The 69,547-nt window shown below is 56.3% G+C and overlaps 2 protein-coding genes across 3 annotated transcripts; one reads left to right on the top strand and one right to left on the bottom strand.

The window, feature by feature from the left end:
• Positions 1-14,001: 14,001 nt before the first annotated feature.
• Positions 14,002-37,760, top strand: TCF7 (transcription factor 7; the record flags this gene model as incomplete). Of its 2 annotated transcripts, XM_080698399.1 has the most annotated exons (10): positions 14,002-14,320; positions 14,714-14,838; positions 31,236-31,335; positions 31,643-31,733; positions 32,927-33,019; positions 34,494-34,613; positions 35,472-35,631; positions 35,717-35,824; positions 35,988-36,036; positions 37,681-37,760. In XM_080698399.1, 10 exons carry the CDS (start codon positions 14,002-14,004, stop codon positions 37,758-37,760), a joined length of 1,245 nt encoding a protein of 414 aa, XP_080554525.1. The 2 variants fall into 2 exon arrangements, with proteins under 2 accessions (XP_080554525.1, XP_080554526.1); XM_080698400.1 differs by lacking the exon at positions 32,927-33,019.
• Positions 37,761-45,775: 8,015 nt separating this feature from the next.
• On the bottom strand, positions 45,776-60,720 carry SKP1 (S-phase kinase associated protein 1; the record flags this gene model as incomplete). The annotated part of the gene is made up of 5 exons (XM_080698192.1): positions 45,776-45,844; positions 46,340-46,480; positions 48,335-48,478; positions 50,701-50,774; positions 60,624-60,720. 5 exons carry the CDS (start codon positions 60,718-60,720, stop codon positions 45,809-45,811), a joined length of 492 nt encoding a protein of 163 aa, XP_080554318.1. The 3' UTR covers positions 45,776-45,808.
• Between the last annotated feature and the right edge of the window lie 8,827 nt (positions 60,721-69,547).

The following is a 69,547-nucleotide window of genomic DNA, read 5'->3' as shown; positions in this document are numbered from 1 at the left end:
GGGCTCCACTCCCAGACCTATTTTTTACATTTTTATTTGGAAACAGGGTCTCCTAAGCCAGCGTGTACGGCTGGCTTCGAACCTGCGCGATCCTCCTGTCTCTGCCTCCCAAGCGCGGGGATTACAAGCGTGCGCCACCAAACCCGGCTTCTCCTGCACTTTTTATAACAACATTAAATAAAAACTTTTTAAATTGCAAAGGCAATTTATGCTTAGTGGATGAAGTGGGTGCTTTCAGCTGGCCGTAGTGGTGCACTCCTGTAATTCCAGCACTTGGGAGGCTGAGAGAGAGGCATCACAGGTTCAAAGCAGCCTTGGTAATTTAGCAAGTTCCTGTTTTGAAATAAAAAATAAACTAGGGTTGGGGGAGCCAGGCATGGTGGTGCCCGCCTGTCATCCAGCACTTGGGAGGCTGAGACAGGGCGATCACAGGTTCAAAGCCAGCCTTAGCAACTTAGTGAGGTTCTCAGCAACCTAGTGAGACCCTGTCTCTAAATTAGAAATACAACTGGGCTTGTGGTGTAGCTTGGAGGCAGAATGCCTCTGGGTTCAATCCCTAATACCCCCCCAAAAAAAAAAATTGGGCTGGGAGTGCAACTTGGAGGTAGAATGCTCCTAAATTCAATCCTCAGCACCAAAAATAAAAAAAAGGAATCTGAGCATGGTGGTGCACGCTTGTAATCCCTGCATTTGGGAGGCTGAGACCGGAGGATCGCAGTTTATGGACAGCCTCAGCTACTTAGTGAGGCCCTCCGCAAATCAGGGAGACCCGGTTTCAAAATAAAGAATAAAAAATAGGGCGGGTGGTGTAGCTCGGAGGTAGAATGCCCCTGGGTTCCATCCCCAGTGCTGCAAAATAAATAAATAAATAAGTAAATCAAAATAAAAAAGGGATGCTTGGCATTTATTTTGCTTTGCGCTGCGTTTCAAGATTTCTGGAGCTTAGGGCTGGTGTGCTCTCCGGCAGTGTCCCCAGTGCGTAGGGCTGGGGACGGTCCCACGTCCTGCCTCCCACCTCACGGGTCTTTGGCTGCAGTGCGGCCCCCGGGGGACCCTCACTGACCACGCGGTCCCCAGTCTCGGTCCTTGCTGTCCTGCCTCCCCTCTGAAGCCCAACAGCATGGTCTCCAAGGGCACCACGGTCTCCAGGCACCGACGGTGACCAGCCAAGCCGGGCCTCCCTGTACCAGCTCCCAGGCCTGGCGCTGGGCCTCCTTGGGGACTTTCCCAGGGTGCAAAGAAAGACCAAGGCAGTATTTCCCACGCTGGGGAGCGCAGGCGCACTGCGGGTCTGTCTCCTGCCGCACCAGGGCTCTGCCCTGGCAGATCTGCACCTCGTTCCCAGACACCGAGCCCACCACACAGGAGCAGGCCAGCAGCTCAGCAGTGTCAGCTCCAGCGGGGGCCTAGGGGCCCATCCCTCCCCAGGTGGGGCCTGGCTTTAATAAAGGCAGAAATCCAGGCTGCACTCTGAGCGCCAGGGGCTCCTCTGCAGTGCCTGCCTTCCCAGAAGCCAAGAGCAGCTGGGTCAGGATGGGGACGGTCCCACCCCCACCCTGGGCCCAGGTCTGGGGCCCCCTGCCTCCTGCCTGCTGGGCACTGTGGCCCTGCCTGCTGCCCGGCTGCGACAGCCAGGAAACCCCCGCTGGGGGGCTGTGAACCTCACAAGGGGAGTTTTGGCCACAGAGGCGGTTCCACAATGAATCAGGATGCGGAGGGCCACCAGCCTTTCCCCAGCCCCAGTCAAGAAGGGAGAGACAAGTCCACAGGCCGCAGGCTCAGGGTGCTAGAAGCTTCTTCCACCCTGCGAGGGATGAATGCTGAGAGGGGAGGGATGAGTCACTCGCAGGGGCCAAAAGTACTCACTTCAAATACAAAACAGAATCCCCAGTTTCAAAAGGCGCCCTCAGCCGGCGTGCTGCCAGCCTGTAATCCCACAGCACTTGGGAGGCTGAGACAGGAGGATCACAGGTTCGAGGTCGGCATCAGCAACTTAGCGAGACCCTATGTCAAAAATTCTTTGTGTGTGTAGTACCAGGAATTAAACCCAGAGGGATCCTGCCTTTGAGCTACATCCCGAGCCTGACTTTATTTCTTATGTAGAAACAGGATCTCACTTGGTTGATGAGAGCCTCACTATTTGTCAAGGTTGTTCTGAAAAAGCCCGCGACCCTCCTGTCTCAGCCTCCCATGTATTGGGATTACAAGCGTGCGCCACCACGCCCGGCTGATTTCAAAATTTAAAAAGATAAAAGGCTAGAGGTATAACTTGGAGATAGAATGCCCCTAGGTTGAAAATAAAAATTAAAAAATACAAAGGTACCCTTTCAGGCCTGCTGCGGACAGACAGGGACAGGGAGACAGGGCTGCAGGAGATGGGCTCTCGAGCCTGTCCCCAGCTATCTCCTGTTGCAGCTTTTCCCAGACCAAGAGCTCCGAAGAGGAAGAGAAGAAAAGAGGGAGAGGGCAGGGGTTCTACAACTATAAACACAGAAGACGAAGCGTGCTGGGCGCGGTGCGCACGCTTGTAATCTCAGTACTTGGGAGGCTGAGACAGGAGGATCGCGGGGTTCTCGGCCAGCCTCAGCTACTTAGTGAGCCCCTCTGCAATTTAGTGAGACCCTGTTTCAAAATAAAAAACAAAGAAGCCGAGCGCGGTGGCGCACGCTTGTAATCCCAGCATTCAGGAGGCTGAGACCAGAGGATCGTGGTTCGTGGACAGCCTCAGCTACTTAGGCCCTCCGTAACTTAGTGAGACCCTGTTTCAAAATAACGAATAAAAAATAGGGCAGGGGGTGTAGCTTGAAGGTCGAATGCCCCTGGGTTCCATCCCCAGACCCGCAAATAAATTAATTAATTAAATAAAGAATAAAGCTGGGCGTGGTGGCGCACGCTTGTAATACCCGCGCTTGGGAGGCGGAGACAGGAGGATTGTGCTGGTTCGAAGCCAGCCACTCTGGCTTAGGAGACCCTGTTTCCAAATTAAAAAAAAATAAAAATAGGTCTGGGAGTGTAGCCCGGAGGTAGAAGGGCTTCCAGAAACCCCAGTACCACCAAAAAAATAAGAATAAAAAATAGGGCTGGGGGTGTAGCTTGGAGGTAGAACTCCCCTGGGTTTCATCCCCAGTACCACAAAAAAAAAGAAAGAAAAAGAAAGGAAGGAAGGAAGGAAGGAGGAAGAAAGAGAAATAGGGAAGGGGGTGTAGCTAGGAAGTAAAATGCCCTGGGTTCAATCCCCAGTATCACACACACAAAGAAAGACAAAGCTTGACCCCAGGTTCCAGATGCACCCACCCCGAGGCTGGAGGCAGAGGGCTGGGGTGCCCCAACACTCCTGTGACCCAAGTGGGGCAGAGGGAGATGCCCGCGCTCTGGGGACCGAGGCTTAGGCCTGTCCAGTCCGCCCATGCCAGAGTCCAGGGCGCGGACCCGCCGGTCCTGGTGCCACGTGGGTGAGAAGCCCAGGGGGCTGTGCCTGTCCCCCTGGCAGCCCCAAGCAGCAACTGAGTGTTGCAGGAGCCTCTGGAGACTTCCACGGCCCGGGCTCCCTCCGCCCTCGCCCTCGGTCCTCAGCCAAGGAGGAGGAGCCGGACGTGCTGGAGTCAATCGGGAGCCCAGGGACCAGGGCTGCAGTTGTCTGCCCTGGAGCCATCACTTCCTCCCCTGCGCCAGTCTCCTCCGCTGTAAAATGGGCTTAGAAGCCGTCCCTCCCGGAGGCTGTAGGATGAGGTCACAGCCGGGTAGACCTGTAAACAGTGGAGCGTGGTGGGCGCGCCTGGGGCCAGGCTTGGGCCAAGGAAATATTCACAGAGAACAGACTTCTGTTCTCCGCCATGCCTTGGGGCTGGCCATGAATGCAGGGCAGAGTCCTACTGGGGCTGAGTAGAAACAGGGCGAGCCAGACCCTCGGCCCCCAGACCCCACTCACGCCCAGAGAGCCGATGGAGGGGCCCACGCCTTCCAGGGCGCCGTCTGGGTGGCCCGGCTCCCTGGGCAGGCAATCGCAGCCCGCCCCCACCTGGCCTTGGTACTGCCGGCCCAGAAGTCCCTCCATCCCGTCCCACAGCGGAGGTTACTCAGCCGGGCTGCAGCTTGTCATCGGAGTCACCCAGCAACGCCGCCACGTCACGGGTTAGTCAGGGACTCTCCCCAGCCCCGGGGGAGTGGCCTTGCTTGGGCCCCCGGCCAGCTGGTCTGCTGGCATCCTGCGCTGCTGGGCGTTTGAGCAGAACTCTGTGGTAGGGAGCCCAGGCCCGGCAGACAGACCGCCCTGAGCACAGACCCCAGCCCTGCCTCTGCATGACCTTGGGCAAGGAGCTTGACCTTGGACTCACTTTTCCTAATAATAGTCCCATCAACCTCATTAGGCTCTTGTGAAGATTGAGCAGCTTGATTGATGTGAGGGCCAGGCAGAGCCGAATGGACACACGATGCCCTCTACTTGGCAAACACAGGTCCTCAAAGTCTTCTGAGATACAAACGCGTTTGTTTACTCCTCATGAGAACCCAGTAGTGCCACCTCTCCATCGACAGGCGGGCAAACCACAGCCCAGAGAGGTCGAGCACCTTGCCCAAAGCCACTGAGCTACGCCAAGTGGTGGAGAGAAACAGGCTTCGAGCCGGGCACTTGGCATCCCAGGGCTTGGCAGGCTGAGACAGGAGGATGGCAGGTTTGCAGCCAGCCTCAGCTGCTTAGTGAGGCTCTTTGCAACTCAGTGAGACCCGGTTTCAAAACGGGCTAGGGGTAAAGCTCGGAGGTAGAATGCCCCTGGGTTCCATCCCTAGTACAGCGAAACAGAACAGAACAGAACAAAACATAAAAAGGGCTAGGGGTGTGGCTCCGTGGGAGAATGCCCTGGGTTCCATCCCCAGCAGCTGCCATCTCGGAGCAGGGGCTCTGCTCTCATACCTCTGGGAGGAGCACTCCCTCCCTGTCTCAGCCTGGGCGAACCATGGTTGGCCAGCTCTGGCTGGTAGACGCGCTTCCTCAAGCCCAAATGAACTCTCCGTGTAATTTCCTCCCATTAGCCGCGTCTCTGCCCTCGGGCCCCGCAGGGCAGCGGCTCCTCCAGCCAGCAGACACCTAGAGATGGCCATCTCTTGGCAGGGCTGAACCTGCTGGAGCCTCTGGAAGGCAGGGCTCCCAGTGCCCTCCCGCCAGGGTTCCCCGTCCAGGAGCGGGGACACCTGGTCGCTGGCTCGGGTGGCGCTGGCAAGCAGCTCTCTGGGCCTGGTCCCCGGCTCGGCCCTGCTGCCAGGAGCCAGCATGGTAATGGACGAGTTCCCCCTGAGCACACAGCTGTCTGGCTCTAGACAGACGAAGGCTGTCCCCACGTGCTGAGATGGGCATGATGACTGCCCCACTCCACAGACCAGAAGAGGCGGTTCCGGGAGAGGCTGCTGGCCCAGGTTCCGGTGCAGGGAGAAGGCGGAGAAGACCCGAGTTCCAGGCCCAGCTCTTGGCCACCATGAGACACGGACCCCAACACCACAGCGAGGGACAGGCGCCCCTCACAGGACACAGACACGCTCAGGACCAGGGCTCAGTGTGTGGCCTGGCAGGAAGGATCCCCGGCCAGGGCAGGGGGGGCTGCCCCAACTAGCCAGAGAGCAGGGGTGAGCCTCGGGGGTGCAGGGGCATCTCAGGCACTATAGAGCCTCAGCTGAAGGACAAATGGGACCCCGCCCCCCAAGCCTGTGGAATCTACTGGAACCTTAACCAACCCCTCCGTCCTCTGGGCAGCATTGACCCCAGGGGCTTTCTACCTCAGAGATACACCGTGCTTTATTTATTTATTTTGTGGTACTAGGGATTGAACGCAGGGACATTATATCTCTGAGCTACACTCCCAGGCCTATTTTTTTATTCTTTATTTTGAAACAAGGTCTCATTAAGTTGCAGAGGGCTGAGACCGGAGGATCGTGGTTCGCGGACAGCCTCAGCTACTTAGTGAGGCCCTCTGCAACTCAGTGAGACCCGGTTTCAAAATAAGGATAAAAAATAGGGCAGGGGGTGTAGCTCGGAGGTCAAATGCCCCTGGGTTCCATCCCCAGACCCGCAAAAAAAAAAAAAAAAAAAAAAAGTTGCAGAGGGCCTCACTAAGTAGCTGAGGCTTGGCACAAACCTGTGATCCTCCTGTCTCAGCCTCCCAAGTACTGGGATTACAAGTGTGTGCCACCACGCCTGGCTTCCAGCCCCCACCCCCGTTTTCTTTTCTTTTTTTTTTTTTTTCCGTGATACTGGGAATGGAACCCAGGGGCTTTTCTATCTCCGGGCTATACCCTCAGACCTATTTTATATTTTATTTGGAAGCAGGGTCTCACTAAGTTGCTGAAAGGTTCACTAAGTAGCTGAGGCTGGCTTTGAACCTTAGGGATCCTCCTGTCTCAGCCTCCCGAGCGTGGGGATTACAAGCGTGTGCCACCACGCCCGGCTCCAGCCCTATTTTTTATTTTATTTAATTTTGGTGGTACTGGAGTTCCTGGAAGCCCTTCTATCTCCGGGCTACACTCCCAGACCTATTTTATATTTTTTATTTGGAAACAGGGTCTCTTAAGCCAGCGAGGCTGGCTCTGTACCTGCGCGATCCTCCTGTCTCCGCCTCCCAAGCGCGGGGATTACAAGCGTGCGCCACCACGCCCGGCTATTCTTTATTTTTAAACAGGGTCTCACTAAGTTGCACAGGGCCTCACTAAGTAGCTGAGGTTGGCCACGAACCACGATCCTCCTGTCTCAGCCTCCCGAATGCTGGTGGGATTATACCAGCGAGCGCCCCCGTGCCCGGCTCCTTCCTGGATTCTGAGCAATACTGAGAATCTGAGAACCGCTCCGTGCAGCTGTCTGTCCAGTCAGCTGCACACCCAAAAACGTCTGGGCACTGCAGTTTGTCCTACAGCCGAAAGGAGCGAGTGCTTATCTTTCCTGAGGCACTCCTGCCTGGAGGCCGGGTTAACGCAGGCATGTTCCTCGGCCCTGCTGAGGCTCCGCTAGCACCGTGCACCCCACTTCCTGTAGCGTTTGCCATGGCTCTTGGTCGCGGCTGGGGGGCCGTGGGCTGCCCCGGGGATCCTCGGAACCACGTCAGCGAAAGTGCAGCTTACAGATGGTCCGGCCCGTCTGCAAGGCAGAGGGCTTGTCTGAGTGTGTTCCAAGAGCCCGTGGCGGGTCAGGGGCGCAGACTCAGGGCCGGTACCGCCAAGCTCTGGGCCCCCACATTCCCTGCTGGCCGGCGCGGGGCCTGGCCACCACTCCTGGCTCTCCTTTCCCACAGGCCCTCGGTGTCGACCCAGGCCCTTCCTATGGCAGAGCAAGCCCTCCTCCTCCTGGCCGCTGAACTTTAGGCCCCGGGGAAAGTAGCCTGTGGGCCGTCCCCTCCCACACCGCGGGGCGGGTCTCCCCGTAATCCTGCCCTGCCGCAAGCCAAGCTGTCAGAACTTCCTTAGAGTTTCATCAGGAAACACTGACACCTAGCTCTATTTGGTCAAGCAGTCAATCAATTAATTATGTTTTGCATATATGTGTGTTGGGGATTGAGCCCAGAGGCATTCTACCTCTGAGCTATACTCTTAGCCCTATTTATTTTACTTATTTATTTATTTATTTATTTAGTGATACTGGGGATTGAACCCAGAGGCATTCTGCCTTTGAGCTACACCCCCAGCCCAATTTTATTTCTTATTTGGAAACAGGGTCTCACTAAATTGCAGAGGGCCTGGCTAAGTTGCCGAGGCCTCCAGCACACCTGGCTGCCAGACCTATTTTTTAAAAATATATTTTATTTGGCCGGGCGTGGTGGCGCACGCCTGTAATCCCTGCGCTTGGGAGGCAGAGACAGGAGGATCGCGCAGGTTCGAAGCCAGCCACGCGCGCTGGCTTAGGAGACCCTGTTTCCAAATAAAAATGTAAAAATAGGTCTGGGAGTGTAGCCTGGAGGTCCAGGAACCCCAGTACCACCAAAAAAAATATATATATATATTTTATTTGGAAACAGGCTGGCTTTGAACCTGCGCGATCCTCTTGTCTCAGCCTCCCAAGGGCGGGGATTACAAGCGTGCGCCACCACGCCCGGCTTATTATTATTATTATTATTATTTTTGAAGCAGGGTCTGGCTAGGTTGATGATTCTCACTACTACTGCTGAGGTTGGCCTCAATTCTGCGCTCCTCCTGTCTCGGCCTCCCAAGCGTGCGCCACCACACCCGGCTTGTTCTCTCTCCATGCGCGGGCGACGGAAGCCCAAGCCACCCACAGACACACGCGCACACGAGCCCCACACACGGAGGCTGGGCGCACACTGTGTGCCACAGGTCCGGGGCCTGCCTGAGAGACCGCTCCCTGGGAAGAGTGCCTGCCCGGAGCCGCGGCAAGTCCCGACAGGACGCCGGTGGCGGGCGGGCCGGCAGGGAGGCGCTCACCACCTCCCTGCTGCGATTTACCCACTCCATCTGGGCTCCTTTGAGCCACATTTCACGGTTCTCCCTGCTGGCAAAGGTCGGAGGGTTCAGGCGGCCCTTTCATGTTACAGGGACTTGAAAGGAAAGGAAATGTGTATTTTCGGCGTTAGCTGTGGTTACGTGGGCTCAGGCCATGAGGACGCGGAGATGGTCTACATGACGTCACATGAAGAGCCAATTAGCCTAACAACTTCCGGAGACACCTCGCTCCGAGCACCCATTTCTTGGGCGCTGGGGCCGGGCACCGCGGGCTCTCCCCTCGGGCGCGGGGGCTCGGCTGGCCTCGCTGCGGCTGAGTGCCCGGACGCAGCCCGCTTCAGCCTGGCGGGCCGAGGCGGAGAGGGCCAGACGTCCGTCCAGGGTCCCGCGGCTAGTAGGCGGCACGCGGGCCGGGAAGCCACGAGGCCGCGCCTGGCCACCGGGGTCCGCCTCCAGCATCTGGGGACAGTCGGCTCCCCGGCCTCTGCAGGAAGGGGAAGCCTCGTTAAGTCACCAGCCCTGACCTGGGGGTGAGTCCTGAGGGCCTCCAGAGGCCGGCCTCAGAACCTCCAGGGGGATGAGTCGGTGGCCAGCAGAGGCCCGGGGAGATGGCCCGGGCGGCTCCTTCTGGCTCAAGGGCGAGACGGGGTCTTATGTTACCCTGACTCATTCTCTGTCAAGACCACAGGCAGATGAGGGCACCCTCGGGAATCTCAATTAGTTGACTGGTGCTTGTGTTTATCTTGAGCACTGGGAGTTGACTCAGGGGCATCCAACCTCTGAGCTACACCCCCAGCCACTTTTCTGTTTATTTCATTTATTGAGGCACTGGGGATAGAACCAGAGGCATCGTACTTCTGAGCTATACCCTCAGTTCTTTTTTTTTTTTTTTTTTTTTTTTTGGAAACAAGGTCTAAGTTGTAGAAGCCTAGTTGCTGAGGCTGGCCTCACACCTGCCATCCTCCTATCTCAGCCTCCCAAATACTTGGATTACAGGCATGGGGCACCATGCCTGGCTGGCTCCAGCTCTGAAACAGGATCTCACTAAGTTGCTGAGGCTGGCCTTGAACCTGCAATCCTCTGTCTCAGCCTCCTAAGTATTAGGACTACAAGTGTGTGCCACTATGTCCCATTTTATTTTTATTGTTATTTTTTTGTGTGTGGGTCTGGGGATGGGACCCAGGTGCACTCGACCTCTGAGCTACACCCCCTGCCCTATTTTTTATTCTTTATTTTGAAACAGAGTCTCACTGAGTTGCGGAGGGCCTCACTAAGTAGCTGAGGCTGTCCGTAAATCGTGATCCTCTGTAATCGTGATTACAAGCGTGTGCCACCATGCCTGGCTTCCCATTTTATTTTATTTTATTTTTTGCTTTGAAACAAGGGCTCGCTAATTTGCTGAGGCAGGCTTCAAACCTGTGATCCTCCGGGCTCAGCCTCCTTTAGTACTGGAATTACCGGTGTGAGCCACCATGCTTGGGCGTACTCTGGAATCCCCCCCCCCATACTGGGGATTGAACTCGGGGCAGCCTACTTCCGAGCTATACCTCCAGCCCCTTTTTATGAGGTACTGGGGACTCGTGTCCATGGGCATTTATTCAACCTCTGAGCTACACGCCTAACCTTTTTTTTTTCTTGCGGTACCAAGGATGGAACCCAGGAGCATTTGACCTTCGAGCTACACTCCCAGTTCTATTTATTTATTTATTTATTTTTGGTGGTACTGGGGATGGAACCCTTCTACCTCTGGGCTATACTCCCAGACCTATTTTATATTGATTTGGAAACAGGGTCTCTTAAGCCAGCGCGGCTGGCTTTGAACCTGCACAATTCTTCTGTCTCCGCCTCCCAAGCGCGGGGATGACGAGCGTGCGCCACCACGCCCGGTGTATTTTTTATTCTTTATTTTGAAACAGGGTCTCACTGAGTTGCAGAGGGCCTCAAGAGGAGCTGAGGCTGTTCACGAACCGCGATCCTCCAGTCTCCACCTCCCAAGCACTGGGATGACAAGAATGCGCCACCATGCCCAGCTACTCTCTGGAATTTTAAGGGTGGTCGTGGAACAGCAGATACTGGTGGTTAGGGTGTGGACTACGCAGTCAGACTGCCTGTGCTCAGGATTCTTGGTGTGTATGTGTGGTGCTAGGGATTGGGCCCAGGGGCATTCGACCTCTGAGCTCCACTCCCAGCCCCCTTTTTTTTTTTGCGGGTCTGGGGATGGAACCCAGGGGCATTTGACCTCCGAGCTATACCCCCTGCCCTATTTTTTTTCTTTATTTTGAAAACGGGTCTCACTGAGCTGCAGAGGGCCTCACTAAGTAGCTGAGGCTGTCCGCGAACCGCCATCCTCAGTCTCAGCCTCCCGAATGCTGGGATGACAAGCGTGCCCACCACACCTGGCTCCCAGCCCTTATTAAATGTTTCATTTTGAAACAGGGGTCTCCTAAGTTGCTGAGGGCCTTGCTAAGTTACTGAGGCTGTCCTCAAACTTGCAATCCTCCTGACTCAGCCTCCCAAGTACTAGGATTACAGGTATGCAAATCCACACATATCTATTTTTTGTGGTACTGGGGTTGAACCTTGGGACATTCTACCTCTGAGCTACACCCCCCAGTCCTTTTTATTTTTGTTTGGAAATAGGGTCTTAGTGCTGGGTGTGGTGGCGCATGTTTGTAATCCCAGCATTCAGGAGGCTAAGACTGGAGGATCATGGTTTGTGGACAGTCTCAGCTACTTAGTGAGGCCCTTTGCAACTCAGTGAGACCCGGTTTCAAAATAAAGAATAAAAAACAGGGCAGGAGGGTGTAGCTCAGAGGTCGAATACCCCTGGGTTCCATCGCCAGACCTGCAAAAAAAAAAAAAAAAAAAAAAAAAAAAGAAACAGGGTCTTAGTGAGTTGCCCAGGATGGACTCAAACATGAGATTCTCCTGTCTCAGCCTCCTGAGTAGCAGCGGGGATTACAGGTGTGTGCCCTCCTGCCCGGCTCCAGGTTTGGAATTCTGACACCCTCACTTTGAAGCCGTGAGCCCTTGGGTGACTTACGTGATCTCTATGGGGTTCGGTGCCCTCTTAGCAAGATGGGGTGATTGTCCCTGCATCACAGGGTTGGCATGGTGATTAAGTGAGACGTGTGTGAAGCTCAAGGCAGGCCGCCGGGCACGCGTGATGGGGCGTGTCACCAGTGTCTGATGAGGCCTCTGTGTGGATGCAGACAAAGGAAGCCGTGTGACCAGGGGCTGCTGCTGGTGTACCTGCAGGGAAGCAAGCCCAAGCTCCTGGTCCTCCTGGGCCTCTGCGTCCACCTTGGCTTTGAGGCCCAGAGGGAAGCCACCTCCTCCGGGGAGCAACCTTGTACTTCAGTCCAGCTGCCCTCCGCCTGCCCCATCCCTGTACATGGTCCTGTGCCTACTTGGCTCTATCGATTCCGCAACCTTTCACAGGAGCCGGTGGCCCCTGAGGGCACCTCTGCCCTCCCCGTGCACAGCCCGAGATGCTCAGCGGTGGGTGCCTGTGACTCAGCCCTCCAGCACCCCGCGCTCCCCTCCCCTGCCTGGCTAGGCAGGAGTTGGAGCCAGGACCCCACAGGGCAGTGGCTCCCAGACTTTAGGGTTTCACGGTGCTATAAAATGTCCAAAGAAACTTGGTGAAAGAGTGAACAGATCCGGAAAAAAAAAAAAAGCCCTTTGTTTCTTTTGACAAATAAGGGCATTAAAAAAATATATCGTTGCACCCACCCTCGTTTTAATAAAGAAAGTCTGCTTGCACACCAATAGAGCAGAAAGATGCCACGAGTGGGCCTGGTGGCCAGGCCTGTAACCCCAGTGCTTGGAAGACTGACACAGGAGGATCTCCTTTGAGGCCAGCAACTTAGTGAGACTCTGTTTCCAAATGAAAAATGAAAATAGGTCTGTGGGTGTAGCCTGGAGGTTGAAGGCCCCTGGCTTTCATCCCTGATACCACACACACAAAAATAAAAAGTAAAAAATAAAGCAGAAAGAGCCAAGCATGTTGGGCACATGTAATTCCAGCACTTGGGAGGCTGAGATGGGAGGATCTGGTTCTTGGACAGGCTCAGCTACTTAGGGAGGCCCTTTGCAACTCAGTGAGACCCTGTTTCAAAATAAAAATTAAAGCCGGGCGTGGTGGCGCACGCTTGTAATCCCCACGCTTGGGAGGCAGAGACAGGAGGATCGCACGGGTTCGAAGCCAGCCTCAGCTACTTAGCGAGGCTCTCAGCAACTTAGTGAGACCCTGTTTCCAAATAAAACATAAAATAGGTCTGGGAGTATAGCCCGGAGGTAGAAAGCCTCTGGGTTCCACCCCCAGTGCCACCAAACAATAATAAATAAATTAATTAAAAATTAAAAATAGGCCTGGGGTGTAAGCTCAGAGGTAGAATGCCCTTAGGTTCCATCCAAAAAAAAAAAAAAAAGCGGAAAGAAAAGCGGAAAGACTATGTATATTCTGATTAAAGGCTAATGCCAAGCTGGGGGTATTAGCCTTCTTGAGAAAACACCCCCCCACTTGCGGGGTGGGACTTCTCTCCTTTCTCCGCCCGCTGGGGAAAGCTTCAAGGCCTGGACATGGGGGCTCCCCCCCCCCCGGTCCTGCCTAACTGGCCAGCACCGAAGGACCCCGCGCCGCGGGTCCGGCGGCCCTGGCATTCGGGCCCACCTTCCCAGCCAAGCCTCATCTCCACGCTGACCCACGCGGTCCAGGGCTGGGAAAGGAGGCCCGCTGGCCGGCCCCGCGCCTCTCCTCTCGGGCCGGAGGGTCCGAGAGCCGTCCCACGCCCGGGGCGGCGTCTGCACCCAGCCCCAGCCCGCGAGCAGGGAGGGAGGGAAAGTGGGCGCCCCCCGGGGCGGGCGCAGACAGGATCGGCACCCTGAGCCGCCGGCCGTGATCCGCAGCCGGCGAGGCCGGGCCAGGCCCCGGGGGGCGGCGCGGGCGGGCTGGAGGCGCCCGGTTCCCCTCCCCAAAGGCCCTCGGCCCCGGCCTCGTCGGGAGCAGCGGGGCGGCCGGTGGCCGGCGCGGGCCTCGGGGCTGCGGTTTACAGCTGGGGCGGCGGCGCTGGGCGGGGCGCGGGTCCACGTGGCTGCCCGAGTCCCCGCGCCGCGGCCGGAGGCGCGGGCCCGAGCTGGGGGGGCCCGAGGGGGGTCCCGACTAAGGGCTCGACGGCCGACGTGCGAGGGCCAGCGGGGCGGCCCGGAGGGGGTCCCGGCCCGCGAGCGGGGCACGCAGGGCCGCGCCGACGGCGGCCTTCGAGGCGTGGGGCGCCGGGCCACCCGCCCGCGCCCCGGCCCCGGCCCCCCGCAGCCCAGGAGGCGGGGCCGGCGCTCGGGCCGCGGCGGGGCCGGGAGGCTTCCCGGCCGGTCTCGGGCCCGCTCGGGGCGCGCCCTTTAAGGCTGGCCCGGGGCGTGGTCGGGGGCGTGGCCGGGGGCGTGGCCCGCCCGGCCCCGCCCCGCCGCGGCGCCTTTGAGGTCCCGAGCCGCCGGCCCGGGAGCCGCTCCGCCCGGCCCCGCGGGCGCCCGCAGCCCGCGCCCGACGGCCCGCCGCCCCGACGCGCCATGCCGCGGCTGGACCCCGGCGCGGGCGGCGCGGGCGGCGGCGACGACCTGGGGGCGCCCGACGAGCTGCTGGCCTTCCAGGACGAGGGCGAGGAGCGCGACAAGGGCCGCGACCCCGCCGCGGGCCCCGAGCGCGACCTGGCCGAGCTCAAGTCGTCGCTCGTGCACGAGTCGGAGCGCGCGGGGGGCGCGGGGGCGCCCGAGGGGAGGGTCGCGCCCGGCCCCCGGCCCCCCGGCCCGCCGTCCCCGCCGGCGCTCGCGCGGGACCGCGCTCCGCAGAGGCTCTTCCCGGACGGGCGCCCCGAGCCCCCCGAGGACGGTGAGCGCCGCCCGCGGGGCGCTGGAGCCGGGTGGGGGCGGGGCGGACCCCCGGGCGCGCGGGCGAGTCACTTCCGGCGCCCTGACCTTTATAGGCGTCAGCAGACCCCCGCCGCCGCCTCCCCTCCTGCCCAGGTGGCGGCCGAGCCCCCGGGCACGCGCGGGGCCCAGGTTCCCTGGCCGGAGGGCGGGGTGGGGAGCGCGCTCCCGGCGCCCAGGCCGGGCGAAACTTTTCCCCCCAGACTTGGAACTGCGGGCACCCCCAGCCCGGCCCCGATGGAGGCGAGGACGTGAAGGAGGCCCTTGGCCAGTCTTCTTTCCCTCTGCGGAGCCGACTGCCTTCAGCCCCTGCCGCTGCGCGGGCTGCTGGCTGACCCAGCCGTGCTTTCTCCAGGCCTGAAGGCCCCGGAGTGCGCCGGCGGCATGTACAAAGACACCGTCTACTCCGCCTTCAATCTGCTCAGGCACTACCCGCCTCCCTCCGGAGCCGGGCAGCACCCCCAGCCGCAGCCCCCGCTGGTAAGTGACCCCCGCAGCCTGTGTCCACCGCACTGCTGCCCCCGGGACCGGGCAGGGGAGACCGGACCACAGCGACTTCGGCGAGAGTCCCGAGCTGCTGTCTTCCCAGCAGGAGAGCTTTGCTGATGGGGAGGAGGGCCGTCTGCCTTGGGTCAGCCCCTGCCCGGCTCTTGCCTTTTGCCACCCAGCTTGCTGGCCAGCGGGTGCAGGCTCTGTCCTGGGGCTGGGGACATATCTTGAAGAACTTCTGAGGCATACTCCCTCTCTCCCCAGGGTGGTGTGCTTGGAAGCCCTGCGCCTGGTGTTGGAGGGATGGGCAGAAAAGCCAACTAACTGTTCACGTCTCTGGGTTGTTCAGGAAAAACGTGTCCCCCTAGTGCGTGTCTGCATTGGACTAAGTGTGCCCTAAGCCAAGACACGCCTGCCCCGGTGGGTTCTGAAGAGGCTGGCTCCGTCCTGCACTTGCCCAGAAGGGTTTTCGGAGATGTGCTAGAGACGGGGGATGTCGGCGAGGGGCCGGCTCAGTGCGTCTGTGAGCTAGTCCTTTAAGGACCCAGAGCTTTGAGAAGGTTTCGTGGGCATCTCAAACCATGCCTTGTGCCCACTGGTGTAGATAAAGTGTGAGCGCTCGGAGCAGCACAGCCTTTTCTGCTCTTCTTAAAATTTACTATTAGTAGCTGGGCGTGAATTTGCATGCTTGGAATCCCAGTACTTGGGAGGCTGAGACTGGAGGATCGCAAGTTTGCGGCCAGCTTCAGCTACCTTTTAGTGAGGCTCTTCGCAATTTAGACCCTGTTTCAAAATGAAGAATACAAAATAGGGATGGGGGTATAGCTCAGAGGTAGAATGCCCCTGGGTTCTATCCCCAGTACTGCAAAAAAAAAAAAAAAAAAGAAAGAAAGAAAGGAAAAAAATTCCTATTAGTGTTTTAGATGGGCCCAAGTAGGGATGAGTGTGCCCGGAGGCTTGGAGGTGTCTGGGAGCGAAGTGTTAGGTGCAAATGTGCGCAGCGTGGGGGCACGAGGGAGAGGCGGCGGGGTCCACTCGGAGGAGGGGGCTGCGAGGCTTTGGATCCGAGGTGAGGAGGGGGCTCTGAGGGCGGTTTCCCGCTGCAGTTGGTTGGAGGTGAGAAGGCAGGCACAGGCCACGCTGCTTCGGAAGCTGCGCCTGGCAGGCCTGGACGGCTGCTGCAGAGGAAACCCCTTGCCCCCGGGCCCCCTCCTCATCTCTGAACCCCGTCATGTCGGCTGCGTGGTCTGTGCCTGGCTTCTCTGCTCTGGGGTCGCTCGGCCTATGGGGCTGTTTCCTTCCTTTGGGGTCTGCAAGGGAGAGAGCTGCCTCCTGACCCCGCCACCTGATCCAGCCACTGTCCCCGGGGACTGGGCCCCGCAGGAGCAGAGAGCCGCTTTGGACCCCTCTAAGGTGTAGACCCTCAGGTCTGGGGCCGGCTCACATAACCTGCTACTTCCAACCACCAGCAGGTGTTGCTTGGGCTGGGGCCGGGTCGCTGTGGGAACCAAGACCAGGCCTCACCAAGGACCTTCCTGGGGGACTGGCCCGGGCTCCAGACAGTGCAGGGAGAGTTCCTCTCCCAGTGTGGGCAGGTGGCCAGAGAGTGCCCAGGGCGGAGGCCTCGCTGTGTGGGTGGTGAGACCATCCCGCGCCCTTTGGTTCAACTGGCCCGGGGTGGGTGGGTGGTGGGCTCGCTTGTCTGGCCCATGTACCGCCAGCCCCTGGCTTTCCCAAGCCGTGGCAGATTCCTGTCTCTGAGTCGTGGCCTCTCTTCCCCTATACTGCTTCCAGAAACTGCATGTGCCCCACCACCAGCTTCTGGGAAGAGTGGGAGGACAGGTGGCGGCGCTGGGTTTCCGTGTCCTGGCCTCCGCTGGTCTGCCGCGCTGGGGGCAAGGACAGAGGCAGGGGTTTATGGGAGTGCGACCCTTGGCGCGGGAGATGTGTACCAGTGCGGGGGTATCCTCTCTTAAGCAAACCTGGACCTGATAGGTGTAGTATACAACAAGTAAAAGTGGTTGCTCACCCTGTGCATAGAGTCGTCTGGACATTTCAGCCAGGGCTGGGTTTTTACAAAGGAAAAATGGAGTGGTTGAGCACACCTGTCATCCCAGTACTTGGGAGGCTGAGACAGGAGGATCGCAGGTTTGGCTATGCAGGTCTTCTGCAACTTAGGGAGACCCTTTTTCAAAATAGAAAGATAAAACAGGGCTGGGGATATAGCTCAGAGGTAGAACGCTCCTGGGTTCAACCCCCAGGACTACCACAAAAAAAAGTCAGCGGGCTAGGCCCGGGTTTGGGGCACGTCTTTCATCTGACTTAGAGCTCAAGTGTCTGGCGGGAGCTGTCTGCTGGAGCCGTGGGTGCCCCTAGAGCGGGCCGGAGGAAAACCTGCCTTCAGGCTTTATTCCAAAGCTGCTGCTTTCCCAAGCCTACCCATGGGCGACAGGTGACAGGCTTGGAAATAGGCCCCTCGTTGGGTGCCCAGCGTTGGCCTCCCTGGACGGCAAGGAGCCGTGCCGGGCCGCCTGTGCTTGGGTAGCCTGTGTCGGGCCGGGTTGGGAGGCCTCCGTCCGGGCACACGCGAACTGTGCCAGGGCTACTGAAGGGCTTTTTCCCTTCAGAACCTGCATTTTTAGCATTCGGCTTCTTTTCTGCCTGGTTTGGGGGGCGGAAATTCAGCCAAAGCTCCCCCCGTGGCCCGTGCTTGCCAGGCGGCTCAGGCGGGCTTGCAGGCGGGTAGTGGCCCAGCCTGGGGCTGGGCGGTAGGGGGGCCTGGGGGCCTGGGGCACCACTCCCTGGGCAGCTGGCTGGGGGGGTCACGAGGCGGGGCTGGGGGCTCCGGCAGTGTGCCTCCTGCTGCACTTGCAGCCGGCGGCATAAGGATGCTGGCACTTTTGCCATTTAGATGAAATATCCCGAAGAGACATATCTGTAGAGACAGAAAGCAGATGCATAGCTGCCAGAGGCTGGGAGGAGACTGGGGGTGACTGCCAGGGGCACGGGGATTCTATTCAGGGCGATGAAGATTTTCTGGAATTAGATAGCAGTGGCAGTCGTGCAACCTTATGAATATACTAAAAGCCACTGAATTGTACGCTTTATGTTTATTTATTTATTTATTTTTTGCGGCACTGGGGACGGAACCCAGGGGATTTTACCTCCAAGCGACACCCCCAGCCCGATTTTTTATTCTTTATTTTGAAACGGTCTCAGTGAGTTGCAAAGGGCCTCACTAAGTAGCTGAGGCTGTCTTCAAACCGGGATCCTCCTGTCTCAGCCTCTCAAATGCTGGGATTGCAAGCATGCGCCACCGTGCCCGGGCAGTTGTACACTTTAAAACGGGGTGTTTTGTGGGATGTGAATCCCATTTCAATTTTTAAAAACAAAGGCTGAAGAAAGCGAGGTATAGTGGGCAGGCCCGAGAGCCCAGTTCTTGGGAGGCTGAGACAGGAGGGTCACAGGTTTGAGGCCAGCTGCGGTAACTTAGTGAGACCCTGTTTCAAAATAAAAAAACAAAAGGTGGGGCTCTGAGGTAGACTGCCCCTGGATTCAGTCCCGTACCAAAGAGAAGGCTTGGCCTGGGGGTTTGGCTTCGGCGGGGACTTGGGCCCGTGCTCCCCCTGGTCCCCGCAGCAGCCCTCCTGGCGCTTGGGCCGGCTGCAGCTCCAGGCACCTCCCCAGAGGGAGGCGGGCTTTATGCTTGGGCCTGGCCGTGGTGCTCAGTTCTGGGTCTCTGGATGGAGCTGTGGGCGCAAGCCCCGAGGAGCGAGGGGAGGGATGCACTGGACACACGGTCCCCTTTGGGGGCCCGCAGAGAGAAGGAGCATGAACCCCCAAGCCCAAGTGGGTGCAGTGGGCTTGCTGGGAGGCTTAGTGGTGGCCAACTCCTGCCCAGCTCGGGGTGAAGCCCGACAGGAGGCAGAACCAGGCTCTGCCCTAGAGCAGAGGACAGAGGTGACCTGATGCCCTGGGGCACCACCGCTGGAGGCCCCGGGGAGTCCAGGGGCAGCACGCATCCTGAGGCCCCAGGTCTCCCAGCGCTCCCGTCTGTCCCCCCAGCCCAGCCGGCACTGCCGTTCACCCATGGCCGGGCAGCCTTCCAGGCTCCTGCCCCCAGACCCAGAGGGGTCCTTTGAGCACATGGGTCTCAGCTGGGCGTGGCGGTGCACGCCTGCCATCCAGTCCTGGGATGTGGGGTAGGCGGATGGCAGGTTCAAAGCCAGCCTCGGAAACTTAGCGAGGCTCTCAGGGAACTCTGTGAGACCCTGTTTCCAAGTAAAAAGCGGCTGGGGTGAAGCTAGAAGGTAGACTGTCCCTGGGCTCCATCCCCAGCACTGCACACACAAACACAAAGAAAGCCTAGACCACGCCTCTCGCCTGGTTAGTGCCCCTTGCCAAGGGCCTTCCTAGGGCCGTTGGAGGGAAGTCCAAGCCACTCTCCACGCCTGAGTGCCTGTCCGGCTGGTCCCTCCAGCCACCCTGTCGGGGCTGCACCGTTGTAGCCACCTCAGTGTCCTGCTGGGCTCTGCACCGAGCAAGCTCTTCCCGGCCTCAACACCTTAAACCAGCAGGTCCTTTTGTGCCTCAGGACCTTTGCATTACCAAGGTCCCTCTGATTACAGCGTGGTCCCCCAGCTCGGCAGACAGGTCCTACCACCTTCTCGCCCCCATTCAGGGCTAATCTGGACAACGCTTCCTAGCTTCCTTGGGGAGCCTCCTCTGCCCCTCAGAGCAGGTTGCTCCCCGCCTCCGGGTCGAGGTCGACAGCGGGCTCGCAAGCCCTCCAAGATCTTCGGAGTGAGGACTGGCGGTTTTGCTTGAGGTGCCCAGGGGGTGCCAGTGGGTCCTGGGCAGGGAGAGGGCTTTGGCCATGATGGAGCCTCCTCCCTACTGCCCTGGGTGTGTCGTGGCCCTGGTCTAGGTGGACCCTGGGCCACAGGGGACGCCTGCCACTCAGTCCATCCTGCGGACCCCCACCTCAGAGTTCTCCAGAAGGGACTCCCCTCGTTCCTATGAAGTCCTTTGCTTAAGGGTGAGGGGTTTGAGCTGTTTTGTAGAGAGGAAAGGTAGGCGACCCCCAGAGTCACCCCACACGCATGACGCATGTCCTCCTGCCCTGCTGTGATCTCTGCCCCTGTGCTGAGGAGCAGGCCCCAGATAGGGCCAGGCACCATCTAGTGGGGGGCTCTGGGGGGCCAACTCGGGGGTGCCACTCCAAGCTTCACCCTCAGCCCTATTTATTTATCTATTTATTTGCTTTCTTGTGTGGTAGTAGGGATGGAACCCAGGGGCATTCTACTTCTAAGCTACATCCCCAGCTCTCTTTTTTATTTTTTATTTTGAAACAGGGTTTCACTGAGCTGCAAAGGGCCTCACTAGGTAGTAGCTGAGGCTGTCTGGGAACTGCAGTCCTCCCGTCTCAGCCTCCCAAATGCTAGGATTACAAGCGTGCCAGGCACAATCCTTTTTATTTTTTTTTTATTTCAAGCTAGGGTCTCACGGCCGCCCCACATCTGCTCCTGTCTCAGCCCTGAGTCCTGGGCTTGCAGGTACCCGTCTCGTCCACACCCTCGTGAGCCCTGGGCCGTTGGCCGTGGCAGGACGCGCTGCCCCAGTGCCGCCCCCATCCTGAGCCTTCGCCTGGAGCAGTGTCCAAAGGGAGGCCCAGGTCAGAAGAGGAGGGAGCCCGGCTCCCTGCCGCCCCAGCCCTGCCTCCGAGCCTGTGACCGCTCCTGGCCCTTGGTGCCTCGGTGCACTCGGCTGCAGTGGGCAGGGAACCTCAAGGCCTTTGCACCTCGCCTCTCTCCTCCCTTGTTGGCCCTCCGTGGGGCGGCCTGTGGTGCCCCTGGTGCTGGGCAGTCGGCAGCCCTGCCCCCCGCTGCTCCAGGCTGGGCCTGGGAGCAGGATGAGGAGGCCTCTGCAGACCCCTGGTTAGAGCTGGCTTCCGCCCTGCTGGGGCCCCGGGGGCTGGCTGCAGTTTTAGGGTGCCTGCTGACTCGTCAGGGAGGGCAGGGCGTGCTAGCTCAGCAGGGCGGGGGCCATTTTTAAGACCCAGGCCCCGCACCCGTGTTGGTGCCCAGCTCTCGGCCACTTCCCACAGCCTTTGAAGGAGTACCCACGCCACTCCGCCTGCCTCTGGGTCTCCTGTGGCCGCAGCGATGCCTGCCCTCGAACTGAGTCGGCCAGGCCAGGGTGGCCCGGGGCCTCGCCTTGGACCAGACGACCTCGGGGCTGCGGTCCCGAAGCCTAGGTCACCCCTCCCCGCTTGCCACTGGTGTTTCCTGCCGCTGTGTACAAACAAGGCTCGCTGGAGGAAGCAGGTGTTTTATGGGTCACAGGAGCACCCTCACCCCAAAGGCACAGTGTGGGGGTCCTTGCGAGCTGGAGCCTCCTGCAGGCGGGGATGGGCCCCTGGAGTGGAATGAGGGAGCCCTGCAGTCTAGACACCCACCTGGTCTGCGCTCCTGACTGGGCAGCCCTGGGAGGGTCCTCTGCCCCTCCATGCCATTGTTTCCCCATCTGACGGTGAGCTTGACCAGGGCTGCCGCCTCGGGTCTTGTGGCTTGGGAGGGGACGGGTCCTGTGAGGTGGCTGGCACCGTGGGGGTGGGAGCTTTTGCTCACTGGCTCTGGGTAAAGGACACAGCAGCTTGGGTGCCGCGAAAGCTCAGACAGGACCAGAGAGAGGCCTGCCCGCACCCCGTCCCACTTGGGAGCACCATGGCCCACTGCCCTGGGCGCTCAGCAGGGCCAAACCTGGCACCTGCCGGGACCCTGGGCTCAGCCTGTTTCTGAGCCCCTTCTGTGCTCTTGATCCAGTCCTGCACAGAGGTGGCTCTGAGGGCAGTAGAGGAGGGCCCAGCCTGTGGCCTGGGAGAGGCTGGCGGGCACAGGCTGTGTGTTGGCATCCCGGCAGGGCAGGCGGTGCCCACCGCAGATGGTTCGCATTGGGCACAGAATGGCCGGCGCAGGCAGCTGGGCAGGACAGACCTGGAGGGGTGGGCTGCCTGCAGGAATGCTAGTGGAGCCCAGGGAGGGGTGGCCTTAGGCTGCAGGACCCCAGGGGTTGGCCAGCATCTCCAAGGTGGGAGCCGCCACTGTCCCGTGACTTCACTGTCACTGGGTCCAGCGGCGTGGCCTGTTCTCCAGGGGAGCACACTTCAGAGGCCAGACCTGCTTGCTCAGCCATGGGTGACCCGGCCCAGCCGCAGGGTGCTCTCCTGGGCCAGCCTCTCCTCCAGCCAAAGCCCCAGGGTCTGGAGAGGGCGTGCCAGCCTCTCCACCAGGCCGCCTCTGCCTTGTCTTGAAGACCCGCCAGCCAGGCTTGGCCTGGGAAACCTCTTCCCTCCCTCCCTTAAGAAGGCGTGGCACAGCAGCCTCCTGGGGCAGGCAGTCTAAGACCTGGTGGGTTTGTCCTGTGCCAGGCTCTGCGCGCCCCCTGGCCCAGCTAAAACGTGGGCTTGGCTCAGTCCCCCGTCTCTTGCTGGATAGGGCCCTGGTGGGAAGGGTGTGAGCTTGGCAAGGCTGTCCCACCCACGGAGATGGAGACAGAGCCGGCCTGCCCGGGCTGCACCCACAGACTGCTTCAGAGCCCGAGCCGGCCTGGTGACACAGCCTTGCTGCGCTCCGCAGCCAGGACTCCCTGGAGATCAGAGGACGCGGCGCGTGCGCGGCCGCCCCCTTACGACGCCCACTCGCCCCACACCGCGGCAGACTCCCAGCACGGGTGGGCAGGACGTGCCCCTGGGGGACAGCGGGTGTGGCTTGGGGTTCTCTGGGTTGGGCCGCCCTCCTCCTGTGGGGCCTCCAGTGAGTGTCCCAGCTTCTGTGGTCTGTCGTCTTCTCTGCAGTGGTGGCTTTCCTGGCCATGAGGGCTTCTGGGGTTGCGGGATTGGCTGGACAGGCCTGCTGCTCTGCCGGCCTCCCCATCCAGGGGCAGGTGCCGAGTGCAGCCGCGGTCTGCCTGGCTCTGGCCTGGCTCTGCGGAGCCAGCCTCCAGCCACCGGCCGCCAGCTGCAGATCATCCCACGTCACTCTGCCACATGAAAGCCGGGCCTAAAAATAGCCGTGCCCAGAGGACGCCCGCTCCGGTGGGCCCCGCTGACCTCTGCGCTCGCTCACGCCCGCCGCCACGGGGCCCGACTGGCAGGCCACACCCACCCGGCCAGGGTGGACAGCCGCTCCGAGTGCCCAGCTGGCCCAGGCGAAGGCGGCTGAGGGATGGCTGCCTTGGGACCCTGTGGACAACAGGCCACGTCTTAGAGATGGACTCTGAGGCCTAGGGGGCTGACGAGCAGGGGCCAGGCTGTGCTGGTGGGAGGTCGCTGGCGTCCGCAGGGGCGCCCGCGAGCAGGAGGCCCCGAGCTGCCAGGCCTGACTCTGCCCTGCTCTCTGTGGGCTCCCGCTCCCTGTGGTCTCTGTGACCAACTGCAGACCACTCTTTGCCCTAAAAATAAACACGCTTATGGGATTGGGGGAAGCTTTGTAGCTATCAAAGGAAATAATAGGGTGTTTAAGAAAATTACATCGCGTTTTAAATAACCAGCATGCAAGTCATTAAGTTTGAAGCTTCATTCAAATCAGATGGCTCTGTGGCTGGCCCGGTGGCCGGGCACAGAGGGTGGGTGGCCCCTCAGAGGCTGAGGAGAGGCGGCCGCTCGGTGTGTGCGGGGCCGTGGCAGCCACCCCAGCGCCTGCTGGCAGGCCCGGAACTGCCCACTGTGGTAGGGGACCCTGTGGGTGGGGCATGGGGCCACAGGGCTGGTGGCTGTGCTGAGGTGGGGCTCTCAGGGATGGCCGCTCGGGTCAGGAAGGGCTGGAGAGGGTATGCTGCGTGGGGCCGCCTGGGTTCTCACCGCTGGGTCTCTGCCCGCCTGGCACATGGCATGGTCCCTGAGGGTCAGAACAGCAGCTGTGTCGGCTCAAGTGTGCAGAACTGCTCAGGAAGCCAGGAGAGTAGCTACTGTCGTTAATCTCTCCTGCAGAAGAGGGCACCGAGGCTCGAGAGGCCAAGGACATGCTAGAACCCAGTGGAGGAGAGATGCGTTTGGGGTCTTTCTGTTCCTGAAGCCCGTGCTCCCCGCCCACTGCTGGGCCCTTGTGCTTTAGCCTGTGTGGCGAGGGCAGCGCGGGCAGCTGAGGGCTGAGCACATCCCCGCTCTGCCGGCTCAGGAGCTGGACTGTTGGGCTCCTTTGGCCTCTCCTTGCCCTGGGCCCATTTCTTCCTGGGCCCCTGCAGGTGTGGGCCCCCAGGCCCGAGAGGGCCACACTTTCTGGCTGGGAGTAGGCGCCCAGGGCTTCCGGGAGAAATGCCGCTTTGAGGAGTGTGTGAGGGCGCCGTGGAAGGCCACTCACTGCCTGGACAGTCCTTTCTGCAGCTCCGGGTGTCCCAGCCTGCCCAGAGCTCACGGTTGGCCCTCTCTGGGCCCAACCTCTGCCCTGCGCCATCTGGGGTGGGCTCTGGCTCCCTGGGCCTGAGTCCCTGGGCCTGGCTGGGACACCGGGGAGAATGCCATTGCGAGTGGAGCCCAGCAATCTGGCCTGATGGGAATCAGGCTGCGGGCCAAAGGAAACTGAGCGCCAGCCGCCGGCCTGGCGCAGAGCTGGCTTTCCTGAAAAGCCCTTGTCTAGGGACGTTCGGCCTTTGTCTCATTTGCTGCTTTGCCTGCTTCTTACTTATTTTTCGCTGGAGATTGAACTCGGGCATTCTACCTCTGAGCAGAGTCTCACTAAGTTACAGAGGCCTCACTAAGAAGCCGAGGCTGGCTGTGAACCTGCGACCCTGTCTCAGCCTCCCGGGTACTGTGATAACAAGCGTGCATCACCACACCCAGCTTGAATTGTTTTTTCATTTTGCTCCTAATTAAGCATGGAAATATTAGCCACACAAATATTAATTCATCTCCTTACCACAGCCCTGAAAGATATTGGCCATATTGTGGATGGGAACTGCCCGGCGGAGACTCACGCTCCCAAGCGCTGGAGGAGGGACTTGAACCCGGGCCCCTGCCTCCTTCCTGGCCACGCTCCGAGGCCGCTGTGGTGTCAGAGACAGCCGGCTGCGCCCCTCCTGGCTGCTCACTGCTGCACCAGGGTGGGTCTGTGACAGCTGTTTGGTGGTTTGCTGAACTCGCCTGCTCTGCCCCGCCCTGCCCCTCACACAGGCAGGGGCCTTGGCAGCCCCTGCCCCCTCCCTGTGGATAAGCTGCTGGACAGTCCAACAGCCCCGGGGGCCTGCACTGGCGGTAGCTGTGAGGGCCAGCTCAGTGAGCCTCCGCGTGGCCTGGGGTAGAACTGTCCTCCTGGGGTCGTGTGGACAGCAGCTCAGAGGCTGGCCGGGTTGACGGGCCCAGCATGCAGGCCAAAGCCGGGCTCCAGGCACCAGGTCTCTTCCCCCTGGCCTGGATCCCTGGCCGATCATCGCACCTGGGTCCGCACTTCTGGGCTTTGTCCGCTGCCCCCGGCTTTCGGTCCTGGGCAGCGCCCAGTGAGCAGCAGCGCCCAGCCCTGTGCACACGGCGTGGGGAGGGTCCTGCCCGCACCCCCTCATCTGCAGAGGGGCTGGCAGGCTGACGGGATTCGGGCTGGGATGGGACCTTAGACTGTTCCGCAGGCTGTTGCTGGTAGGGCTGGGCCCCTGCCGCCCTGCCTGCACCCAGGGCCAGGAAGCCTCCCTCTCCAGAGCGGGCTCTCGTCCTTTGCACAGGCCGGGCTGGGCTGAGGCCGCCTGGGTCTGCGGTGGTGGGGTCCTGGGTAGCCGGCATCAAGCATGAGGAGCTGGTGAGCAGCCGCCTGCGCCAGGCTCCTGCAGAGCCCAGCAGTGTGCTGGCAGCATCAGCAGCTCGGCCGCAGCGGCTCCCGGAAGCCTCTGTTTTCCTCTGAAAACATCCTGTCCTGAGGGGCGTTCACCTCAGAGAGGAGGAAGGAAAACCCAAGTGAGTGAACGCAGGGACTGCGTGAGGCTGCGCTCCACCAGTCAGCTCCTGCCAGCCTGGCCAGCTGCGCTGCGTGCAGGGACCCGTCCTCGCCCCCGGGTGGCAGGCCTCGCCTCTGATGTCAGGGCCAGGCGGCTGGTGGGCCGGCCCACGCACCTGGGGTGGCTCTGAAGCCATGACAGTCTGTTGCCAGCAGGTGGGTCTGCGGCCGGCACCCGGAGAGTGTGACCCGGCCGCCCTTAGCCCTCCAGCTCAGCTGGCCACGCTCTGTGCTCCGTGGTGGGCGTCCAGCCGGCACAGGGCGTCCGGCTTGCCCGGGGCGAGGAGCTTGGCCTGCCCTCCGGGGAGCGCTGTGTCCTGGGCAGTGGGGGCTGGGGAAGAAAGGGTAAGAGAGAGGGGCTTCCAGCTTGCGGCGCCCCGCCCGGTGCCCTCAGAAGTGGGCCTGCGGGTTTTGCAGCTGAACCCCTTGAGAGGTCTGGGCCTGCCTATCAGGAAAGTGTGTTCTCCTTGGAGGCCCGGGAGCGGCCCCCTCTGCCGCTGCAGGCTGCCGAGCACGAGGCACCGAGGCACCGTGGGCTGTGGATGGCGGTCCCCAGCAATGACACAGGTCTGGAGAGCGGCAGGGCTGCATGGGGGCCCGGGAGCTGGGGCGGGAGCTCCTAGGGACAGAGTGATCCCGGTCCGCAGCCCAGCTCCTGGCACTCGGAGGGGCTTCTGAGCAGGCAGCCCACGCAGCACAGGCCTGTGTCTGTCCAGAGGAGGAGCTTTTCCTAACTGGCCCAAAGGCACCCTATGAAGTAGTGGCCACCCTGTCTGACGGGTCATTCTGAGCCCCATGAGAGTGGACGGTGGCGCCAGCGGGTAGGAGGAGACTGGGTCTCGGGGACTGGGTGAGAGGCCTGCGACCCTGAACAGTGGCCCAGCTCCTCCAGCCTCCAGACCCATGTGCTGCAGTGGCACCGGCCCAGCCCCAGCGCTTCGCCCGGCCTTGTCTCCTGAACCCCGCCTCACCCCGCCTCCACGCTGCTGCAGACCCCCTGAGGGTCCAGCTCAGATTCCTGCAGTAAAGTTGGTCCAGGGTACTTTGGGAGGGGGTAAGGGGAACCTCCTTAGACAGGAGGCCAGGAAAGGCCCCGGAGTAATCTTTTCTCTGAGGCCCAGAAACTGTCAGAATTGGCCCCGCCAGGGAAGAGCACGCCAGGTGGCGGATGCAGCGTGCCCGCTGGGTGGGGAGGGTGCGGCTGTGTGTCTGGCATCCTTGACCCTGAGGACGCTGAGGGAGGCTGTGCCCGGCTTCTCACCTCCCCCGCGTGCGCGTGCGCAGGGAGGGCCTGGCAGCTTGCCCCCCGCGGCGGGCTCGGCCACCCCGCCTCACCACTGCACGCTTGGCCGGCGGGCCAGCCCAGCACCACAGCGGAAGCTCCCCTTTCTGTCCGTTGAGCGGCTGGCGAGGGCGCTGGAGGCCAGGGGCGCGTTTTCCTGGGGTGCAGAAGCACTGGAAGGCCTGGCCCAATGTGTGAGGGGGACAGGGTCTGGGGCACTGAAGACCCTAAAGATCTCCAGCCAGCCAGGTGTGGTGATGCATACCTGTGACCCCTGGGCATGGGAGGCTGAGGTAGGAGGATCGCAGGCTCAAGACCCGTTTCAGCAACTTAGGCCCTCAACAAGTTAGCGAGACCATGTACAAAAATAGGCCATAAAACAGGGCTGGGGTTTAGCTCGGAGATAGACTGTCCACCCCCGCCTGCCCAGCCACGGGCCCGTCCACAGAGATCACCTCAGTCAGGATAAGCACCCGCCCAGGAAAGGCAGGAAGGGGATGGTCAAGGTACCAAGGCAGAAAGGAGCTGGCACCTTGGCAGGAGGGGCAGGCCAGCGCCTGGGCCCCCGGACAGGGCAGGGAGATGCAGCCAGGGCCTCGGGGACTGTGTCCAGCGGGCACCTGGCAGGCAGATGTGGCCTGATACCCTGTCCTGCGGAGCATTTTTAGGGCCAGGGAAGCTGGCTGTCATCCTGGGAGAGCGCCCCGCGTCCTGTGCTCTGAGCACGGGGCCTCTGTGGCTCCCTTTGCCACGGTTTCCTTGTCCATCAAGTGGTGCGTGGCAGACACTGACGCTCTCGGCCTGGGGCACTGCCAGGCGTCTTACACCCTGACTGGTCCCCCGCCGGCCCGCCTGTGCAGTCCCCGCCACGGTGAGGAGGCTGCCACTGGAGGAGGGCCTGCTGGGCTGCCCTGCACACCCCTGGGCTCAGGCTCGGGCCCAAAGGAAATGGCAGCTTTCAGCAACTTTCTTCTCTGGGAAAGTGTTGTGGGGCTGAAGCGCTTGGGGGTTTTCAGAGTCAACCGTCAGAGGTGAGGGAGTTTCTCTGCTGGCGGCACAGGGGCGCTCTGCCTGCACACAGCCCGCGAGCACAGACCGCCGCGGTCTCCGGGAAAATGCAGACTGTTTATTTTTCACCTGAGCTACAGGAAGTTGGGGGCCAGGTTGGGGGAGGGCGGGCGGCCCAGCAGGCCCAGCTTGACTTGAGCAGAGTCCCCGGCTCCAGCTCCTGCCTCTCCCTACCCTGGACCCTAGCTGACCCACTAGACACTGCGGGGAGGTGCCCCGCTGCAGCACCCAGGCTTCAGAAAGCACTGGCAACACAGAAGGGCAGCCCTGGGGCCTCTGAGGCCGGGTCTGCAGTCCTGGAGCGCCACAGGCTGCTGGGGAGAGGTCACGGGCCTGGGCGTGCCAACAGGTGCCAGCTACAGGGGGTCCTCTGCGTTTGCCCTGAGCGCGGCGCACCAGCAGCTGCCTGGTCCTCTGCCGAAGGCAGTCAACCCCAGCAGCCTCCCGCCCCGGGTCACAGCGTGAGGAGGGAGCAGGCTCCCGTGTACACACCAGGCCCCGGTGACCCCTCCCGCTGTCTGGGAATCCTGGCCCTGGGTCAGCCCTGTGCCTGTGCCGGAGCCCTGGAGCGGGACGTTCCACGAGGGGGGCGAGAGGCCCTGCACCAGCCAGTTAGTTCCCCAGCTCCCACCACCGGGTGTGGAGGGGGCCGGGAACCAGGCTGAGGCAGCCGGCGTGGAGTGGGACAGCCTCCAGGTCCCGCGGCCTGCCCTGGAGCCCGGGCCACCTGGCCCTCCAGCTCCCACCCGGCCTGGGCTGCAGGCTCCTGTTAGCGAGGTGCCCCAGTTCCCAGGGAGAGCTGATAGACAACAGCCCACCACCCCCAGAACTCCCTGCCCCGCAGCCATCGGCCTGCGTGGCTGGCCAGCCACCATGGGCTGAGCTGGAGTCTCCTAGATCCCTGAGGCCCAGCCTGCCCAAGTTGCGACCTGGGGCCGGGGTGGTTAGTGGGGAGCCTGCTGTGGAACCCTTCTGCTGCCTGGGAGCGGCTCTGGGCTCTGTGGAGACCCTTGGACCCCAGGCCCTGCGCGAAGGCTCCCGGGGCAGAGCTGCCCACACCCGCTTTCCTCTCAGCTCTCTGGGCCTTCTCCATAGCAGGAGCGTGGGCCTGAGATCTTCCTGGCCCTGGGGGTGGGGTGTCCATCCTGCTGTTGGGCGGAAACTGCAGGCCCGTGGCCTTAAGCATGAGTGGCGGAACATCTGCCAGGGTCCAGTGCTCCAGAAGGGTGGGCCCTGAGCCCCATCTCCCTGCCCCAGCTGCCTCAGGCTGCCCTGGAAGCCCATTGGGATAAAAAGGCCTCCGGGGCTTGCAGGAAGCCCTCTGCTTTAACAGGCCCTCAGCTCCTTCTCCCCAAACCCTAGGGTAAAGCAGGAGTTTTTCACTGTGACCAGTGGGGCGCAGGACTGCTAGTTCTCATCCCGTTTCATGAAGGGCACAAGCTTCCGGTCCAGAGGCCCGCAGTGAAGAAAGGTCTGTGTGGCCGCCCAGGCCGCCCACCGTACTTCACGTGGGGGCTCCAGATCCTCCCTGGAACCAGGCGTGGGGCACGTGCTTGGAGTCCCTGTACTTGACTGAGACAGGAGATCGCAGGTTCGTGGCCAGCCTCAGCTACTTAGTGAGGCTCTCCACGACTTAGTGAGACCCCCCGCCCAAAATCCTCACCAGAGGAGGCTGCGGGAGGCTGAAGCGTCCCTGGCAAGTCCTGGCCCTGGAAGTGAGGAGGGGAACCTGAGGTGCTGGGTGAGAGGGTGCTGGGGCTCTGGAGGCCCAGGTAGGAGCTGGGCCGAGGCCCCTGCGGGGTTTAGCACCGTGATCCAGTTTGGGTGGCTGCCGGCTGGAGGACTGGCGGGCAGGCAGAGGCCGTGGGAGTCCTGGCGTGCACTGCCTTGGAGGTTGGAGGCTGGATCCCCCCACCCTTTATTGCAGTGCTGGGAGTTGAACACAGATGCTCCACCACTGACCACAGTGAGACGGGTGTAAGTTCCGAGGAAGGCCTCGGGCTTGCAGTCCCCCTGCCCCAGCCTCCAGAGTAGCTGGGATTACAGGTGTGCACGCCATGCCTGGTGGATTCTAGATTTTGAAGGTGGAGCCTTAGAAGGATAGTCAAGGATGGCCGCAGGCTCTGTGCTGATTCTCCAGCGAAAGAGCGGCCTTGGCCTTAACATGCCAGGCAAGCCCGAGGCTTTCGTTTGGGTACATTGAACTTGGGGGCTTTAGAACTTATGTAAAAGACCAGAGGTGAACAGGCACCGCGAGAAGTGGGGGCCAGAGACTAGAACAAGGGCCACCGATGGAGGTGTTGGAAGCCGCAGCCAGGGTGAGAAGGGCCGGAGCCAGGGCCGCAGGGGGCTGTGAGGTTGGAGGGAAGTTCTGGCGGCTTCATGGAGGAGTGGCCCGTCATGTCCGCCGCTGCTGAATGAGAGAGACTGAGGGCTGAGCTCGGATTGTGGAGGCCACGGGGGCCGGCGGCGGCAGGGCTGGAGACTGCGCCCCAGAGGGAGGATGAGCTGAGGAACGGAGGCGTGGACCCGGACTGGGGGGGGTCACACAAGTGGCGACCCATTTGTACCTTAGTGGGGTTTGGGCTGCCGAGGAGCTTGGCCAGTGCCGGGGGGGTCACGCGTGTTCACACACCCCCTGGATGCCCCAGCCCACCGCACCCCCTCTCCCTCACTAGCCCCGTCTGGAATCAGCGTTGGGGGAAGGGCACGTGCGGCCACACCCTCAGGACTGTGGCCCCAGAGATGCCCACCAACAGTGTCCACACACTCTTCCGGGTCGCGGATGGCGTCTGCGGAGCCCGGGTGGTGGGGTTGTGGGAGCCCCGCTGCTGGTGGGTGTGAGCAGCCCCCCAAAAGCTGGAGGTCCCCTGGGAGCAGGAGGTCAGGACCGGGGTCCTGGAGGCGTGCTCGGGCTGGACGCCGGGCCCCACCCTGGGGTGCGGGCACCACTTCTCCTGGGCAGCGGTTGCCCGCCAGCTCCTGGGTGCTCTGCTGTGTGCCCGTGGCCACCCGCAGCCGCCTCCGGGGCCCAGGCTCACACTCCCCTTGTGTTTCAGCATAAGGCCAGCCAGCCTCCTCACGGCGTCCCCCAGCTATACGAACCTTTCAGCAGCCCGCACCCCGCACCTGCACCTGCGGACGTCAGCCAGAAGCCAGGTATGGCTGGGACTGCAAAGCGGGGGACCCCATGCGTGAGAAGGCGCAGGCCCCACCGCCATGTGGCCTCTGGGCCTCCCGCCCGCCCTCCCAGGAGAAATGGAAAGTGGTGGCTGGTGGTGACTCACCTCTGCCCGGGCCAGTCATTCTGAAACCCACCAGCTCAGCCATGGGCACCCGCTGACTCAACCTGGGCCCTGCTCTGTGGCCGCATCCCTGGCCTTCCTCGGCCCCTGCCTGTCTGAGGCCCCGGAGGCTCCGCGCTGCAGGTGGCAGCTAGCACACTTACACGCCCCTTGCCGTGCAGGAGTTCACAGGCCTCTGCAGACCCCTGACCTCTCCGGCTTCTACTCCCTGACCTCAGGCAGCGTGGGGCAGCTCCCGCACACCGTGAGCTGGTGAGTGTGGTCCTCCCTGCCTCCCCTGTTCCCCTCCACACACCGGTAGACCCTGCCTGGACCTGAGCGGGCCCGTGCAAGCCGTGCTCCCTCAGGGAGCTGGGCTCCTCGGCCTCCAGAGCCTAGTGGAGCAGGAAGAGAAGGCCAGCCTTGGGAGGAGGCCACATGGACAGCGCCAGAGCCCACTCCCCCGCCTTGGCACCTGCGCGGCTCCTAGGCGGGGCCTGTTTGAGCCCAGGCCTCTTCCAGCTGCCTGGGGCTGTGCGAAGGCGGGTGGGGAGGAGGCGCACCTGGCCGCCTCACTAGGCCTCACACCTGCCCATCGCGGAGTCCCCTCCGGATTGGGCAGCGCCCAGCAGCAGGAAGGGTAGGGAAGCCTGAGGCTTAGCCCGCCCTGCCCACTTGGCCTGCACCCGCGGGCAGCGCCTCCTCCGCGTGCATTCTCTCCAGACAAGGCTGCGTTCTAAATGCAAACAGGACAGTCTGAGGATGGCCGGGCTCTCACAGGGGCCATCTAGGCTTGCCTCGCGTCCCCTAGGAGCTGGTGTGGTGCCCAGGCCTGTGGTCCTAGCACTGCCCACTAACACACACACACCACACCCCGAGCTCCAGAGACCAAGAGACTTGCGCCGCTGACAGGGCTGCTCACCCAGAGGCCCTGAGGCTCGGGGAGGCCCTGTCCTCGGCCCCACCGGCGCCGCAGGGCTGTCCAGACAGTGCTCTTCCCTGGCCTGCTGGTGCCTAGAGCTCTGGCTGGTCCCAAGGTCCCTGCCCTCAGAGCTGCTTGCCTGGTGGGTGCTTGGGCAACAAGCCAGGCAGTGTTAGTGCTTTGGGAACCGCAGGGACCTGGAGCCTCAGCCAGCCTGGGGTCTCTGGGTTTTGGGGGGAAAGGTCCACTTAGCCAAACAAGACCCAAAGCATGACCAGGCGTTGGAGCAGGTAGGTTGGGGCAGAGTCAGCAGAGGTTGGAACGCCCTGGGATAGGTGTCCTGTTGTCAAGGAGACTTAGGAAGCAGCGGAGGCCCCAGGGCGCCTGCTGAGCTGGGTTGCAGGAGCCGCCTGGTCTGTCGTGCGGCTTGCAGCGAGGGTGCCCCCTAGTGGCAGATGCTGGAAACACCAGCGTGATCCAAGGCTAAAGCCCTTCCAGGTGTGGTTAGCAGCCGGACTGCTAATGCTGTCTCTCCCAACCACAGGCCCAGTCCTCCTCTCTACCCCCTGTCCCCTTCCTGCGGATATAGACAGCACTTCCCTGCCCCCAGCGCAGCCCCTGGCGCCCCCTACCCCAGGTGAGTCCCTGCCACAGCCCGGCCTCCTGTTGCCCAGGCTTCAGTGCCCACCAGCTGCGCCCAGGCCAGTGCTCACCTCGCCTTGGTCCTTTGTCCATCCGTCTGTCTGTCACCCCGCAGCCCCCGCCTGTGCCTGACAGCAGAGCTGGCTGAGTGAGGGGCCTCTGCCCGAGCCTTCTGCCTCAGTGTCCCGCCTCTGGCCCCGGGCTGCCCACAGGGCTCTCGCGTCTGTGTGAGCAGCCAGGGCAAGTGTGGTCCCCACTGACTAGCCAGGAGGCGAGGCGGGTGCAGGTGGGCGCCCATGTCTTGCATCCCCCAGCCGGTAGACACCCTGCCCTACTAACGGCCCGGGGCAGGAGGTGCAGACAGTCCCTGAGTAGCTGAGGGCAGCTGCACGAGGGCAGGCCAAGAGGACCACGCGTGCCTGTGGAGAGTGAATGTTCCCAGAAGGGGTCAGAGGGCCAGGAGCTGGGGCCGCCTTGGGTGGGCAGTGCCAAGGTGTCGGCAGGGACTCTCAGCTGTGCAGGCCCCGGGGAGCCTGGACTTCATTCTGTGGGCAGTGGGCAATTTCAGCAGGAGCGGGCCAGGAACATTCTTTGAAAAGGTCACTGGCACACGCTTGTCATCCCCGCGCTTGGGAGGCTGAGACAGGAGGATCACGCAGGTTCAAAGCCAGCCTCAGCTACTGAGTGAGGCTCTCAGCAGCATAGTGAGACCCTGTTTCCCAATAAAATATAAAAAAAGGTCTGGGAGTGTAGTCCGGAGGTAGAAGGCCCCTGGGTTCCACCCCCAGTACCACACACACACAAAAAGGCACTGGCTGTTGTATGGAGAGGGCTCTGGAGGGTCACAGGAGAGGAGGTGGCCCCAGGGCGGGTTCAGGAGCTGCCTGGGGTGGTGGCGCACACTTGTAATCCCAGTACTTGGGACACTGAGGATACAGGTTTAAAGCCGGCCTCGAGGCTGAGACAGGAGGATCACAAGCTCAAAGCCAGCCTCGGCAACTCAAGGAGGCTCTCAGCAACCTCGTGAGACTCTGTTTCCAAATAGGGGTGTAGCTTGGAGGTAGAATGCCTCTGGGTTCCATCTCTAGTCACACACACGCACACGCACACGCACACGAAAAACTGCCTGGAGCTGGGCATGGGGGCGTGTGCCTGTCAGGAGGATTGCAGGTTCTTGTCCAGCTTTAGTGAGACTCCAGCAACCCAGTGAGACTTGTTTCCACACCAGAAGTGCTAAGTCAATACTGGCTGGGGTAGGGTGGGCCTCAGACAGAGGACTCGGGTTCAGGCCACAAAGCCTACCTGGGACCCGCTTGGTGACGAGCTGCTGGCCTGTCTGTGGCGTGCTGGGAGCGGGCGTGCCTGCGGCTGTGTCTGGGCCCGGGATGGGTGTGTGTTCGCGGTGCTCATGTGCTCTGTGCGGGGCCTGCGTGTCCGTGGGCCTGGCTCAGCGCACCCCTTCTGTCCAGGTTCGCCCACCCGTCCCTGATGCTGGGCTCGGGTGTGCCGGCGCACCCCGCAGCCATCCCCCACCCGGCCATCGCGTCACCCTCAGGGAAGCAGGAGCTGCCGACCTTCGACCGCAGCCTGTGAGTGGGCGCGCGGGAGGGGGCGGGAAGGTGCCAGCGCCCCGGCCAGGGAACACGAGAGGCCGGGAGGCCCTGCCAAGCTGTCGGGCCCTGGCTACTGAGTTGTGTTTTAATCCAGACTAGCAGGAGCCGTGTGGGGATTGGAAATGAAGGTTTTGTCAGAGCTGGCCGGGGAGGGGCTCACGTGCTTTTCCCACTTGGCTGTGGTGTTCCTGTAACCTTGGGCACACGCTTGGAACCCTGGTATTTGGGAGGCTGAGATAGGAGGGTCACAAGTTCGAGACCAACCTTAGTAACTTAGGCCCTCTGCAACTTAGTGAGGCTGTTTCATAATAAAATAAAAAAGGCTAGAGGATTTGGACGCTTGAGATATGATCTGGGTTTGCAGCTAGCCTCAGCTACCAAGTGAGGCCCTTCACAACTCTTGTGAGACCCTGTTTCCAAATAAAGAAAAAATAGGGCTGGGAAGCTGGGCGTGGTGGCGCACGCTTGTAATCGCAGCACCCCGGAGGCTGCGACTGTGGTTCACGGCCAGCCTCAGCTACTCAGTGAGGCCCTCCGTAACTCAGTGAGACCCTGTTTCAAAATAAAGAATAAAAAACAGGGCAGGGGGTGTAGCTCGGAGGTCGGATGCTTCTGGGTTTCATCCCCAGACCTGCCCCCCCCAAAAAAAAACAGGCTGGGGGGTGTAGCTTGGAGGTAGAATGCCCCTTGTTCTGTCCCCACCGACACACACACACACACTTGCTCTCAAACCCTGGTACGGCGTGTTTCTGCGCCCACTGGAAGCGGCGGCACTGGGTGCCGCAGAGGTGGGTGGTGGTGGGGTCCTCTGAGCTCTGGACTTGTGCCCCTCAGGAAGACGCAGGCAGACTCCATGGTGGAGAAGGCCAAGAAGCCAACCATCAAGAAGCCGCTCAACGCGTTCATGCTGTACATGAAGGAGATGAGAGCCAAGGTCATCGCCGAGTGCACGCTCAAGGAGAGCGCCGCCATCAACCAGATCCTGGGGCGGCGGGTGAGCCCCGGGGGCAGGCAGCGGGGAGGCGCGGCCCTGGCACACCACCCCGCCCTGACGCCCTCGCCGCCCCTCCCCACCGCAGTGGCACGCGCTGTCGCGGGAAGAGCAGGCCAAGTACTACGAGCTGGCCCGCAAGGAAAGGCAGCTGCACATGCAGCTGTACCCCGGCTGGTCAGCGCGGGACAACTACGTGAGTGCCCAGGGCGGGCGGGCGCGGGCCAGGCCCCCAAGCCTGGGGAAGAAGGGCTGGAGACCCCCCTCCCAGCCTCCCGCGTTGGAAGCCACGGGGAGGCAGCGCCCACCCGGCCCTGCAGGGGGCTGCCTGCCCCAAGCTAGCGCCCCGTTTCCTGCAGGGGAAGAAGAAGAGGCGCTCGAGGGAGAAGCATCAGGAGGCCGGCACAGGTGAGGCCCGGCCGCGCCCCTCGGGAACGTGTGGCAGGTGGAGCTGGAGCCCGCCTTAGCCGTTGAGGAGCGGCTCAGGAAGGCTGGACACCCGAGCCTGGGGACATGAGGTGGACCGCCCCAGGCAGAAGAGGCTGGCGCCCTGCCGGGGGAGGCCGCAGGGGGAGGCGGCCGGGACCATCCTGCCTTTCCTCCAGCTGGGGCGCTGCGGGCGGGCTGCGGGGTGTGGCCACCGCTGACGCTGCTCTCCCTGCCTGCCCCCTGCCTGGCTGCCGCCCCGCCCGCCCCGCCCTGCCCTGCTGTGAGCAGACCCTGGCTCGCCTAAGAAGTGCCGCGCGCGCTTTGGCCTCAGCCAGCAGACGGATTGGTGTGGCCCCTGCAGGTGGGTTGCCCCCGCCGCCATTCCGCTCCAGCTGCTTCCCTGCCTGCGCTCCCGGGCTCAGCCTCCTCCCGTGGCCCCAGAGCAGGCCCTAGTATTTGGGAGGCTGAGACAGGAGGGTCACAAGTTCGAGACCAACCTTAGTAACTTAGGCCTTCTGCAACTTAGGCTGTTTCATAGTAAAATAATAAAAAAGGCTGGGGATTTGGGAGGCTTGAGACACGATCCAGGTTTGCAGCTAGCCTCACCTACCAAGTGAGGCCCTTCACAACTCAGTGAGACCCTGTTTCCAAATAAAGAATAAAAAATAGGGCTGGGAAGCTGGGTGTGTGGTGGTGCATGCCTGTAATCGCAGCATCCCAGAGGCTGCGATTGTCCGTGGACCACCTGGGGGCGGGGGCCAGCACTGACCTCTGCTCGTGGGAGGCCGCTTGGGCCTGGGCTGGAGAGAAGTGGCTGAGGCAGGTGGCTCTGGTGCCAAGGCCCAACGGGCCCGTAGGCAGGCGCCTCCCGGGCTGGCGGCTTCAGGGCCGGTCCCTGCCTGTGCCTCCGGAGCCCTTACACCCAAGGAAGACAAGGTGGTGACGGGAGGGACACCTAGGTGGCCTGCTGACCAGCCAGCCGCATGACCTGCCTCACACCCACCGAGGCCAGCAGGCCGGACGGCAGCCCTGTGGCACCCAGCCAGAGTGCGCAGCGGAGGACCGCTGGCGGGCGTGAGGCATGCTCACTGGGCGGTCACAGCTGCCTCGGCTGTCCCTGCCCTGAGGGCCCGGCCGAGGTGCCCAGTAGTAATGTCCCTGGCACTGAAGCCGCGCCCAGCCTCGGGAGCCACCGTGCTCCCGTCCAGGGCGAGCAGGAAGGAACCTGGCGGAGGGGAGTAGTGTGTGCTTGCAGTGCGCACAGAGCTCTACACCACCCATTCTGCGCCACTCGGGACTGCTGCTCCGGAAACTGGCTGCTGGTGGTGGACAGAGGGTCCTGGCCCGCTCTAAAGGCGGGACTGCTCGGCCTAGAAGCAGGAGGCAGTGCAGCCCCTGCGCCAGTGCAGAGCTGAGGCTCAGAGACCCGCACGCAGGTTCCAGAAGGCCCCAGCCACCCGCGGCTGTTCTGGGGACGGCGCCTGGCCTGGGTCAGCCGGGCGGGTCAGGACACAGGTAGCGCCTGTCTTGGGAGGCAGTCAGGCTGGCGCAGGGCCGCAGTTTGTTTGTGGTGTATGACTTAAGTCACCTCTGTTCACAGATAACTCTCTTCACTGTTCCTAGGAGGAAAAAGAAGTGCATTCGGTGCTTACCCCGAGAAGCCCGCTGCCCCGGCCCCGTTCCTTCCGATGGCTGTGCTCTAGGCTGCCCAAGCCCCCCAGCCCCCCAGGACTCGCCCTATTACCTCCTGCTGCCCTACCTCCCCACGGAACTGCCAGCACCCACTTCCCCAGGTCTCCCTGCCCCCGGGCCCCCGCAGACCCCCTGCAGCACCCCACAGAGCACACAGGCACAGGAACCCCAGAGACGGGCAGCCTAGCTCCAGCCCCGGGCTCCAGGGCTGGCCCAGGCCTCTGAACCCCTCTCAGGGTCTGGGCCCCCAACAACTTCTGCCTGAACCTGAGGCCGTCAGTTCAAGCTGCACGATGGCCACACAGGCGTGCCAGCGCCTGAAGGGCACCCTGGTGCCCTCGGCCACCTGCTCGCTCCCCCCCCCCCGCCTCTGTGTGTCCGACCACAGGACCGAGCCCAGCTGCCCTCCATAGCAGACACGCAGCGCACCGCGAGCGGCCTGGTTTATCACAGCCACAGCACTCAAGAGGAGTTCCAGTGTTTCTTTTTCCTTCTTCCTGGTACTGGGGGTTGGCCCCAGGGCACCCCAGCCTCCTTCCTTTTTGAGACTGGTTCTCTGAAGTTGCTCAGGCTGGCCTTGACCTGGTGATGCTCCTGTTGTAGCCCCCAAGTGGCTGGGATTGCAAGCTGGTGCCGTGGCACCTGGCTAACACTTCTCAAGGGAACGGAGCAGCCCTGTTGACCCCAAACCAGCTGCCACTCATTGCTGGACCGGAGGAGCCTCCTACAGTCTCAAGAACTTGCAAGGGGAGATGATGGAGGAGGTTGAGTTGAGCCTGTCAACCTAGTCAAGAGGTGTGACGGGCACCCCTGAGCAGGCAGGAGTAGGTGGTGGGGTGTCTCTAGGCTCTAAGTGCTCGGAAACAACATCTGAGAAGCCCTGGTCCGGAGGCCCCCGCCGCAGGGGCTGCGGTTTTAGAGGCGGGACCCAGACAGTGGGCACCCCTACGCAGAGTGCCCTCTTGTGACGTCCTCGTGCGCGCCAGCCAGCTCTGCTCAGGGCAGACCCCGGCCCCCACAGCTGCCCCAGCACCTAGACCTGGCCGGCCTTGGGATGGCGAGAGCCAGGAGACGTGGTTTCCACCATGCCCCATCCACCCACTGCCCGCGAGCGAGCTGCAGCCCTGAGCCCGGAGAGCAAGCCCCGAGGAAGTGAGTGGATGGCTGCCAGGGCCCTTGTCCTCCTCACTGCAGAGCCAGATCCAAAGAAAAGGGCCGCCCGTGTGCTCTCACCCTCAGGACCTGCACGTCCCGCTTCAGCCACTGGTTTCTCAGAACCCAAAGGTCACATCCTAGTGTAGTGTTCAAGAAGTCTTAAGAAAAAAGGACCAACGTAGTGTTCAAACTATTTTTGTATTGTTAATGCATTATCATAGAACTTTTTTAAACATGAGAATAAAGATACTTTTTACTGTATTTTTACTTTGTAAAGATACCCTGAGGAATAAGCTGTTTGGATAATAGAGCGTGACACTTTTCCAAAGCCACAAACGTGCTTATTTCCTTTTATGGTTTACACATTCCCAAGACTTCAACCTACCGAAGACGGGCTGCCCTTGCCAGCTCCCTAACTACCCCATTCCCGACTGGCCCCTTCCATGTTAACTTTTTTGTGTGTGTGGCACTGGGGTACCACCAAAACCCTTCTACCTCTGGGCTTCACTCCCAGACCTATTTTTTTATATTTTTATTGTGGAAACAGGGTCTCTTAAGCCAGTGAGGCTGGTTTCGAACCTGCGCGATTCTCCTGTCTCTGCCTCCCAAGTGCAGGAATTACAAGCGTGCACCACCACGCCCAGCCTCCATGTTAACCTTTGGTAACTTCCTGAGACTTATGAGCCTAAAAGGCATCATAAAGCCGCTTCATTAGGCCAGCCAGCCTCCGGGTGCACGCCGGGCAGGGGGCGCAGGGAGCGAGAGCATCTGGGCACTGCCGGGTACTGTCATTTTCACTTTGCTAATATTTTGGGTTTTATGCTTAAGATATTTATAAAGTCTTTTTCCAGAATAGTTTATTTAGGCCACTGGAAGCCGGGAGGGCACTCAAGGCGGCCAGCCACTCTCTGGACGTCTGTCCCATTTTAAAGAATTCTGCCCTGGCTGCTGGCCTACTTGTTTAAAAAACGACACTCTGACCGGGGTTATGCAAGCCTGGCTTGTCACACATGACTTGGCGTCTCACTCAGAGCACACTGAGTCCACAGACAATGTGCCCTTTGTGTAGCTGGGGGAGCCCTTTGGCAATTCTGTTAGCCTGGTCTTTTAGAAAAAACCTGACTTCAAAAAGGAAATTCAAATCCTCCCAAATCACACGGCCCCGTTCCTGAGAGGCCCGAGGGTGACTTGAGATCACAAACCCAAATTCAACTTCAATGCCACACCAGTGCCGCACAGCGAAGAATGGACCCTGTCTTCCCAGCCGCAGCAGGACAGGATAGCCCGGTCTCCGTCTACTCCCAGAGAACTGGCACGCCACGGCTTCCTTGGAGCAGCTCGGCCACTCCCTCTGCTGCGGCTGCTGCCTGTCCTGCCTGGTGGGCCCGGCTCGGCCCAGGAAGCCCGGCACAGCCTTCCCGTGTCATTTTTTTTTTGGTGGTACTGGGGATTGAAACTCAGGCATTCTACCTCTGAGCTGCAAACCCCACCGCAGTTTACCTTGAGACAGCCTAAGTTGCCAATGCTGGTCTCAAACCTGAAGTCCCGCCTCAGCCTCAGGTACTGGGATCCAGGCTGTGCCACCCAGTGATGTCTCCCACTTTCCCAGGACACCCAGTGACTAGACCTCCTGGGCGTATCTTACCGAGCTCCATCTCCAGCCTCTGTAGCTGTCTGTCTGGCTCCTGTGGGCTCGGGCTCCAGCTCCTCTGGCTTGGAGCCCCACGCTGGCCTCGGAGGGCCGCTGCTGGCTGTCTCCTAGGCGAGCAGGCCTGGCTGGAAGACCACAAGCAGAGGGAAGGAGGGCATTCCTTACATGCCCTTCCAGGGAGGAAGAGCAAGGGGCAGGTGGCGAGCCATGTCAAGCTCCTACTGGCCAAGACGATAACGATAATTAACAAGCTGCACAGTCGGGGCGTGGTGGTACACCTAGAATCCCAGTACTTGAGAGGCTGAGTCAGGAGGATCGAGGGTTCAAGGACAGCTTCAGGAAGTAGTGAGACTCAGCAACTATCCAGACAGACCTCTTTCTTTTCTTTTTTTTTTTTTTGGTGGTACTGGGGTTCCTGGAAGCCCTTCTACCTCGGGGCTACACTCCCAGACCTATTTTTACAATTTCATTTTGGAAACAGGGTCTCCTAAGCCAGCACATGCCTGGCTCTGAACCTGCGCCATCCTCCTGTCTCCGCCTCCCAAGCGCGGGGATGACAAGCGTGCGCCACCACGCCCGGCGCAAGACAGACCTCTTTCAAAAAAAAAAAAGAACAGGCTGGGGGTGTCGCTCGGAGGTAGAACGCCCCTGGGTTCCATCCCCAGTACCGTGCACACACGTGCACACGGCAGACATCTGCCTCTAGGCCACACCCCTGGCCTTCCTGAGCTTTCTTGCATGTGGTACTGGGGACGAACGCTGGGCACGTTCTCTCTCCAAGACAGGCTGCCAGTCCTCTTTCACAATTTTATTTTGAAACAAGGTGTCACTAAACTGCTTACGGTCTTGCTAAGTTGCCCAGACTGGCCTTAACATTGCAACCTCCGTCCCCTCCTAATGCTGGGATTATGGCGTGCGCGTCGTCTAACCCTCTTCAGTTTCAAGGCAAGGCTGCCCAGAGCTCCTCCAGTTCCCAGCTGCGCCCACTCCTCCAGTTCCAATCACTGCAGCCATCGGGGTCCAGATCTCAAATTCTGCTACAGGCACTTTGTTTTTTAAACTCAGGTTCCTAGGTATTTTCTTTTTTTCAGTACTAGGGATGGAACCCAGGGGCATTCTACCTCCAAGCTGCACCCCCAGCCCTATTTTTTATTCTTTATTTGGAAACGAGGGTGTAAGTAGCTGAAGCTGTCCTTGAATCGTGATCCTCCTGTCTCAGCCTCCAAAATGCTGGGATTACAAGCGTGCGCCACCACGCCCAGCTTCCTAGGTGTTCTAATTTAAAGGAATCACCTTTGTGAATCTTTGTAAAAATATTGAAGTTATAAAGCAATACAAGTAAGTTAATAAATAGCACATCAAAATTAAATAACAAGCCGGGCGTGGTGGCGCACGCTTGTAATCCCCACGCTTGGGAGGCAGAGACAGGAGGATCGTGCAGGTTCGAAGCCAGCCATGTTTCCAAATAAAAAAAAGGTATAAAATAGGTCTGGGAGTGTAGCCTGGAGGTAGAAGAGTTTCCAGGAACCCCAGTACCACCAAACCAAACAAAACCAGACAAAACAAAAAAACAAAAATAAAGAGACTAGCCGGGCGTGGTGGCACACACTTGTAATCCCAGCATTCGGGAGGCTGAGACAGGAGGATCGTGGTTCGTGGTCAGCCTCAGCTACTTAGTGAGGCCCCTTGCAACTCAGTGAGACCCTGTTTCAAAATAAAGAATTAAAAATTGGGCAGGGGGTGTAGCTCAGAGGTTGAATGCCCCTGGGTTCCATCCCCAGACCCGCAAAAAAACCAAAACAGGGCTGGGGCTGTAGCTTGGAGGTACAATGCCCCTGGGTTCGAACCCCAGTACCATAAAAGCAAATATAAATACATAAAAAATAAAATAGGGCTCAGGGTGTAGCTCGGAGGTGAAACACTACTGGGTTCAATCCCCAACCCCCCCCCCACACACACACACACACTTACTAGACTCTGTCTGGGGCGGCGCTAACCCATGACTGAGACAGGGAGAAAGTGATCAGCCAACTCTCAGCCAGGGTGAGGCTCACTTGTAGATTACAAGTGACAAAATCTCAAGCACAAGCTGAGAAGCCAAAGGACTGTCTTACTGAAAGCGCCACACTGCAGCCGCAGGAGCAGCGCTGCGCCTCTTCATGGGCACAGAAATAACGACACGTTCTTCAGTCCCAGCCCACCATCCAGAGCCGCCAGCCCTCCCCCATCGGGAGGTCTCCAGCCCTGCGGCACGGGACGGTGCCCCCTCCTGCACACGCAGGAGCTGCAGCAGAATGCCTTTTTTTGCAGGGGCATCCTACCCCCGAGCTTCACCCCCACCCCTATTTTTTATTTTGAAACCGGATGTTCCTAAGTTGCAGACGGCCTAAGTAGCTGAGGGTGGCCGTGAACCGAGATCCCCTGTCCCAGCCTCCCAAGTACTGGGGTGGCACCGTGCGGCCCACGCGAGCAAGGCTCTTCATAACCCATCGCAATCACCACGCTCCACGCGGGGGCCATGACCAGCCCCCTCCAGCCTGAGCCTGCGTGCATCTTCAGTCGGCTCTACACCTGCGTCTCACTTCCCTTCCTCTTCCAGAAACTCAAGGAGCGCTGCTAAATAAGGCAAGCCCTGCCACCGAGGGGCATCTAATTAAATCTGGAGCTAACGCACAGCAGACTGCACTGGACTAAAGTCACAGCCTTACTATTTTCTATCTGCCGAGGCCATGCAGGCCTAAGCAGAACGCAGGACTCTGGCCTCAAGGTAGGACCTCATGCCACTTGTTTACAAAACCTAAACGTTGACGTGGTGGCTCACGCTTGTGATCCCAGCACTCGGGAGGCTGAGACAGGAGGATCCCGGTTCTCAGCCAGCCTCAGCTACTTAGTGAGGCCCTCAGCAACTCAGTGAGACCCTGTTTCAAAATAAAGAATAAAAAATAGGGCTGAGGGTATAGCTCGAAGGCAGAATGTCCCTGGGCTCCATCCCTAGAACGGCAAAAAACAAAACAAAACCTAGTGAGTGGACCTTTGAAGCCAGCTCTGGCTGCTAAGGATAATGGAAAAGGGTCATCGACCTCAGGTGAGAACCTTGAAGACTCTTGGTGGACACATTAAAGGAACACAGCAGGCGGGGTATGGCGCACGCCTGACGTCCTGGTACTTGCAGAAGCTAAGAGGACCGTAGGTTTCAGGACAGCCACAGCAACTCACTGAGGCTCTCTACAATTTAGCAAAAACCTTTTCCAAGTTAAATAACAAAAACAAAAAAACAGAGCTGGGGTATAGGATGCCTCGCAGTTCAATCTCCAGTACAAAAAAGAAAGGGAAAATGAGCAGAAAATGGCCGCTCTGGCCAGCCTCAAAGGAATTAAAACCACACTTACTGATACTCGCTCGGTAGACTGCCACAACCAGCCTGCTTCCCCCAGGCGAGCGGTGCTGGAGTGCCCGTGTACGTCCCACACCCGATTTCTCAAGCCTGCACCCCCGCCCGCACCCCCCCCTTCCGCCTGCACACCCGACACTCAGGCCACGCCAGGGGCTGGAAGGTTCAAAGGTCACCACCAGCAACCTGGCGTGGCGGTAAACACCTGAGTTCAGTCCCTGGTACCAAAATAAAGAGCAGTAGACTTGGGAGGCAGAATTGCTTGAAACCGGAGTCTGAGATATCCCTGGGCAACAAAGACCCATTTTTAAAACTTCCAAGCCGGGTATGGTGGCGCACACTTGCAAATTAGTGAGACCGTTTCCAAATAAAGTAGAAAATAGAGCCCCTGGGTTCCACCTTCAGTACCACAAAATAAACAAATAAAAATTTAAAATTTAAAAAAAAAAAAAGGTCGGAATGGTGGTGCACACCTGTAATCCCAGCATCCAGGAGGCTGAGATCTGAGGATCGCGGTTCACGGACAGCCTCAGCTGCTTAGTGAGGCCCTTTGCAACTCAGTGAGACCCGGTTTCAAAAAAAAATAAAAAATAGGGCAGGGGGTGTAGCTCAGAGGTCAAATGCCTCTGGGTTCCATCCCCAGGCCTGCCAAAAGTATATAAATAAATAAAATGTGAATATCATGTTATCCCAAAGACTGCAAAGACAGGCTATAGGGTAGATATGACCCCTTACATAGATTGCTACTTTGGGTAGAGAATATAAACGGGAATTATGCCAGACCGTATTAGATTTGATGGGCTTGAAACAAATAAAAGCAGGTCACTATCAAAGGATAACTTGCACCAAAAGAGCTCACAGTAATGTGGGAAGAACACAGTAAAATTACACATGGACCCAGACAATAAGATTACTGGGGGAGAAAGAAGAAAGAAGGGATATAAGCAGGAAAGGACACAACAGTCAGGACTGGCGAGCCTCAAGCCGCCAGGGAGCCGGCCACAGCAGGGCCGGTCAGAGGACAGTCGTCAACAGGACACACCCAACCCACAGAGCACGCTGTGGCTGCCTCCCGCGGGACTGGCTTTATTCAGTATCTTGCACTCACGTGGATGCGTTCTGGGTTTCGCCACAATTTTAATGTTGAGGTCAAATTACGTTTTACATGCAAGAAGTGTCAACAGTCTCCCTACATGGAACACTGACCACAGAAAATGCCATACCACATGCAGGGAGTGTCTTTTAAATGGGAAGCTCACAACCGTCCAGTCACCTCTCACAAACCACAGCGGGGTAGCGCCGGCATCAAGGCAGCACGTCCAAGCTAGAAGACGGAGGAGGAATCGTGCTCGGGTCCATCCGAGGGCCCTGCTCCATCCGGGCCAGTCAACACCAGTGCAGCTCGCCCGGGCGCCGAGGCGTCCCGGCGAACCCCGCCGCAGCTACTTCAAGCAGCCTTTCCCAGTTTCCAACTTGTGAGGAAAGGTAATATTTTGTTAATTCTATTCAGAAAACTTTTTGCAAGTTGCAAGTTGTTTTATTTACAATGTCAACTTTTAAAGGCTCACTAAAGTTAACTGGACAATAAGCTAGGTAGAAGTCGCTTCACAAAGGAGGGAAAGCCCAAAATGCCACTTTCTACAGAGAACCCACAGTTCAGTGTTTATTTGGAGTAAAGAAAAAAGGAACTTTCGCTCACTAGAAGAAATTCAGCCATAGGTTTGGACTCTGTACTCGAACTACACATGCAGTGAGGACGCAAGGATGCGGGGCGGCTGGGGCCGCTGCGTTTGCTGCCACCGACATTATAAACAGCAACTAGTATTCGGAGCGACCCTCGGGGTGTTAGTGTCAGGCACGCGTCACTTCTCTTCACACCACTGGTTCTCTTTGCGGACCTGGAGGAAGAGACAGGCGTCAGGAAGCCCTTGAGTCTCCCTGCGACCCGAAGTCTGTCCAGCCTGAGGACGGACAGGCTGCGAGCGCTTCCCATCGCCACCCCACCCGGCCTTCACTCTGCCCTGAGAAACTATCAAGAAAGCCAGGGCAAGTGGCAGTCAGGGGTCCAGCCATCCCGCTGCCGCAGCAAACCCGCCACTCACGCCTCCCCGGTCACCAGGCTGCTCCAAGGGCCCCGCTGCCGCTCAGCCCTGGCCTGCTCTGCTCAGCCTCGAGCAGAAACCTGCCAAAGGTCCCAGGGGCTAAACAGCAACAGCGAGCTCGTACGAAGGAGCGTCTTTCGTTCCACACCATTTTTCTTACGCTCATAAAAGCACAGCGGCACTCAAGTGCTGGCTCCGAGCAGGAAGAGCGCGACGGGAAGCGGACGGCGCCCACACCCAAGCCCAGGGCTGGGCCCGGCGCGGAGGCTCAGCGTGTTCCGCGCTGCCTACCTGGGCCTCCTCTTCCTCGGTGAAGTCGTTCTTGATGTTGAAGGTCTTGCGGATCTCCTCGGGAGTCTTCCCCTTGATCATGTTGGCCACAGTCTTGCACGTAACATCGAGCAGACCTTTGATGTCCAAGTAGTTTGCAGCCTATGAGACAAAGCTGGCTTCATTAAAGTACGCAAAGGTGTTTCAAAGCAAATCAGAGTCTGGGGCTCGATCCACATCCGCTTAGGCTCGAAACGCTCCTGAATTTTAAGGCACTTCTACTCCTCAACGACTCACTTTGACTTTAATTTCATCTTTCACTAGTTCCTTAAGGTGGCAGCTTGCTCAGAGACTTAAACTTTGTTTATAATATACAAGTATTAGTGCTAACTAAATCCCTTTAAGTAGGGCTTTAGCTGTAGCCTCCAGACTTTAAGTGTTTTATGTCTACTCAGTTCAAAATACTTTTCTAATTTTTTGAATATTCCTTTGACCTGTAAGTTACTTGGAAATGTACTATTTGCAGATTTTTCAAAATATCTTCCTCTTACTGATTTCTAATTTAATTCTAATGAGCTTAAAGAACAATCTCTGTATGACTTAAACCCTTATAAGAATTTTTTTTGGGGGTCTGGGGATGGAACCCAGGGGCATTTGACCTCCGAGCTACAGCCCCTGCCCTATTTTTTTATTCTTTATTTTGAGACAGGGTCTCACTGAGTTGCAGAGGCCTCACTAAGTAGCTGAGGCTGTCCGCGAACTGCGATCCTCCTCTCTCAGCCTCCGAATGCTGGGATCACAAGAGTGCGCCACCACGCCCGGCTCTTTATAAGATTTTTTATTGGCCCAAAACATACTCCATCTTAACAGGAACAATACAGTCCTGCTGTGGTTGATGTAATGTTCCACAGGTACCAACTGAGCCAGACATGGCGGCCATGCCTATGAATACCAGTACTTGACAGGCTCAGACACAAGGACGCTCAAGGCTGACCTCAGCAGCTCAGTGAGACTGCTTCAAAATAAAAAAATAAAAAGGGTTGTGTGGCTTGGAGGCAGGGGGATTCACTCCCCAGAATCCCCTGTCCCAAATAGTGTTGTTCAAGTCTTCTATGTCCTTATTAATTTTCTATGTGTTCAACTAATAATTAGGAAACAGGCGTTTCTCAGTAACTTCTACGAGTGCACATTAGCTGTTTTACTCTGAACTTTCGCTCCTGGGTGGCAAGTTTTATAAGGTCTACCTCGCTTACTGAATCCACCCATCACTGACTTGGTCTCCCAAATGTGAATGTCACTCTGGCTTCCCGCTGACAGTGTTAGCATGCTTTCCATCTGACCTCACGGAGCCTCTGCACTTGAAGTGGCTTCTTCTAGACAGCAGGGCTGAGTCAGGCTTTTTCTTTCTTTCTCTCTTTCTTTTTTTGCAGTAATGGGAATCGAACCCAGGGTCATTCTACCTCTGAGCTACACCCCTAGCCCAATTTTTTATCCTTTATTTTGAAACATGGTCTCACAAAGTTGTGGAGGACCTAAGTAGCTGAGGCTGGCTGCAAACCTGCGATCCTCCTGTCCCAGCCTCCCAAATACTGGAATTACAAGCATACACTGCCACGCTGGTCTGAGTCATGCATTTTAATCTGATCTGACAGCTCTCGCCTTTTAACAGGTGTTTGGACCATTTAATATGATTAATAATAGCATGTGGATTTAACACGTGGCTGATGTCAGCTCAAAGAGTACAGAAATTCAGTATCAAAGAATCTAGCAAGCAGGGCTTGGTGGCCCATGCCGGAAACACATACTTGGGAGGCTGAGGCAGGAGGCTGCAGGTTTGAACCTAGTCTCAGCAACTTGAGCTGTTACGTAGTAGGAAATAAAAGGGCTGGGGGTGTAGCTTGGAGATACAACACCTGTGGGTTCAATCCCCAGTACCAAGAGAGCATTCAGCAAATTCACCTCTACAGGAAGTGGCAAGGCTCTGGACTAGAATGATCCTGCAGCCTGAGAACATACCAGAATCAGTTCAAAGAGCGTCCCCTGGTCCACTTTGAGGAACTCCTGGTCCCAGACGGGGATGTCGTCCGTGCGCTTCTCTTTGTTCTCGTCGTCCTCAGGGGGAGGGGGGTCGTCCTTGTGGTGGGTGCACCACTGGATAACCTGTAACAAAGCAGGCTCAGTTCTCTGGCTCTCCACTCTGGAATGTCGCTCCTGCACTGTGAAAACAACTGAAGGTCTACTTGAAGGACAGGTTAAGAGCCAAGCTTGAGAAGCAAAATGAAGCCTGAAAATCTTCAAAATCCTAAAAGGTGGAAAATCTTACTAGATAAAAATAAACCAAGCCAGTTGTCATGGCACATGTCTGTAACCCCAGTACTTGGGAGGCTGAAACAGGAAGATCACAGGTTCAAGGACAGCCTGTGTAGCTCAGAGATAGAATGCCTCTGGGTTCAATCCTCAGTATCACAAAAAGAAAAAAGAAAAAAAGAAAGAAAGAAAAACCCAGAGAAATTGGTTAAAGAGCCAGGCGTTAGCCAGGCGTGGTGGCGCACGCTTGTAATCCCTGCGCTTGGGAGGCTGAGACAGGAGGATCGTGCAGGTTCAAAGCCAGCCTCAGCTACTTAGTGAGGCTCTCAGCAACTTAGTGAGACCCTGTTTCCAAATAAAATATAAAATAGGTCTGGGAGTATAGCTAGGAGGTAAGAAAGCCTCTGAGTTCCACCCCCAGTACCACCAAAAAAAAAAAAAAAAAAAAGAGCCAGGCATGGTGGCACACAACACTTGTAATTCCAGTACTTGAGAGGCTGAGACAGGAGGATCACAGTTCATGGATAGCCTCAGCTACTACTTAATGAGGCCCTTTGCAACTCAGTGAGACCCTGTTTCAAAATAAAGAATAAAAAAAATAGGGCTAGCCGGGCGTGGTGGTGCACGCTTGTAATCCCAGCATTCGGGAGGCTGAGACAGGAGGACGCGGTTCAAGGACAGCCTCAGCTACCTAATGAGGCCCTTTGCAACTTAGTGAGACCCTGTTTCAAAATAAAGAATAAAAAACAGGGCAGGGGGTGTAGCTCGGAGATCGAATGCCCCTGGATTCCAGCCCCAGACCTGCACACACACACAAAAAGGGCTGAGGGTATAACTAAAGGTAGAATTCCCCTGGGTTCCATCCCTAGTGAAGGAAGGAAGGAAGGAAGGAAGGAAGTAAAAAATATACATACAGGCAAGTAACAAAAGAAATCTGAATGCTCAAACACAGCTTCACAAATGCAAAATAACACTATAATCAGATAGTATTCTAGACTAGAAAGTAAACTGATACCACTTGATGGTAACAGTGTAAAAGAACCCTTAATTCTTCTACCCTTAATTCAAACCCTCAATTCAATGTATAAATCGGTCTAATTCCTTTGACAACTAATCTAGGGCTATCTAATAAAACCAAATATGTGCATCACATTAAAACCCAGCAATTTTAAATACTCCAGACATATGCATCAGACCCCATGTGTAAGACAAAGCAAGAAAAATCAGTATGATCTCTTGGCAGGGAATGAATACATCATGAAGTTTTCCAGTAGCCAGTTTATGTGTACCAGCATCAAGACTAAAATCAATCAATACTAGCTGGGGTGGTGGTGGTGCACATTTGTAATCCCAGTACTTGAGAGGCTGGGACTGGAGGAGTGCAGGTTCAAGGACAGCTTCAGCAAATATTGAGACCATGTTTCAAAATTAAATTCTTAAAGGCTGGGGGTATAGCTCAGAGGTAGGATGCTCTAGGTTCAATCCCTGTGTGACAAAAATACATACATACATACATGCATGGAAACAGGGTCTCTTAAGCCAGCGCGGCTGCCTTCGGACCTATGAGATCCTCCTGTCTCCGCCTCCCAAGCACAGGGATTACAAGCGTGCGCCACCACGCCCAGCAATTTTTTTTTTTTAAACAGATCTCATCAAATCACTAAGTAGCAGAGGCTGGCCATAAACCTGTGATCCTCTTATCTCAGCCTCCCAAGTACTGGGATTACAAGTGTGTGCCACCATTCCAGGCTTAAAGCCAAGTTCGTTATCAAGTTTAAGTGTCCCAACTCTGACAAACCTGTCAAGACTTTACCAAGTGCTGCTCAGTGGTACAGCAGGTACTTGGCATGCTTGAGGCTGTGGGTTCAGTAATTAGCACCAAGAAAAATATTTTTTTCTTTAAACCTTACCTTTCACCAGGCATGCTGAAACAGGAGGACCGCACAGGTTCAAAGCCAGCCTCAGCTACTTAGTGAGGCTCTCAGCAACTTAGTGAGACCCTGTTTCCAAATAAAGTATAAAATAGGTCTGGGGTGTAGCCCTGAGGTAGAAAGTACCACAAAAATAAATCTTACCTTTTTTAATATTGCTGCATTAACATTTGGTAGAGGAACTGGGTCATCATCTCCTTCATCATCCATCCCCAAATCTAAGAAAACCAGAAGAGAGAAGCCATTATTTCATAACCCCATTATAATATACCATCTGGGCTATGTCTCAAAAAACATGTCTGAAAGAAAATAAAAAGTATTTTAAAAGCATTTAAAGGCCGGGGTGGTGGCGCATGCTTGTCATCCCCGCGCTCGGGAGGCAGAGACAGGAGGATTGCGCAGGTTCGAAGCCAGCCGCGCACGCTGGCTTAGTAGACCCTGTTTCCAAATAAAAATGTAAAAACAGGTCTGGGAGTATAGCCCGGAGGTAGAAGGGCTTCCAGGAACCTCAGTACCACCAATAAATAAATAAATAAATAAATAAATAAATAAATAAATAAATAAATGCATTTAAAATTGATGCTTCCTGACAATGGACTCACAAACCACCCAAAACTATATATAAAATTATGTGAATAGTATAAGAATATACAGAGAGTACTTCATTAGAAAAGTGATTTCCTAAGAGGGCTTTAACGGAAATTGATCTAAGTTGGACAGCCACCTTATTCTTTGTACTTTTACTCTTTAGACCATGTTCTCTAAATGGACTGCATTTACAGGTAAAACAATGAAAAGTTTTACAAGTAAGAAAATTACAACTTATTCACATCCACTTATTCACACACGTTTCACAGGTCACACAGCAACTGGCAAAACAGGGCAGGCAGTCCATACACACAGGTGTGAGCTCTATTTGAGGGCGCGCGTGCGTGCGTGCGTGCGTGTGTGTGTGCTGGGGTGGAAGCCAGGGCTTTCTACCATGTGTGTGTGTGTGTGTGTGGGGGGGTGCTATTTGAGGGTGTGTGTGTGGTGCTGGGGTGGAACCCGGGGGCTTTCTACCTCCAGGCTATACTCCCAGACCTACTTTATACTTTATTTGGAAACGGGGTCTCACTAAGTTGCTGAGAGCCTCACTATGTAGCCGAGGCTGACTTCAAACCCACACAATTCTGTCTCCGCCTCCTAAGCGCTGGGATTACAAGCGTGCGCCACCACGCCTGGCTAAGGTTGTGTGTGTGAGAGTGTGAGTATGTGTGTGTGTGTGTGTGTGTGTGTGTGTGTGTGTGTGTGTGTGTGTGTTACTGGGAATGGAACCCAGGAGCATTCTATCTCCAAGCTACACCCCAACTCTATTTTTTTCTTTATTTTGAAACTGGGTCTGAGTTGCAAAGGGCCGCACTAAGTAGCTGAGGCTGGCCATAAATAAACCTGTAATCCTGCCTCAGCCTCCTGCTACAGGGATTACCAATATGCGCCACCACGCTGGGCTTTGTTAAGGTTTTTAAAAAGCTACGTAAGCCGGGTGTGGTGGCACACGCTTGTAATCCCAGCGCTCGGGAGGCTGAGACAGGAGGAGCACACGGGTTCGAAGCCAGCCTCAGCAACTTAGTGAGACCCTGTTTCAAAATAAAATATAAAAAAAGGTCTGGGAGGATAGCCCGGAGGTAGAAAACCTCTGGGTTCCACCCCCAGTACCACCAAAAAAAAAAAAATAATAATAATAAATAAATAAATAAATAAATAAATAAAATAGGTGTGAGAGTGAAGCCTGGAGGTAGAAGGGTTTCCAGGAACCCCGGTACCACCCCAAAACAAAACAAAACAAAAAAGCAAGCTATGTAGGAAAAGGTTAACAAAATAATGTATAAGCACCTTTATACATTTGTCTGTAACAGCTCCAGAAAGACACTTAAATAACTGTTAAATGGACTGGTGAGGCGATGCAGGTTTGTAACTCCAATACTTGGGAGGGTGAGACAGGAGGATCACAGGCTCAGCTAGCCTCAGCTACTTACTGAGGCCCTTCTCAACTTAGTAAAATAAGAATAATCGGACAGTGTCCACCGCAGGAGCTGTCCTAACAGTGGAGAGGTGGCGATGAACTCAGAGCACAGGGAGCTATTCAACTGGAGAACTCTCCCTGCTGAGCTGTCACCGTACGATCCTCAGAGGCAGAACACTTGCAGGAGGATGCCCCGCGGAGGGGCTGCCCGAGGCCCTTCCACCAGGAGGCCGAGCAGGAGCGCCACTTGAACCAGGATCCCTAGGCCAACTCAGACAACATAACATTTGGTCTCAAAAGCAAATTAAAAACACCGAGGAATGCAGTCTTAGTAGGCCGGGGAGCAAGAGGAGCAGAGGAGATTAAGTAAGGGGCCAGACAGCACTGGAGCGCTGCCCGTATCAATACGGGAGAACCGAGAGAAGACCGAGAGAAGAGGGACGTTAACTATGGGTTCCGAGGCATCCAGGAACAGAGGCCAGCGTGGATGAAGTTTGTAGACAGAAGGTAGGAAGGCGTGGTGGCGCACGCTTGTCATCCCAGCATCGGGAGGCCGAGGCCAGAGGATCACAGTTCACAGACAGCTTCAGCTACTTAATGAGGCCCTGTCTCAAAATAAATAAAAACATAGGGTAGGGGGTATAGCTCGGAGGTCAAATACCCCTGGGTTCCACCCCTAGACCTGCAAAAAACAAAAACAAAAACAAAAAATAAAACATAGGGCTGAGGTATATAGTTCGGTGGTAGAATGTCCCTGGGTTCCATCCCCAGTACAGCAAGCAAGCAAGCAAGCAAGAAATCAATCAATCAATCAATCAATCAATCAATCAATGAATGCCAGGCATGGTGGTGCACTCTTGTAATCCCAGTACTTGGGAGGCTGAGACAGGAGGATCGAACAGGTTCAAAGCCAGCCTTAGCTACTTAGTGAGGCTCTCAGCAACTTAGTGAGACCCGTTTCCAAATAAATTAGAAAATAGGTCTGCAGTATAGCGCAGAGGTAGGAAGTCTCTGGGTTCCACACCCAGTACCCCCCCACACACAAAATATATATAGGGCTGAGGTGGAGCTTGGAGGTAGAATGCTGCTGGGTTCCACCCCCAGTATCGCAAAAATAAATAAATTATAAATAGGGTTGGGGGAGGTAGTTCGCAGATAGATTATTTCTGGGTTCAACCCCCCAGTACCACAAAATAAATAGTTAAGGGGGGGGGGATGAACAAGAAGACTATTGCAGAAATTGTTTTTGTACTGAGAATCAAACCAGGGACCCAGGGACATTCTACCTCTGAGCTACACGCCTAACCCCCTTCTGAAACGCAGTCTATGCTCTGCGGCTGGCCTCAAATCTGACCCTCCTGAATCACTTTTAGGAAGAGGCAACTGAGTGTTGTAGTTTCACAAACTCGAGTATCTTAGATAATCAAGAGTGGGCATATACAGAAGTCTAGAAATCAAAAGAAAATAGCAGAATTGTACATTACGTTTGGGATTGCAGATTCCAAGCCAGCCTCAGCAACTTCAAGGTGGAGTACCCGTGTTCAATCCCCAGTATGGCCCCCCAAAAAAAGACCAGATCCAAAGCCTTTCGGTCAGTCTGTCACCCTAGACAAACGTATTCACTCATTTCCCCTCCTCTTCACACCAAACACCTGACCCTGATCCCACCTCAGAATTAAGTAAAACTTCAAAATGCCACTTGTTTTTCTTAAGCAAGTACAAAATAAATTATATATATGTAATAGGTACAAGCGATTGAACCCAGGGGCACTCTACCTCCTAGCTATACCTCCAGACCTCTCCCACCCTTTCTTTGCAGAACTGGGGGTGGAACCCAGGGACATTGTACCTCAGAGCTACACCTGCAGCCCTATTTCTTATTCTTTACTTTGAAACAGGATCTCATTGAGTTGCAAAGGGCCTCACTAAGTAGCTGAGGCTGGCCATGAACCCAGATCCTCCTATCTCACAAGTGTGCAACCACCACACCTGGACATCCATACATCCATCTATCTATTGTGGCACTGAAGGTGCAACCCAGGGGCTTTTCTACCTCCGGGCTATACTCCCAGACCTATTTTATACTTTATTTGGAAACAGGGTCTCACTAAGTTGCCGAGAGCCTCAGTAAGTAGCTGAGGCTGGCTTCGAACCTGTGCGATCCTCCTGTCTCAGCCTCCCAAACTCAAGGATTACAAGCGTGCGCCACCACGCCCGGCTGTTTTTTATTTTTAAACAGGGTCACCCAGGCATGTTGTGCACATTAATAAACCCAGTACTAGGGAGGGTGAGACAGAAAGATCACAACAGGTTCAAAGCTGGCCTCAGCAACTTAAGTGAGGTTCTCAGCAACCTATTGAGACTCTTTCCAAATAGGAAATAAGATAGGGCAGAAAGTGGAGCTGAGGTGGAATGCCTCGGGTTCAATCCCCAGCACCAATTAAAAAAAAAAAAAAAAAGGTCTTGCTAAGTTGCTGAGGCTATCTTTGAACCTTTCATGGTCTTAGCCCCCAAGAAATGAGATTACAAGCACGCACCAACACACCTATTTATGAATTTTTTTTTTTTTTTTTGCGGGTCTGGGGATGGAACCCAGGGGCACTTGACCTCCAAGCTACACCCCCTGCCCTATTTTTAATTCTTTATTTTGAAACCGGGTCTCACTGAGCTGCAGGGGGCCTCACTAAGTAGCTGAGGCTGTCCGCGAACCGCGATCCTCCGGTCTCAGCCTCCCGAATGCTGGATTACAAGTGTGCGCCACCACGCCTGGCTATGAAATATTTTTAATTAAAAAGAGAAGCTGGCTGCCAGGAGTGGTGGCACACGCTTGTAATTCCAGCATTCAGAAGGCTGAGACCAGTGGATTGCGGTTTGCGGACAGCTTCAGCTACTCAGTGAGGCCCTGTTTCAAAATAAATAATAATTAGGGCAGGGGGTGTACCTCGGAGGTCGAATGCCCCTGGGTTCCATTCCCAGACCCACACACACAAAAAAGGGAAGCTGGGTAGGTTCAAGACCAGCCTCAGCAGCTGAGCAAGACTCTAACCCAGCGAGGTCCTGTTTCAAAACCAAAAATAAAAATAAGTACGGGTGTAATTTTGAGGTCGAACAACTCTGGGTTTAATCCCAAGTACAAAAAAAAAAAAAAAAAAAGTCCAGGCATGTTGGCACATGGTTGTAATCCCAGCATTCAGGAGGCAGAGACTGGAGGACTGAGATTCGTGAAGAGCCTCAGCTACTTAGGGAGGCCCTTTGCAACTCAGTGAGACCTTGTTTTGAAAATATAAAGACTAAAAAAAATAGGGCTGGAGGTGTAACTCGGAAGAACAATGCCCCGGGTTCCATCACGGGTACCGAAGAGGGGGAAAAAAGCCGAGCGTGGTGACGCACACTTTGTAATCTCAGCACTTGGGAGGCTGGGACAGGAGGTCAGACATGTTTGAAGCCAGCCTCAGCTACTCAGTGAGGCTCTCAGCAACTTAGTGAGATCTTGTTTCCAAATAAAACATAAAATAGGTCTGGGAGTATAGCCTGGAAATAGACCCTGGGTTCCACCCCTAGTACCACACACACACAAATAAATTAATTACATAAAATGCCTGTCTGTGGTAAACAACAGAGAAGGCCAGCTTTTTAGCCCCAAATGCTATTTAGAAGACGATGGAGTCTTACTAAAATTGAGATCCCAGGACTGTGAAGGCCTTCTCCAGCTCCATGAAGCCTAGAATTGGAGATTAGACCGAATGCAGAGGTACACATAACAGTCACCGCCTTAAGCTCTTTAGTTTCAAGGGCTTCTAAAGACAACTGTATCCCAATACCACACCCCACACCTGAACAATGAGTTGGTACACATGGCACATGCCAAGATTTTCACTTCTGATTGTCCTATGATTAAAAAGGATTATTCTGTTTTCTAAGTCGCATGAAACTCGAGCCAGACACACTGCAGATGCAAAACAAGGAAAGCAGTCAGTTGCCAAATTCAAGACTCCGGTTCTCAAGAGGCTAGCATCCTGTAAAAGCCACTGGGACTTGAGATAAAGCCACTCAGCTCGGATTCCCAAGGGCTGCGGAGGGAAATAACTATTTCAGAACTATCTGGCTGTTGCTATCAGTCCACTGGCTTCAGTGATCAAAGCTGGTATGGAAAACCTTCAAGGAGCCCTATGTTCTCAAAACTGGCAAATGTTCTTTGAAGCGCACAGGACAGATTGGTGTGTCAGGCAACAAGATGAAATAAAGAACACTTTCATTGCGAAAGCAAGTACCAGGCAGCAATGCTACTATCAGTTTCTACATCTTCCAGAGAAAGCCTTCCTACCTGTCTTTAGACGCGGGGATTGCGTTCACTCTCAGTGACACTCCATACTTGAGTCAACGGCAGCAGAGGGACAGTGACTGTGGGGTGTACCAAGGGGCTCACAAGGGTCACAAACGTGATGTGCGTACAGAGGCGTCTAGGATCCAGGCTGCAAGTGCCATGTGACTGGTGCCAACTAAAAGACTCCTAGGTTCAGCTTCTCAGAAATCTGAAGCCCCTCGCTCAGGGACTGAAGACACCTGCTGTGACTGGCTTCTGGACTACCACACTTAAGGAGGATCGATCTGCTGGAGTCCCCTACCTTACCAACTAGTAGCACAAGCACCCAGCTGCCACTCTCGTCGCCCAGAAACCACCCCTCCTTCAACAAGCCCACTCCACCGGCTCTAACTCTCATTTCTACTTTTCTGTCCTTCTCTATACATATTGGCATTGAACCCAGGGGCCCTCAACCACTGAGCCACACCCCCAGCCATCCCCCCACAGGGGAGTGTGTTTGTGTGTGAGGGAGGGGCAGTGGGGGAGAGAGACAGACGGACAGACACACAGATACTGGGGATGGGCCCAGGGACATTCTACCTCCTTGCTACAGCACCATCCCTTTTGATTTTGTTTGGAAACGGTCTTGCTATGTTGCTGAAAGCCTTACTATGCTAGTGAGGCTGTCCTCAAACCTGTGGTCCTCCTGTCTCAGCCTCCCAAGGACTGGGATTACTGTGCCACCACACCCGGGTCCCTTTTATTTTCCACTGAGACCTGGCTTTGACTTTGGCAATCCTCCTGTCTCAGCCTCCTAAGTACTAAGATTATAGGCACAAGCTACCATGTCGTCTCTGATGACATTTTGTGTGTGTGTGGTAGTGAGGATTGAACCCAAGAGCATTCTAACCATGTGCTATATTTTATTTTTTACTTTGTACTGGGGATTAAATCCAGAAGCTTTCCACCTCCAACATGATTTTACTTATTTGGAAACAGGGTCTCACTAGGTTGCTGAGAGCCTTGCAAAATTGCTGAGGCTGGCTTTGACCTTCCTCTGTCTCAGTCTCCCGAGTACTGGGATTACAGACATAAGTTACCATGTCCAGCTCTAACTTTTATATTCTTAACACCCAAACCCTGTGCTAACCTCATCTTCTAGCGTTATATCCCATAACTTACCATACAGAGCAAGTCCATCTCTAGAAGTCTACAACCCAAAACCAAGACTAACAGACTTAAAGGAACCTGTTCACACGCAGTCATTCTCTTCTCCATTCCCCGCCTCCCTCCCTCTCCCTCTCCCTCTCCCTCTCAGTACTGGGGATGGAACCCAGGGGCATTCTACCTCTGAGCTACACCCCAGCCTTATTTTTTCTTTTCTTTTTCTTTTTGGCAGTACTAGGGATAGAACCCAGGGGCATGCTATCTGAGCAACACCCTTAGCCCTGTTTTTTATTTTTCTACAGTACCAGGGCTGGAACCCAGGGGTATTGCACCTCCAAGCTACATACCCAGTCCTATTTTTAAAATTCTGTTTTTATATTTGAATCAGTGTCTCACTGAATTGCAAAGGACCTTGCTAAGTAGCTGAGGCTGTCTTTGCAGTTCAGTGAGATGCTGTTTCAAATATAAAAAAAGTTAAAAAAAAATAGGGTTGGGGTTGTAGCTTGGAGGTAGAATGCCCCTAGGGTCAATCCCCAGCACTGCAAAAAGAAAAAAAAGAAAAAACAGGTCTCACTAAGTGGCTGAGGCCTCACTAAGGTAGCTGACTGGCCTCAAACTCACAATCTTCCTGTCTCAGCATCCCAAGTACTGAGATTACGAGTGTGCGCCAGCACACCTGGCTTCCATTCCTCTTAGGTTGGCTTAAAGCTTTGACTACAGTATCACAATGCCATCTCTCTCTATTTTTTTTTTTTTTGGTGGTTCTGGGGATTGAGCCCGGGGGCATTCTACCTCTGAGCTACACCCCCAGACCTACTTTATTTTTGTTTTAAAACAGGGTCTTGCCGGGCGTGGTGGCGCCCGCTTGTCATCCCCACGCTTGGGAAGCTGAGACAGGAGGATCGCACAAGTTTGAAGCCAGCCTCAGCTACTTAAGCTCTCGGCAACTTAGTGAGACTGTTTCCAAATAAATTATAAAATAGGGCTGGGGTCTAGCCCAGAGGTAGAGAAGCCCATGGGTTCCACCCCCAGTACCACACACCCACCCACCCACTCACCCACACACATAGGATCTCATTGGACTAAAAACCTTACTTACTGAGGCTGTCCTTGAACCTGCAATTCTCTTATCTCAGCCTCCCAAGTACTGGGATTACAAGCAAGCACCACCAGGCCTGGCTGAAACTGAAGATTTAATTGAAGTGTGTTGGAGCAGAGATGGCATTGTGAGACAGGAGGGTTGTAGGTTCAGAACCAGCCTCAGGAAGTAGTGAGGCTCTCATCGATTAGTGAGACCTGATTCCAAATAAATACAAAAATCAGGCCAGGCTGGGCGTGGTGGGCACGCTTGTCATCCCATGCTTGGGAGGCTGAGACAGGAGGATCCCACAGGTTTGAAGCCAGCCTCAGCTACTGAGTGAGGCTCTTAGCAACATAGTGAAACCCTGTTTCCAAAAGTATAAAAATAGGTCTGGGAGTGTAACCCAGAGGTAGAAAGCCTCTGCGTTCCACCCCCAGTACCACCAAAAAAAAAAAAAAAAAAAAAAGGCAGGCTGGAGGTGTAGTTCAACGGTAAATGTCTCTGGGTACAATTGCCAATGCACCCCCCCAACAAGCTTCAATTTTATTTTTCCCTAATTAGTCCTGTCTACCTCAAAAAAATTTTCCCAAACATCCTAATTTTACTAGTTTTGAAATATCGCCTCACTCACACTATACACTGAAGTCTTTCCAAAAGTCTAAAGAATTCATCACCCAAAACCCCCCCAGCACCACCAGCACACAATTTCATGGCTTTGTGTAGTGTCTGGCTCCTCTCCTAGGATAAATTCTTCAATGGCAAAGATCACATCTCAGTCTTTTGAGCAGCACACTGCTGGTGTGCTTTGCACATAACCCTCTATTCATTACCGGCTACAGCTCTTCCTAAGTAAACAGCCCTCGAACTGCAGCATTAAAGAACCCTCGCTACTACTAAGTTTTCTCCTCCATCAACTTTAGCATCTGACTTGCGGCCCACACCCTGGTCCGGCGCCCCGCCCACTGGGACCCACACCAACTAGCAGGGTCCGAAGTCTCAGGACCTGCTCTCGCCCCATCTGCTGGGCCACATGTCTGCTTTCACTATTTCAGAGGAATTACAAAACATGAAATAGAGAGCTTGTTTTAAAGAAGAAAAGGGGGGAAAAAGCCATCTGCCCAACTTCCGGGCGTTAGAGCTTACCACCTTCATCAGGCACGGTGCTCTATTTAGCGAGACCACCCTTTCCCAAGGCTTCAATTTTTCCATTAGAATTTGTGAATCCAAATTTACTTGAAACAGAATATGGGTCTGACACTTGTACTTCAGTCTTTATTATGCTTACGAGGCGTTTACCCATTTAATAGAGACAATTAATTTTTTAAACAATTTAGATAAAACGGAAAGGATGATCTGAGTCAGAACACAGCATTTCTATGTTCAAGAAAAAAAAAAAAGGACTACCCTTCCACATTCTTAAGCTTTACGACAGACTGTGGCTCATATAGTTCAGTGTCCACAGCAATCCCAGATTACACAATCCTCCTACACAGGGTTTCTTGTCAACTCACCTTCTAACATGGTCTTGATCGTCACAGATTGTTTGGCAATTTCTACATCAACTTCAAATATCTCTCCATCAGAACTCTGCAACTTAATTGAAGGCATCTGAAAGGTGTATTGAATGCAAAATGTCAGAGATACTGCTTCTACATGACATTTCATTAATTACAGTGTCAGGAAACTCATTAGCTATAACTCAAAAGAACCTACACAGTACCTAACCCTGCAAAACACTGTGGTATGTAGTTCTTCACAGGCTAGTCTGTAAGTCTTCTATTTTTTTATTTTATTTTTTTTGGGGTGTGTGTGTGTGTGTGTGTGTGTGTGTGTGTGTGTGTGTGGTACTGGGGGCTCTTCTACCTCCGGGCTATACTCCCAGACCTAGTTTATATTTTATTTGGAAACAGGGTGTAAGTTGCTGAGAGCCTCACTAGCTGAGGCTGGCTTCCAACCTGTGCGATCCTCCTGCCTCAGCCTCCCAGCGCTGGGATTCCAAGCGTGCACCACCACGCCTGGCTCTGTAAGTCTTCTATAATATTTTTTCAAAGTATACCTCCTAGAAACAGAAGATTTTAACATTCACACCGCAGCACTCACTACTAGTATGAGTTTGGGTCGCATTCTAGACTTCTGATGCAGAATGTTTAGAAGAGATATACATACTCACTGTCCGCATGCCTCTCAGCTCCCAGTGACAACCAGCTACTGCATTCCAACAGTTTAGTGCTAAGATTAACCACCTGCACACCCGAGGGAGGCCACTTCAAACTTTAAAAACTACTGATGGTAAGATATCTCCACAGTGAGACCAGCCAGTGAAAAGTGTGTTCAGATACAAGAGTAGGTCAGGGTATGTAGATTAATGTTTAAATGAACACACAGCCATCCATGTACAAGAAAGAGCAGGTGTTAGCGGCTGTGAAGGGCACGCTTGTAATCCCAGCACTGGGGAGGCTGAAACAGGAGGATCTGGGCTCACAGACAGCCTCAGCTACTTCTTGGTGAGGCCCTTTGCAACTCAGTGAGACTGTTTCCAAATAAAAAATAAAAAACAGGGCTGGGGATGTAGCTCGAGAGTAGAATGCCCCTGGGTTCCGTCCCCAGTACCAAACAAAACAAAAACCAGGCGTTAATGCAAGTCCTTAACCTCCATCAGGAGCTAAGTCTCAGGGTCATTTTGATATTTCGTTGATCACTGTCCAGGTGTCCATTTGAGATCTTTGGCAAATCCCCACAATAACCTGTTACTTGCTTCAAAAATGCACATACTGACTCAGATAAATGAGTCATTATGGAAAAAATCTCTCTTAAGTTAAGCAGTTAACCCCAAGGAATCTGAGTTCTGGCAAAACAAAACCAACAAACCACTAAAGCTAAAAGTTCTAGCCAGCATTTTCTTAAGCATCTTCAGATTTGCCCCCAAAGGAGCAGGAATACTTGATCGTGAAGATCCATTCAAAGCCTCTTTAAAATCCACATTGAGCTATTAAAGGTCCATGCTTTGAGATGTTCACAATCCTCCATGTCGGTACTTGCTAATTTGAAATACCATTTAAGCTTCCCAGGTAAGCTGTATTAAAAAGTGCTGTGAATTTTCACAAAAGTGTAGAGTATGGCATTCAAAATATTTATGGCACCCATTTTAGGTTCAAAGACTTAAAATCACTTAGGATAGGATATTCGGCTTTTTTGTGACCATTGTCCCCAGCCTCTAGGCAAACAAACTGTTAAGGGGGAAAAAAGAAAAAGCTAAAGGCATGCTTTACAATCAGGCACTGGAATACCCAGCTCTCATCCATGGAGAGAGCTCACAAACATGTCTGCTTCTCCACATTACTCAGTGCTGGCCAGCAGCGCAGTTGCCCTGCTCAGTGGAGAAATGCCAGAGATGGGACCCTCGCTGTGACCACAAAACACTAAAGTGAGCCGACTTTTAACTGCTCTGTGTTCTTTTGATATTCACAGCACCTGCAGCGAACATTCCAGAACCACAAGGCAAACAGTGCAGTTGATGAACTACTTTAAAGGACAACCACTTTATACTCCCTTGAAGTCACTAAGAACAAAAAAGAAAACGTGCTTAGTCACAGCCAAACTCATGGACTGGGTTGCTCTGAAGGGACCCGGACCTTACTAAATAGCAGGGGTCCCGTCGGCTCCTCTGTAATCCGATGCACTCTGTAATACTACACTTAACGCTCAAAGAGGACTTAGTGTCATACAGAAGTGCAAAAAGAATGCACTAATAACGGAGACGTCTGACTTGACAGGCTCTCAAAACCAGCTCTTGAGGCTCCGGCACCTGGCAGAACCCTCGAGGGCTGCTGTAAAGCGAGCTCTAACTCCCGCTTTACGGGACGCGAAATTCTGGCCGCTCTCAGACCGCGGGGCGGAGGGCTGCGTCGTCTACGACACAAGTACGTTCTGCCCTGGGGCTCGGTAAACGGGCGCGGGCCCGGGCCCCCAGCGCACCCGCTGCGCGGCGGCCTTTCGGGCGCGGCGGCGGCTCCAGGCCGCAGAGGCGAGGCGGAGGGAGGAGGCTGCGACCTGCAGGGCCGCAGTCCGCCCGCAGTCAGGAGGGCCTGGGACGCCGACCCCGGGAGAGGGGAGCCCGGCCCCAGAGACGCCACCACGTCCCCCGGCGGCAGCCCCCGCCGGCCGCCGGCTCCACGCCGCGGGGCCTCCCGCTCGCCGCCTCGGCCCGGCCCGCCTCGGCCCCAGCGCTCCCGCGCGGCCGCCCCAGGCCCAGCCAGGCGCGCGGCCGGCGGCAGGCCCCGGAGCCTCAACGGGTTCCACCCGGCCGAGACCAGCCGGCCGCCGCCCGCCCCCGCGGCCCGCCTCGGGGCGCCGCGGCTACTCACGGTGCGCGGCCTCCGGGATCGCGGGCCCGAGGGTCGGGAGCGGGGCGGCCTGCGGGGAGGCGGGAGAGAGCGGAGGACGAGCCACTCGGCGGCGCCGCGCGGCGTCGGCCTTTATAGCAGCGGGCGCGGGCGCCGAGGACCCCGCCGTGACGTCACGCGCCGGCGGGGCTGCCCGCCGCGATCGCCTGACCCCGGGCGGCGGCCGGGCGGGGCGCGCCGGCCAGAGCGGCGGGAACGCGGCGCGGGGGGGGGGGCGGCGGGCTGCGGGCCGAGGAGGGGCCGCCCCCGCCCCAGAGCGCGGCCCGCTCCCCGAGCCCGCGCCGGCGGCCGCCCCTCCGCGCCGGAAGGGTCTTTCAGGCGGGGGCTGTCCTACGCGCGCGAAGGACCCCGCTCAGAAAGCCTAGAAACAACAAACAAAACGGGCCGTGTGCGTGTGCGTGTGCGTGTGCGTGTGCGTGTGCGTGTGCGTGTGCCTGCCGCCGGGGCGGCCCGCCGCGAGGTCTGCGGGCGCTGTCCCCCGCAGTGAGGCCGGCTCCCGAGGGTTAGGTAGCGGAGCCGGAACCTGGACCTGACTCCAGCCTCCAGCCTCACTGTGGTGTTCTTACCCCTCAAAACTCTAAAAGCTTCCATTTGAAAGGCCTCCGGGCCCAAATAGCCATTCCCCAGAGAAACCTCAAGCCTAGACTTCAAGCGTCCATCTAGCCGGGAGCACCCACGGTTTAAGTAAACATGCGGCCGGGCAAGGAGACGCCTGCGAAACCCTGGCACTGGGGGGCGGAGGCCGGCGCACAGGTCCACGCCAACCTCGGCCTGCGGCCGTTTGGAAACAAAGGAGGGCTGGGGGCGCGGCTCGGAGATGGAAGGTCCCCGGCTCCAAGCCAGACAATAATGACAATTACACGCGCACGGGCCTCACACCCTCTGTCCTGGGGATTGCCGTGCCCCAGGCAGCCAGTGTGCCCCCGAGGCTGTGCTAAGGCCACCCTAGGACGAAGAAGCCGCTCGGGAAGAAAGGGAGACGCCTGAGCCCCCACCGGCCTCCCCGCGGCCAGGGTACGCCCTGCCCTGCCCTGCCCTGCCCTGCGAGGGGACATTACCACCCCCTCCCCCGAGACTAAGGCGCCAGCTCATCTAGCCAGCAGGCGCGTGATGGTATCCCTGACACCAGAAAGACAAAAGACACTTCCACACAGGGCCCCCCAAGAAACCAGAGACCCATGGCGCCTCTAAGATGGGCCTGGGCGGGCCGGCCAAGCGGCTCCTCCGGTTACCAGGTCTTCGGCTGGAGTCGAGGTATCCAGTGTCTGCCAGGTGCCACAGCCGACGGGAGAAGATGAAAGGCGCACAGGTCTCAGGCATTTTATCAGCAGCAGGGCCCTAGCCCTCCACAGCTGCGCCTCAGGCCAGGCCCGCTGGAGCCCCTTCGCTCGCCTGCAAAAAAGGTCACACGGGCGCCTTAAACCCGTGTGCATCCTGAAAACCCACAATACCAGGTCACAGAGCTGCCTGAGGGCCCATCACGGGGCCTGGCAAAAAAGTAGAAATACCTTTTTCCAAATGTCTGAGCACCACTATTAGAATCACATAGAGAAACCTGTTTTTTAAATGGAGACTTGGAGGGGCGTGGTGTGTAATCCCAGCATTCGGGAGGCTGAGGCCGGAGGATCAAGGCCTCAGCTACTTAGGCCCACCGCAACTCAGTGAGACCCGGTTTCAAAATAAAGAATAAGCCAGGCGTGGTGGCGCACGCTTGTAATTCCCGCGCTTGGGAGGCTGAGACTGGAGGATCGCACGGCTCGATGACAGCCTCAGCTACTTAGTGAGGCCCACCGTAACTCAGTGAGACCCTGTTTCCAAATAAAATATAAAAAAGGTCTGGGAGTATAGCCCGGAGGTCAGTACCACCAAAAAATAAAAATAATAATAAAAAATAGGGCAGGAGGCATATAGCTCAGATGTGGAAAGCCCCTGGGTTCCACCCCCAGACCCACAAAAAAAAAAAAAAAGAGGATTAAATGTGTGTGGACAGTCTCAGCAATTTAGCAAGACCCTTAAGACCTTTTGCAACTTAGTAAAATACTGTCTCAAAAAAAAAAAAAAAAAAAGCCAGGTGTACTGGCACACGCTTGTAATCCCAGTACTTGGGAGGCAGAGACAGGAGGATCGCAGATTCACAGTCAGCTTCAGCAACTTTAGACTCTCAGCAACTTAGGGAGACCCTGTTTGAAAATAAAATAGGGCTGGGGTGGCCGGGCGTGGTGGCGCACACTTGTAATCCCCACACTTGGGAGGCGGAGACAGGAGGATCATGCAGGTTCGAAACCAGCCTAGCTGGCTTAAGAGACCCTGTTTACAAATAAAATATAAAATAGGTCTGGGAGTGTAGCCTGGAGGCAGAAGGGTTTCCAGGAACCCCAGTACCACAAAAAAAATAAAATAAAATAATAGGGTTGGGGTGTAGCTTAGAGGCAGAATGTCCCTGGGTTCACTCCTCAGTACCACAAAAAATAAATTACTGGGCGTGGTGGTGCACACTTGTCATCCCAATATTTGGGAGGCTGAGACAGGAGGATCGCTGCTCACGGACAGCCTCAGCTACTTAGGCCATTTGCAATTTAGTGAGACCCTGTTTCAAAATAAAGAATAAAAAAATAGGGCTGGGGGTGCAGCTTGGAGGTAGAATGACCCTGGATTCCACTCCCAGTACCACAAAAAAGTAGATAAATAAATAAATAAAATAGGTCTGGGAGTGTAGCTCAGAGGTAGAATGCCCCTGGGTTCTACCCCTAGTACTGCAAAATAAGTAAACAAACAAATAAATAAATAAATGGCTGGAGATGTATCTCAGAGGTATAATGCCCCTTGGTGAGAGAGAGAGAGAGAGAGAGAGAGAGAGAGAGAGAGAGAGAGAAGGGGAAAGGGAGGGCCAGCGCGCAAGCTATTTGGGTGCTAGGGGTGTATCTTATTAGAGTGCATAGTTACATGCTGAGCATACACAAATCCCCTGGTTCAGTGGCCAGCACCATCCCCCATGGAGATGTAATTTGCTTGTATAGAACACTTAAGTACTCAGGGAAGGCACACAGCCTGTAACCCCAGCACGTAGGAGGCTGAGTCAAGAGGATTGCAGCCTCAAGGCCAGCCTCAATTTAATGAGCCCCTGTTTCAAAATAAAAAATAGAAAGTGCTGGGGTGTAGCTTAAAAGTAAAATGCCCCTGTTTAATCCCCAGAAGAGAGAGAGAGAGAGAGAGAGAGAGAGAGAGGGATTGATTGATTACTGGGCCCAGTCTCAAGCTAGTGAATCTAACTGGCTCTGGGAGTTTTTTTTTTTTTTTTTTGGTGGTACTGGGGTTCCTGGAAGCCCTTCTACCTCCGGGCTACACTCCCACACCTATTTTATACATTTATTTGGAAACAGAGTCTCTTAAAGCAGCGTGGCTGGATTCGAACTTACACGATCCTCCTGTCTCCGCCTTCCAAGCGCAGGGATTACAAGCCTGAGCCACCACGCCCGGCTGATTTTTCTTTTTTTTTCTTTCTTTTTTCTTTTTGGTGGTACTGGGGGTTCCTGGAAGCCTTTCTACCTTCGGGCTACACTCCCAGCCCTATTTTATATCTTTTATTTATTTGGAAACAGGGTCTCTTAAGCCAGCGAGGCTGACTGCGAACCTGTGCGATCCTCCTGTCTCCGCCTCCCAAGCGCAGGATTACAAACTGCGCCACCACGCCCTGCTGATTTTTCTTTTAAACAAGTTTTCCATATATATATTTTTTTTTTTGGGGGGGGGGTCTGGGGATGGGACCTAGAGGCATTTGACCTCTGACCTACACCCCTTGCCCTATTTTTTATTCTTTATTTTGAAACCAGGTCTCACTGAGTTACAGAGGGCCTCACTAAGTAGCTGAGGCTGGCCACCAACCACAATCCTCCAGTCTCAGCCTCCCGAGTGCTGGGATGACAAGTGTGCGCCACCACCCGGCTTCAGCTAATTCTTGAGCCCAGAGTTGAGAAAGTCCGTGGCAGGGCTCCTGCACTGCAGGAGGGAGGCGCAGTTACTCAGAGGTGACCCGGTTAATCCCACTCTTTCTAGACGCTTTCTCAAGCCCCCTTACACAGCCGCGGCTAGGAATGACTGGTCCCACTCATGTATCCATAATGGCCAGCCTGTAACTGAATTTTGGTACCTGCCTCAATTTGCCAAGTCACTGGTCCCCAAATTGGGACAAATCCTTGGAAAGAAGGAAAAAGAAATGCATTGATCCACTAGCATATTGGAGAAGCAATGAACTTAAGAGTTCAGAACCAAACCCTGGATTCTCCCTGGACAAAGGAACCGAGTTCCTTTAAAGAGCCTTCGGCCACACAGGAATGCTATCAAAGGCGCAGTTCTTGTCAAAATGGTCCTTGAGGTGTTCTGTTTTTGTTGTTTTGTTTCTGTAGTACTGGGGTTTGAACCCAGGGCATTCTATCTCCGAGCGACACCCCAGCCCTATTTTTATTCTTTATTTTGAAGCAGGGTTTGAGTTGCAGAGCCCTCGTAAGTAGCTGAGGCTGCCTGCGAACCTGAGACTCAGCCTTCCAAGTACTGGGATTAAAAGTACAAGCATGCGCCACCATGCAGTTTCTTTCTTTTTTTGTGGTACTGGGGATGGAACCCAGGGGCATTCGACCTCTGAGCTACACCCCTGCCCTATTTTTTATTCTTTGAGACAGGGTCTTAGGAAGTTGCAGAGGGCCTCACTAAGCAGCTGAGGCTGTCTGTGAACCGGATCCTCCGGTTCACCTCCGAATGCTGGGATTACAAGCATGTGCCACCACGCCCGGCTCTGCCCTATTTTGAAAGCCTCACTAAGTTGCTAAGGCTGGTGGTGAGCCTGCGGTCCTCCTGCGTCAGCCTCTCAAGTACCGGGATTACAAGTGTGTCCCACCACTCTTGTAATGTGTGCAGCAGGCTCCTTTTGTTTTTTTCAGTACTGGGAGTAGAACCCACGGGCATTCTACCTCTGAGCTATATCCTCAGCCCTATGTTTTATTCTTTATTTTGAAACCGGGTCTCACTGAGTTGCAGAGGGCCTCACTAGGTAGCTGAGGCTGGCTGCGAACCGCGATCCTCCAGGTCTCAGCCTCCCGAATGCTGGGATGACAAGCGTGCGCCACCACACCTGGCCCGGCTTTTTACTCTTTATTTTGAAACAGGTCTCACACAGCTACACTGCCAGCCCTATTTTTTTTTTTTTTTTCAGCCCTGGGGATGGAACTCAGGGACATTTGATCTTTGAGCTAAACCCCCTGCCCAATTTTTTATTCTTTATTTTGAAACAGGGCCTAAGTTGCGGAGGGCTTCACTAAGCCGCTGAGGCTGTCCGTGAACCGCGATCCTCTGGTCTCAGCCTCTTGAATGGTGGGATTACTAGTGTGTGCCACCACGCCCGGCAAGAAAGAGGGTCTCACTGAGTTGCAAAGGGCCTCACTAAATAGCCGAGGCTGTCTGCAAATCACGATCCTCTGGTCTCAGCCTCCTGAATGCTGAGATTACGCCACTATGCCTGGCTCATTATTTTTTTAGAAATAGAGTCTAACTTGTTGAGAGCCTTACTAAATTACTGAGGCTGGTCTTGAACCTGCAATCCTTTTGTCTCAGACTCCCAAATACTGAAAATTACAGGTGTGTACTACCATGCCCGGCTTTATTTTCTTTTGTTTCTTTGAAACAGGGTCTGACTAGGTTGCTGAGAGTCTAAGTTGGGAGGATGGTCTTGAACCTGTGATCCTCCTGTCTCAGCCTCCCAAGCGCTGGGATTGCAAGTGTGCGCCACCATGCCTGGCAAGACCAGTATTAACACCTGGCGAGGGCCGTGCCACAATCCCATTACCTTACAGTAGTACTTTGAGAGGTAAGGGGCCACTGGGGCCTCCACGCCCCAGCAGGCCCCGCCACGCAGCAGGCCGAGCTTCCAGGGGCAAATCCAGCCATCCCAGCAGCCTCACTCCTGAGCCGAAGATGGAAAGGACACAGCTCAGCTGGACATCCTGGCGAGCGCTTGTAATCCCGGACGAGAGAGGCTGAGA

Source organism: Muscardinus avellanarius (assembly GCF_963383645.1).
Source record: "Muscardinus avellanarius genome assembly, chromosome: 7".
NCBI classification, from domain to species: domain Eukaryota; kingdom Metazoa; phylum Chordata; class Mammalia; order Rodentia; family Gliridae; genus Muscardinus; species Muscardinus avellanarius.
The sequence above is the reverse complement of the archived record's forward strand: the minus strand, read 5'-3'. Positions and strand labels throughout refer to the sequence as shown.